The 72,089-nt window shown below is 41.0% G+C and overlaps 1 protein-coding gene across 2 annotated transcripts; it reads right to left on the bottom strand.

Moving 5' to 3' along the window:
* Window positions 1-16,106: 16,106 nt before the first annotated feature.
* cntn6 (contactin 6) lies at window positions 16,107-55,496 on the bottom strand. 2 transcript variants are annotated; one of them, XM_084024042.1, is made up of 22 exons: window positions 55,355-55,496; window positions 52,737-52,860; window positions 52,310-52,485; window positions 50,744-50,839; window positions 48,369-48,572; window positions 47,724-47,826; window positions 47,385-47,569; window positions 44,118-44,260; window positions 43,751-43,880; window positions 43,273-43,423; window positions 38,520-38,647; window positions 37,756-37,928; window positions 35,990-36,107; window positions 33,732-33,890; window positions 32,828-32,977; window positions 32,165-32,235; window positions 31,507-31,741; window positions 31,289-31,404; window positions 23,077-23,257; window positions 20,591-20,703; window positions 19,641-19,809; window positions 16,107-18,200 (listed from the first exon to the last, which is right to left on the bottom strand). In XM_084024042.1, exons 1-22 carry the CDS (start codon window positions 55,407-55,409, stop codon window positions 18,121-18,123), a joined length of 3,060 nt encoding a protein of 1,019 aa, XP_083880168.1. In that variant the 5' UTR covers window positions 55,410-55,496; the 3' UTR covers window positions 16,107-18,120. The 2 variants fall into 2 exon arrangements, with proteins under 2 accessions (XP_083880168.1, XP_083880167.1); XM_084024041.1 differs by lacking the exon at window positions 16,107-18,200 and having other exon boundaries at window positions 19,522-19,809.
* Between the last annotated feature and the right edge of the window lie 16,593 nt (window positions 55,497-72,089).

Raw genomic sequence — 72,089 nt, 5'->3', positions numbered from 1 at the left:
GCCTCAGAGTTTCCTTACGGGTACGCACACTTTCCCGTCAAGTTTGTTTTTTATAGATCACAACATTTGCGTGGAAAGTGGCGTACGCACGTTTCCAGCCCCGTTTTGTGCGTACGCAAGCTTTATAAATGAGGCCCCTGGTCAGTGTGAATCACCTCAGGTGCCCCAAACCTGCTAAACATTCGCTCCACCAGTGCGTCCACTAGTGACTGCCTCCTGGTCTGGCAGCCTGTATGCCTAAGGCCACTTCGTGAAGCAGTCCATGGCTGTTAGGATGTAGCGGTTACCCCTCTCTGTGCGGGGAAACGGCCCAAGGACATCTATCCCCACTCTCTCCATGGGGCACCCTGCTAGAAATTGTTGGAGCTGGGCATGAGATCTGTCTGTGGGGCCCTTCCGGGCAGTGCAGCTGTCGCAGTGGCAACAGTAGTCCTCCACATCTCGCCTATGTTGGCCCCAGTAGAACCCCTTTCGATGGCGGCGGAGTGTCTTAGTGGAATGGACCAGGAATGTCATCTCACGCCTCATGAAGCAGCATTTCTGGGGGTGCAGCTTCAGGCCCGCTGCCGCCACCCTTTCCAGCACCTGTCTGAGAGCCGTGAGAGCTGACTCGAAGGACTCTCCATGAACAAGGATGTCTTCCAGGTACACCACGCACTCCTTGCAGGGAATTTCTCTCAAACATGCCAGGGGAATTGCAGAGACCGAAAGGGAGGACCTTGAACTGCCACAAGCCCCCACTGGTGATGAAGGCAGTTTTAGGTCTGGCCTCAGGAGTGAGTGGGAGCTGCCAGTACCCACTGCGTAGGTCCAGAGAGGAGAACCAGGAGGACCCTGACACTGTATCGAGGGCCTCATCAATGCGTGGAAGGGGGTATGGGTCCTTTTTGGTGACCTTTTTGATGGGTCTGAAATCCACACAGAACCGCCACTCATCCTTCAGCTTCTTGGGAACCTTAACAACTGACGAGGCCCAGTAGCTGGTGGAGGGTTCAATGAGCCCAGCTCGTATATATATATGTATATATATATATATATATATATATATATATATATATATATATATATATATATATATATCGGCAGGAGGTGAACTGCCTTCCCAGGAGATAATATCTCAGTTTCTCCACGGCCCACTTGATCGCCAGACATTCCCGTTCCACGGTTGAATAATTCTTCTCACTGGGCGTCAGCTTACAGCTGATGTACGTGATGGGGTGTTCCTCACCATCTTGCACTTGGGCCAGGACGGCACCCACCCCGGTTTCCGATGCGCCGGTTTAGACAAGTAGGGGAAGGGAGAAATCAGGTCTCACCAGCACGGGGTCGGAGCAGAGGGCGTCCTTCAGTCCCTGGAATGATTTTTCTGCCTCCGGGGTCCACTGGATGGCTGTTGCTTCTTTGTATACTCCGTGAGGGGGCCTGCGAGAGAGGAGAAGTGAGGGACGAAACGGCGGTAATAGCTGGCTAAGCCCAGGAATGTTCTCACCTGAAGCTTGCTCTGGGGGCGGGGCCACTCTCGGATCACCTCAACCTTCCCCACCTGGGGGTCACGGGGTTGGGTCCGTCTGATTGGCCCCAGCAGGCGGAGAGGAGTCCACAGGGTTTCCGGGTGTTCGGGTCGGAGGAAGCCGAGGGCATCTTTTACGTCAACACTGAAAACCAATCACATTCTATTCAAATTGTGAATGTTTTAAACTTTACACATTTCACCTTTAAAGCTACAATATGTAAGAAATCTAAAGCAACTGGCCGTAAAATCATCCTAATATGTCATAGAGACTCAGGAATAATGATCATATAACATACTGAACTCACCAACAACAACAGTACAGCCAAAGTATTCCCATTTAAAAAAATATTTTGCGGACCGCAAATCATGTTTATGTTTTGAAAACATGTTTTGGCACGTGGCGACACCCACCGGCGTCTACAAATTATTGCAGTCAGTAGAGTCTCAGCTGCCGAGCAACCACGGGTTGCCAGTTTCGACTGAGCTACAATGGTGGAGGCAACGAAACCCAAAAGAGCTCGTTATGATTCACAAAAACGCCAAGATAAAAACCGAGGCAAAGCGAGGATCTATATAGGGGATGCATTTGAACGGTGGAGACAGTTGAAAGCTGAGAGGAATTTGAAATTGGATGCAGGATTGGCTACTCTTCTCCTAGACAGGTAAGTTGAGCTTGGCTTACTAAGTTAGCATCATAGCTTGACGGAGATGGATATTTTGAATACTTTGAACTGTCGAGTAACAATGTTATTCATTTCGATCATAGAAACAAACGTTAGCAGCACAGCTAACGCTAGCAGCATTAGCACTGTCATGTTACGGGCATCCGGCTGTCCGCCGGCCGGACATCGGCTGGACGCTAGCAGCATTAGCACTGTCCTGTTGCGAGCTGTGCTGCTAACGTTTGTTTCTATGATCGAAATGAGTAATGTTGTTACTCCGCTGTCCGGCCGTTTGGATACGTCAAATGGATACGATATGACTCGCCGCAGTGTTTTGAATCTGAGTGTAGTATCGTTTTTGGCCACATTCTTACATATAGCGCCTTTAAGACAAAAGTGAATACATGATGGAAGGAGCTGCCTATGTATAAACATGTGCTGTTTTACGTTTGCATTCATCAATGCAAGTTATGTTAAATATTTGCACAGTGCATTTATGGCACATATTATATAAGGTGTTTGATTTTTCTTTATTTCAACCTCAAGTTACAACAACTGTTCCAAACTCGAAGATGTTTCAAACTCTTTCAGCTCAAACATTTATGAGAAAAACAAAGCTCAGAAAAACTATGTTTGGATTTTTTTGTTGTTGTAAAGGAACCACATCCCTTCACTTTGCAAGGTTGGATCAATCTCATCACGCCACAGACGCTCCCGCTTGCCGTATGCCTGCAGAGACCTAATCAAATTATAATTTGTAATCAGATTTAGTACAAAGGAAATACATTTTCCTTTTTTCCTTTCAACCCAGAATCACCATATTGTCATAAGCGTTTTGATCTTGAAGGGACATTGCTGTTAATTGGTATGAATCAGAAGAAAACATCATGCTGAGTTTTTTTTCCTCTCCTTAATTTGTGAGTGAATTAATGACTTTAGTCTTGGAAGTTAATTGTGAGATTTTCTCAGAATGCTACACCCCATCCCCCAGCTTTGAATGACCCCAATATGTTGTCGTTGGAGTAGGAAATAGAGGCGATAATCAGGGGTATACACTCACTCTCAGTGGCTTAACCATACACAGGAAGCAAACCAACATGCAGCCTGTAGGCTGCCCTGCGTTGCCAGGTAGCATCGGATAGTGCTGACACGCTCCAGGTCTACCCAGTACTCTGGCTGATTGCCTGAGACAAAGTGAGCGATGAAAATAAATGCCTTCACCAGAGGAAAATCCAGATCAGATCAGGGCTGAAGGACAGAAGAAAGGAAAAGCTAGTGAAGTAAGACAGGCCATTTACGGTGAACGGCAAAAAAGTGAATCATCGAGTGCAGTGTTCACTTGATTTGTTAATTTCAGTTTCTGGTTAGTTTTTTTAGTTCTATTAAGTTTTGTTGTTTTGCCTTACATCATAAACAAAGTGTCTGGTAATATAGCTAACAAGCTTAGTTGTTTCAGTAACATCTATCCATCGTAATGATGTTGAAGCAATTGGTTGTCTCAGTAATTGCATCTTTGAAGACAACTGCTTGTCAGAGAGCACAAATGGCAATCATCCGATTGGTAATTAAAAGTCTGCAGTCAAAGCTGGGATGGAATGATTAAAGCAGTACAGGCTCTCTCCTGACAGACGACAGAATGAAAATTGTAGTGATAATTGATCAGTGTAGCCCTGTCATTCATCAACATGCGACGCACGCACACGTTTGAGATGTTATGGTCTTACAATGTTACAACGGCTAATTTGTAAGCATACAGTTATTTACACATCCAGAAGACACAGTGCAACATTAGCATTCACTTGGAGTTGTGTTTCTGTTCAACACCTCACAAACTTAACTCCAGTATATATGTTTTGGTCTTCACCAGCACCACCATGGCCAATCAAAAGTGGTGGGGAACTTTCAGAATGTTATAATCAGTAGGCTAAGGGGGGATTCTTATTAGTTCACATTTCTTTTTTTGACAACTAGTACAGTGCCATGTGCTCTGCTGCAGCACAGCGTGCTGGTCAACTCCCCCTGCTGCTGCAAAGCGGGAGCAATGTTTGCTTTTCCATTTTCTGTTAAAAGTTAACTCATATTAAACGTGTCGTATGTCCACATTGCACCACTTGGGTCCCCATAAATATGATAAGCTTGTATGTTCTTTTGTGCAAATACACCTTTATCAAAGTGTTCCTATTTATTACATTTCTTTGTGTAGACTATTTTTCATAACATTTTTAACAAATTCAACTTTTAAAAGGAGACAAAATGGAGAAAATGGAGACAAAATGGTCCATTTAAAAAAGTTGTGGGGACATTGTTGCCATTCAAATCTTCAAATCCATGATACATTTTTTAATTTAAACTTTCTTTTATCAATTAAGGTGTTTTTATTCAATTTTATTATTAAGGTGTTATTATTCCATGCAGGAAGCACATTTTTTACACCGTGATATTGCATACACGGTCAATGCCAACATGTAAATCTACACAAATTTGCACTGGGCGGTGTCAGTTAATAGCAATTCATCACTCATCTCATCTTCAACGGCTTATCCGGTGTCGGGTCGCGGGGGCAGCAGCTTTAGCATCAGTCAACTCTGACTGGCTCAGTGACTTCCACCAGGGAAATTGACGAAGTTCCTCCATCAGCTTCCAACTCTGCCTCTAGAATAGAGGGCGTATCAGTCGGATTCAGGCATTCCTCAAAGTGCTCGTTCCACCACTCGATTACCTCCTCAGTTGAGGTCAACAGTGTCCCATCCTTACTGTATACAGCTTGGATGGTTCCCCGTTTCCCCCTTCTGAGGCGCTGGACGGTTTTCCAGAAGCAATTGGTGCCGACCAAAAGCCCTTCTCCATGGCTACACCGAACTCCTCCCACACCCGCTGCTTTGCCTCCCTCACGGCAGAGGCTGCAGCCCTTCGGGTACCTTGCAACCGCCTCCGGATTCCGACCACTTGAATTTAGATGAGGGAGGCCGTTCCTCCTGGCTGCTCCAGACATCTCTATTGTGGCCCACGCGCGTGTTGAAGTCGCCCAGCAGAACTATGGAGTCCCCTACTGGAGCCCCATGCAGGGCTCTATTCAGCAGGCCGAATACTCCGAATAGTAATGTTTGGTGCATTTGCACAAACAACAGTCAGATTGCTTATATTTACGCACATTTCTAAGTACAAGTAAGTACGATATAGTTGATAAATTCCACACTTTGCGTCAAACGTATGAACATACACATTACACACACAAGTGTGTACACTTTCTTGATTTATGAGGGCCCTAGTGTGAACAAACCTTTAGGCAGTGGAGAACAGATCATAGGCTTCATGCCCTGACAACATTTTTTTACTACATGGAATCAGGCATGATTTGTTTGTTAATGTAAAAAACTATGGTCAGATGTTTATGCCATTATTTGCCATTTATTGCCATTATTACGAATTGTAATAACATCTCATTTCACCAGTCAATTAGGAACAAACTGTTAAACAACAAAAATAATCACTTCGGTGGCTTCAGGGAAGCAGGAGAATTCTTCCTCGGGTACAGGCCATGGCTCCTCAAAATATGCAGCTGCAGACTACCTGTGTTGTCTTTGAAGTGTTGATGTTTTTTCCCTTCTGATATATGCAAGTTGTATGGGGATGAGAGAAAAAGAAGGAAGGGAATCGTGACACCTCTAATGTTTTATAATCAGTCTATAATTTTGCCTCCTCCTGAGTTTCATCAATGCGCTTACTGCTGCATCAATGGCAGGCTGCATTCATGTACTGCTGTTTCAACCTTGTGAAACCTTATGGCATTTCTAAGATGGTCTTTTCCTGCCAGTGTCTTTGACTGCTGTCTTACATGCAATGCTGCAGTCTTTGTGAAACTCCTTGCTCCGTTGATACTATGCACATCTTTGGGGTTGCCAGTTTAATAAATCGCTCACTGTCATCAATCTGAATAATCATACTATGATAGATGAGCAGCTTCCACACACACACACAGACACACTCACACACACACATTAATTTATTAACGCCACCGCCAATATTTAGTAAACCTGTCCAGTCTGGCTGTGTAGAGGCAGTCTTGCTGTATATCAGTGCAGAGGTTTATCATCCACACTAGTGTATCATCCTATTTACAGAGCAGATTAAATGTGCCATATGTTAATGTTTATCAGCCAAAAAACTCCAGAGACGATAGAATCACAGGATTCAGACATTAATAAGATAAGCATGCATCAATTCACTCAAAACTAAAAGGCGCATCTATGGGGTTTTGTGTCTTTCAGACTGTGGAATCTAGAATAGAGAGGAATTTAAATGTGGCATAATGAACCAATGTAAAATAAAGGAAGCTGCATAAGGCACTTCTGCTGGTTCTTATATGTGTGCATTAGAAGCTGCTGTGCAAGTAAGATGACATATGCGCTGCAAATGATGCCGTATAAACTCATGTTTCACTGATCAATAATTTATAAAGTAGTGTTCGACGAGACAACATCCAGATCCACAGGGATTTTCCAAGGTTAATGGCATACATGCATTAATGGGTCTGGGATGCTAAAGGTCACCTGGCAGGGTATAATGGGTAAGAAGACATTATTGTTCCGTAGTCTACTGAATGACAGGCGTGTCAACATCAAATGAAAAGACAAATTGCTCACAAATGCAAAACACGTAAACTTTGCTTTAAGTAAAGAAATTACGTGATGGTGGATTCATGACACAAGTGTGTGTGCTGTCAGTGTTCCAACCCTACAGCAGGTAATCAATAATGGAAGACAGACACACTAGGCGGTGAATATACTCACCAGGAATTCATAGACAATGCCGAGAAGACATGCTGCACTATATGACAGCAGATTGGACGTAGAATACATTCAAAATAACAGAATCCTCCAGTAGTGTTGCAGCAGTGTCATTAGTACCAGAAGTCGCACATTGCCGCTCATACCCGGCCTTTTTTTGGGGATCTTTTCTTCAAATCTATTCTTGGATGTTACCAATATCTGACACCAATGTGAACTGACAGCCACGTTGAAAAGACTGTGTGAAGAATGAGAGTTACAAAAGATGTCACATATCTGCAGCTTGTTTTGAACAAATTCTGGTTTTGATGTCTGCCCTCTATTTTTTACTTGAATTGAGGCTTCTCCCCAAATATCAGTCAAGCCATCAATTCTACTTCCTTTACAGTTTTTTTAAAACATTTTTATTTGTTATTGTCCTTCAGGATGGGCAACTTCTTAGCTGAACCAAGCTGTCACACGACCATTTTAGGTCCACACACTAGTCAATGAATTATGGCCACAACGAAAGAAAGAAGACATGAATTGTTAAGGTTTGGACGTAGACTGGAACCAAATGCACTACTCAGAAAACAGGGAAACAATTAAATAACGTGTTTATTGTCAAAAAAGTGCAACACAAGTGCAACGGGGAGGGGTGGTGCGATGTCCCGGGATCCAGTGATGTCACGAATGCGAGTGTGTCTGGTGTGGCGTGGTATTGGCTGCTCTGCAGCATGGCGCATTGATGTCTGTCTCGGGTGTACTCACACAGCGTGGAGACACAGGAGAGCAAGAAACAGGTTGGTTGCTCCATAGGCAGGCAGGCAAGAATGAAGCAGCACGAGATCACAGGGCAAACACGATGATCTGAGACGAGGTTGAAGGAACACAGGAGAAGCATAAGCTAGTGATGTTATGGTTTGTGTCGAGGCTTCGAGGCATTTCAAGTATTTCAGCTCCTCCCCCAACGAAGCTCCGTGTCGAGATCTGATTTACCTAGGCAAAATGACATTGCGTATGATGAGTGTGGCTTCGTTTCAGTCTACTGTTTCGTGATAACACTTTACAATTGGCGGGACATTTCAACTATAAATATGCATCATACACGAATACTAAATTGTGGGTTTTTGTCAGTGGTTGGTAACAGTTCAATGGTACTTTATACGTTGCAACATCAAAGTCTATTAAAATGGAGTTTTCTAAAAAGGGGAAGTTTTCACCTGTCTGGGAGCATTTTGAGCTCTTTTCTCCCAATAAGGTTTGGATATTCATACTGCTATTCATTTGATTGGTTTGGCAGTTAGTAGCCTAAGGTACTTTAATGTGGTCTTGCATTGGCTGTTTTATCTGTATAGTTGAAATGCCTAATTTGTGATACAATATTAACACCTCGTCTATGCTTAAGCTCTTCATGAGGGACAGGAGACACCCTCAGCATCTGCTGGGACTTGCAGTGGTGCATTCTGGTCTTTGTCTTTTTTAATGGATGATGTATTACCCTATAAGAGGGCTACTCCATTAAATTACTGCTTCACTTTCCATTGCCCAGCTTCCAGGAAAAAATAACTGGACAAGGCCCTAGTTGACATGGTGGTCAAGGACTGCCAGCCTTTCACTGTGGTCAATGACCAAGGATTCAGGAGGCTGGTCAAATTACTTGACCCTTCATATGTTCTGCCCACCAGACAGGTATATATTATTATGTTATCATTCATAAACCTACATTAAATATCTATTCAAAAGTCTCTAATGTGTTATTGTTTGCTCAGGCTTTAAAAGCCATGGTGGAAGAATGCTATCAGTAAGGCATGAGGGAGGGCAAGGCTCTTGTTCTGCAGGCTACTGCAGTCAGCCTTACCTCCGATATGTGGACATCCTTGAATATGGAAGTCTATCTTGCGGTGACCTGCCATTTCATCTCAGATGGTGTGCTGAATACCACCTTGCTTGGTATTGAGCATTTCCCTAGGAGCCATACAACCCTTAACTTGGCTGAAGCTAAGGGTGCCACACACAAGTTATGCAGTTTATGTCTTAAAAACTTTTGAATTATGCCTTGGGCATCAGTAACAAATCTATCTATCTATCCTTCCCAATTCTCCTGGACCCAAGGTTAAAGACCCTTGGCTTCCTCACTCCTTCCAAGGTGGAGAATGCTATCAAGAGGCTCACTACAGAGTGTGGTCTTGTTATAGGCCAAGGCCAACAATCACCACACATATCCACACCAGCAGCAGTCCATGAACATGCAGAACCTTCCACCTCCTCTGGTAAATTCATAATTACTTTGATTTTGTTGCCATTTAGTCATGATATCTAATCTATTTTTTCCCCTAGATGGACTCTGGCGACATCTGGACGAAACAGTACAGGGGACCAGACTAACCCACAATGCCACAGCCGATGCCATTGTAGAGGTCCAGAGATATAAACAATAACCACACATACAAAGAACTGATGACCCACTTCATTACTGGCACACACACAAAGCACTTTATCCCCACCTATACATACATTCATTGACATTTTTGTGTACCCCTGCATCCTCTGTTCCTCGTGAGCACATTTTTTCAAAAGCAGAGGTGCCCTCAAAAAAAGAAACAGGTTAAGCCCAAAGGTGTTGGAGCAAATCCTGTTTCTGAATAAAAATGATTACCCCCCCAGTGACACAAAACACTGTCCAGACTCAGTTTCCCCATGTTTCCAAACATTTCCAAATGTTGCCAAAAAAAGTTCAAGCACATGGAGTCCTGCATGGGGCTCCAGTAGGGGACTCCTTAGTTCTGCTGGGAGACTTCAACACGCACGTGGGCAATGATAGAGAAACCTGGAGCAGCGTGATTCGGAGGAACGGCCTCCCTGATCTAAATCCGAGTGGTCGTTTGTTATTGGACTTCTGTGCTAGTCATGCACTGTCCATAATGAACACCATGTTCGAACATAAGGATGCTCATAAGTATACGTGATACCAGAGCACCCTAGGCCGAAGGTCGATGATCAATTTTGTAGATCGTTTCATTTGATCTGAGGTTGCATGTTTTGGACACTCGGTTGAATAGAGGGGCGGTCAACTGATCAACATCTGGTGGTGAGTTGGGTCAGAGGTTGGAAGAAACCTTTGGACGGACCTGGTAAGCCCAAACAAGTAGTGCGGGTGAACTGGGAACAGCTGGTGGAGCCCCCAGATTTTCAACTCACACCTCCTGTAGAGTTTTTCTGGCACCTCCCTGGAGGTTGGGGGCATCGAACATGAGCGGGTGATGTTCAAAGCTTCCAAAGCTGCGGCGGTGAGCTGTGGGCTAAAGGTCTCAGGTGCCTCAAGGGGCGGTAACCCTTGAACAGTGGTGGACACTGGTGGTCAGGGAAGCCATCCAAATGAAGAAGGAGTTATTCCAAAATATGTTATCTCGAAAGGCCCTGGAGGCGGTTGTAAGGTACTGACAGGCCCAAAGGGCTGCAGCCTCTGCCATGAGGGAGGCAAAGCAGCGGGTGTGGGAGGAGTTCGGAGTAACCATGGAGAAGGACTTTCGATCGGCACCAAGGTGCTTCTGGAAAACTGTCAGGCACCTCAGAAGGGAGAAACGTTGAACCATCCAAGCTGTATAGAGTTACTATGGGACACTGTTGACCTCAACTGAGGAGGTAATCAGCTGGGTGGGTGGAACACTTTGAGGAACTCCTGAATCCGACCGACACGCCCTCTACGGCAGAGGCAGAGTTGGAAGCTGATGGAGGATCTCCGTCAATTTCCCTGGTGGAAGTCACTGAGGTAATCAAACAACTCCTGGAAGGGGCCTGGGAATATGCCCATCCAGTCTACATGTGTTTTGTGGACTTGGAGAGGGCGTATGACCGGGTCCCCAGGGATATTTTGTGGGAGGTGCTGCGGGAGTATGGGGTGAGGGGGTCACTTCTTAGGGCCATCCAATCTCTGTATTCCCAAAGCGAGGTTCAGGTACTCGGCAGAAAGTTGAACTTGTTTTCAGTGGGGGTTGGCCTCCGCCAGGGAGGAAGCCCGGGTGGCATTCACCATTAACCACTGCCGAGTGTGAACGGCGCAAGCCAGCCTGCTCCTCCTTCCAGACTTTCTCCGCTGAACTTCGCAAGGTGTTTGGAGTGGCATTGTTGGTCCTGACGCTTCTGGAGGTCTACTGGGGATCAGCCAGGGGTCCCGCTCCGTGGTCAACTACGCAATCGAATACCGCATCCAGGCTCAGCTGAGTGAGTGGAATCAGCCAGCTCAAGTCGAGGTCTTCCTTGTGGGTCTCGCGGACTACATCAAAGACGAGCTGGTTTCCCACAACCTGCCTTCTTTGCTCGGCGGCGTTATCAAGCTCAGCTCCCGCATCGACAGACGCATCCAGGCCAGACGAAGCAAGAGGTGCATGGATCAACGTACGATCCGCCACTCGTCAGCTCCTCCCCCGCCGTCCGCAGAGCAACCCGCGAGGGAGGCTGAGCCCATGCAGGTCAGGCGGACCGGTCTCACCCCTGCGGAGAGAGAGAGACTCCTGCCCTGCCCGCTTCCAGTCAAGGACTTGGACGGCCATCTGATGAACACCATTACCCATGAGACAGTACCCATCTGCATCTGAGACGGTCCAGTTTCTCATCCTGCAGTCTCCTCGCCATCCGCTCCTGCTTAGGTTCCCGTGGCTCCGGCGGAATAACCCCCACCTCAACTGGGCCACGGGGGCCATCCTAGGTTGGAGTCCATCCTGCCATCAGGTCTGTTTGAAACAAGTCACCGCACACGAGCCGACCACCTTCTCCAGCACCGCTTCAGACGTCTTGGGGGTCCCTGTGGAATACTTGGATTTTCGGGAAGTCTTCAGCAAGACCAAGGCTACATCCCTTCCCCCGCATAGACCCTACGACTGCGGCATTGACCAGAAACCCGGCTCAACCCCTGTATTCCCTGGCCACCCCAGAGAGAGAGGCCATGGACAAATATATTAAAGACTCTCTGGTGGCGGGACTCATCCGCCCCTCATCATCCCCAGCAGGACCTGGGTTCTGCTTCGTCTTGAAAAAGGATAAATGCTTCGACCATGCATCGACTATCAGGGCCTGAACAATATCACGATCAAGAACTGCTATCCCCTGCCCCTCATTGCATCCGCCTTCGAGCTTCTTGAAGGCGCCACCATCTTCACCAAACTGGATCTACGTAACGCCTATTACCTGGTTCCTATCCGGGAGGGGGACGAATAGAAGAAGGAGTGTTTAACACCACGTCCGGCCACTACGAATACCTGGTGATGCCCTTCGGCCTCACCAACGCCCCCAGCGATCTTCCAGGTGAAGTACTGAGGGACATGTTAAATATATATATATATATATATATATATATATATATATATATATAAGTATTACTACTGCTGTTAATATTACAAAGAGGCAGTGTTGTAGTGGTTAAGAAGCTGGACTAGTCAAAGTTCGATCTGACTGACAGGTTTTGACATTTCATGAGGCTTCATCTCGCGATCACTAGCATTAGCTTCACAAGCTAAACACGACGAGAAAAAAGCAAACACTAAGGATATAATGTACGCTACCACGTTGAACTGACAATCGATCTGGCAACAAAGTAGGAGGGAATCCAGAGGCTTTATGGAGGGTTGATTGAGATGACCTGCTGCCCGCCTGTGGAGAATAGGCCATGCCCACATGCACCAAACATGGAACAGACGGGGGAGAGAGACAGGAGGAAAAAAGAGACAGGGGATGACAACACACACAAAAGGGAGAAGGAGGGGCTGCCATGATGTGAATCATGACATGAATAGTAACAAATCAAATTAATGATTTAAGCTTTTATGTTATGTTCTAGGCTAAAGCATACACTATAAGTAGTTGATATAACACCATAATGTCATCCATTGGTTTGTGTGTGGACTATTCTTCTGAAGCCATCTTGATTTTTGGAACCAGAAGTGTCCATATTTGTATAATGGGGTGGAGCTAGGGGAGAGCAATTTCCCAGTGATACCAGGTACTATTAGCGTTATGAAACAATGCTGAGTTACAATCTAGTGCTAGCTAGTTTAGTTAGCAATGTGCATCTGTAATTCATGTTAACTGTGATATTAAAACCATGCATGAGACAAAATGTTACAGGAACTAGTTAACAGCCGACTTATTAGAGCACTCACGTCCCACTCTCGCCCTGGAGCTCCTGGAGAGCAACTTTTACAGAGCTTTTTCATCTGCCCATGGTGCCTCTATCCTGGACATGGGTGCGCAGGGCCAGTGGCGCAGTGGTTAGGTCAGCTGCCCCATGTACAGAGGCTTATAGTCCTCGACGCAGTGGTCCCGGGTTAGACTCCCGCCTGCATGTGATCTCCCTCTCTCTCCCCGTTTCCACGCTGTCTGAAAAAGTGATAAAAGGCTTGAACTGCGCTCTAGCCAAAAAAATAATCTTAATGTTAATGTGTGGTAATGTGTGTTAATGTAATCTTAATTTTAAAAATACCATCATGCTATAAATCAAGTGAGTGGTGATTATCTCATAAACTTCCATAAAATCAGACTTATTTTTGCAACCAGAGGATTGGCACTTCAGTCTTGCCCAGTGTGCCCCTTGGCTTCAGCCAGTCAAACTAAACAGCGTTATCGCTCACTATCACAATTCAGTTTTTCTTCATTGATATCATCAATCTAAGTAATCTAAGTAAGGATTTCTGTTTATTGCATATCAGCAGCCACACCACAATATTCAGTGTAACAGTAAGATTCTGTAAAGGAAAGTTGCCATCCACAGACCACTGTGAAGAAGGAAAGTGAAGAGTGCAGTGTTTGTCAGGTCCAGCGTTCACCAGTGGTCTTCTACACGGCACCTCTTGCCTGTGAACCTGGGAGGAGAGCTCTACAGGCTGCCTGTCAGCTGTCCCATGGTGCTTGGAGAGGGCTCATGGTCTTTTTAATTCCCAGCCAATCTTCTGTCCATCACACCACTTTATCCCTACTTTAGAGCTCAGCTCAGGTCCACACACTGTCACTTTCTGACATATCTCACAGCCTACACCTCCACAATACCAGAAAATATTGTCAGTACCTCCCCGGCCCCCTACTACTTTCAATATGAACATCAAATCATATTTTCAAACTGGATGTAGGCCTCCTGCCTGTAGCTCCCTACACCAATCCATGACAAATTTGACTTAAAAAAAAAAAAAAAAATGTGTGTGTATGTGTGCGTGTGTGTGTGTGTGTGTGATGGGGATAAGACCATATGTAGAATAAGACAAGGGCATGGGGTTTAGCTTTTGACAGATCACCCCATGCTTATCAGGTGACCTAAGCAGTTTCTTCGGATTGTCCCACATGTTGATAATAAGAAGCGGAGGTGGTTTCTAAGCAGCACAACATGCACAGCCCAGCAAAGGTAAAGCAGCCGCCCCTCGTATGCTGCCATTCTCAGGAGATTTCCATGAATAACGGATTAGCTTCAAGCTGTGAGTCAAGCTCTGGTTCTCCCAGTTGCTTTACATATTTAAGGCCAAATTTTGCACCAGCAGAACAGGCGGCTTAAAGTCAAAGAGGATTGTGCAGCAGATTTGTAAAGAGGCAATGAGTCTTGGACAAGTATATTGATGTACAGTAAGACATTCTCTACATACATGCTTTATCACGTTTATGAGAGCTTATCTCAGACTTTCCCATTTTGTAACTCAGAATGTTTAGTGGCAATTTTAAATAAATAAATAAAATACATCCTGCCCTGTTTCCGACGGCATATTAGGGCCACTGTAGGGAAAAAAATGGAGCTGAGAGAGGTGGGTAATATTCTAAGCAAAAAAGTTGCAAATTTGCTAGTTTAAAGTAAACCGGCATTTATGCTAGCTAACTTCCCATGAATGTCGCTTTTATCTTTGTAATGAATCCATCCCAACGTGTGACAACGCTTTGCCTTAGGGTGATGGCTGTTGATGGTTATTGTTGGTAAATTTTATATGGGCCAAATTGTCATCTTATGTGTGTTTGTTGATCGTGTGGTTTGGCTAAGCGAGTGGTCATAGAGGAAGTAAACACGTAGCTTGACCCGGAATTTACTAGATTTAAAGTCGCAAATTTGCCACTTTAAAACTAGCAAATTTGCCACTTTATATTAGAAAATTTGCAACTTTTTTTTCAGAATATTGCCCACCTCTCAGCTCCTTATTTTTTCTACAGTGGCCCTAATACGCCGTCGTAGCCCTGTTGGACAAATTTACAGCAAATCAATATCTTTATGATGCAGACATGATGAGCTGAGATCAGAAAGCTTTTGGTGAGCTCTGAGGAAAGTCACAACACAGCTGATTTTATCTTCCAAGACTAATGCTAGGGATAAACTGCCTAATCCATCAGACATTTAATTGCCTCAACCGGGATCTTTGCTACTGATATCAACTTTACGGGTGTATATAACATTTGCCTCTGTAAATACCAGATATTATGAGGCCAAAAGTCTGTTTGGTAAGATGATAGTAGTAATACTATTGGTGTATGTTAGAATGATCCAGCTCCTGCATCTTAGTGACCTGGTGACAGGAAATTGGATTTAATTTGAGAACATTTCATGTCTTCACTTCTCATTCCCAATTCGTCACATAAGGAGTTGTGCACATGTGGTTAATGTTGTGAATTTGACTACTTGGTCATGTTTGTGCAACATAATGACTGATGAAACTGAAAATAAGTCAACGGTTGACTTTTTATTCTCGCACAGAACATGTGGTAACATCTGTTCACAATGTTTGAACACCTGATTGATAGCCTAAATGAATGATCTCCCTATTAGAGAATGACACATTTAAGTGAGTTGCATAGGTCAATATTGGTCTGTGGAGAATAAGGACTAAACACATACTCAAGATTTTTAATGTGCAACACTTTAATAACCCATATACAAATACTGAAATATGTTCTCTCTTTTAAAACTATTAAAGATTAATGGGGAATATCTGTGGTAAGTAACCATTACTTAAACAGACGTGTTCCAGTCCCACGGGATAAGGATCCCTCAGTACTCTTACTCACCGAATGTGCTGTGTTACTCTACTGCACGCTCGGTAGCACAGCCGCAATGTCCTGAGAGAAATCCCAAAAGAGGAGGTCTGCTACCTCTCAAGGTGTATAAATCAGAAAAGCCAAAACACATCCACTGATAAGGGGTTTCAATGTGAAGAATTTATTGAGTCTTCTTGCCATCTCACAGAGATATCTTATTATATTAATACAATGGTATTACATCAATGAAGTAAAAGATTACACGTTCAGTTAAAGAAGCAGATTAATCAGAACTCAAAATTGCAAAGACATGACAAAATACAAATTTCAGATATTTTTAGGGAACATATGGCTGAGGGAATATAGGGCTGAGGGAACATAGGGATGAGGGACCACACACGTTAAATAGTAACATAAAAAACTATTATTCAAAAATATCCTGTTCATGTTGTAAATTGCTGAGTTGCATTTTCACTGTTGTCTATTCATTCACTTGACTATGGTGGATGCTAATATACTTCCTTCTCTCAGTTTTGGGGTATATGTATATACTAGGTGTTTTTAGTTTTTCCCGTTTCTCCTCACAGAATGACATAAAATACAATTTTACAAATATATTTGTAAAGTAAATAGCATATAGTCTATGTTCGATAAGCCTGCCCTTTTGCAAAAAATATCACATTCTGTATGTTTTAAAGCATGGTTGTTAGCAGATTTGAAGAATATAAACTTTTTAAGGCAAACTTTGATAAACACAAGAAGAAATCATCGTATCTGTTCCCAATATAAAACCAATCGAAGCGGCAACAGTGTTTCTGTATGTTAGATTTACCAGTGTTTCCTGATAAAATCAACACAAAACATTCATGGCCCTCACGATCTATCAAGGTAATTAGTGTTGATGAAGATGTTTTAAGGGACTTGGTGATACCTCTGTTGACTGGTGGTCACATCAGGTTACCAGTTAAACCTACTGCCATATAAAAAAATAAACATGGAATGAACAGTATGACAGATCTGGAGAGAATTCATAAATCCAGAGAGTAAAAACCTATTGTATGAACCAATGTCTGTTTTCTCAGGAAGGAAACTAATTACCACTGCTTGTGCTACATTAGCCATACTAGTTTTATTATTTCATTTTAATTGGAAGGTTTGTTAAAGGGGGACTCCACATTTTTAACATCAAAATGTGTTTATGGGCCTTGGGAAATACTACTGTTAATGTGAAAAAGTTGATGTTGGAGCAGAAGTTTGAAAATGAAAAAAAAAAAAACTGTGAGGTTAACCAAACTTCTGTAGCCTGCTCTTCATTTCTGTTTGAGGCTACATTAGCCGTTACAAACATAACACAACTGAGTCTCCAACTGAACTGTCCTGAAACAATTTTCCCCTTTCTTCTTAAACTGCCCATTGTGATGTTATAGATGCGCAATGCTTATTCGTCTGAGGACTATTTCAGTTCAATTCAAGTAAATTAGATTAGCTTAGCATGAAGAGTGATTGTGAGGGAAAACTGCTAGAAATTAGGAGTGTAACACCTAAAATGTAAAATCATTCCTTTCGCTTTTGTAGCGTAATTCTGACTTTACTACTAAGATTGAAAAATGGCATCGGGCTGCAATTGGATTTGTTTTCAGTCAAAGATTAGCACTTTAAGTCCAAATAATGAGACACATTACCTGAACTCTTGGTTTTCAGATTGCATATGTGTAGTATATGAAGTAAGTGAAACGTGCACCTTTTGATCTGTAACATTCATTGAGGTCACAGCAATCCAAGAAATAACTTAATAAAATAAGGCAAAGTAGGTGGAAACAGATGAGGGAAATTGGGAAACTTGGACATGACCTTATTCTTAGGTTCATTCAAAATAGCAGATTAGAAATTAATCTTTCCATGTTTATCAAACTTGTGCATCCTGGACAATTGCAGTGGACCTGAAAATAGGCAGATGACAATGTTTTGTAACTGTGCTGTTGCCTGTGAGTAACAGCCCAGCCACAAATGTGTGGGCAATTGACACCCTGTCAGAATGCTCCCATGATTAAGTCTTTGTTTACTAACCAGTGGTTGAGAAACTCGCGAGTAAGCTTCTTATTCTATAAATCTGACATGTAGAAGAGAATCATAAACTATGTTCATTCTAATGTCTAGAGTTAAATATAAAAGGCATTGCAAGCTAAAAAATGAACACAAAATATACCAAAAAACAGCAAATCTTCATTGGAACTGGAAACACACACCCTTTAGAGTTAAGACCTAGAGAGAAAAGAAAAGAAAAACTGTGAACCACAGAAAGAATTGTGATGTTTTTAAAAGAACTTACTAATAAAGTAACAGCGAACATGCAAAGGTTGTAAGAATAACGCTATAATCCTGGGAGAATTCAGCTCTCCTACAACAACGCATTGTCGGACTGAGGGCTGCCCTTGACCAAATAAATTGACTAATGACAAAGGCTTTTTTTTTTTTGTCAAATAAAGTTGATTTAATTGACAGATCTGTAAAACTTGGTTCCTCACACAAAAGCACCACTTTAAATCTTGTGTTAACCAGATATATGCTCATAAATTCCTTGGAAATATATAATTCAGAATCATTCAGAATGAAGCTCTGACTGACGCTGTCCTGTCTTGGATAAAGAAACTCTGCTCTCAGAGGCACACATTTTTCATGCCCTACCTATGTAACAAAATGCCTAAAATGAATTGATCCTCCAAATGAATTGAAACAATTAACCTTTTTTTGTCTCACTTTGTATATTTTTTTTTTATTGCACTTAAACTGGCCTGCTGATTGAAAATATTAAATGTGATTTGTGGTTTCATCAAAAATGTATCTGTAGCCTCAGGGTATATACATCAACAAAATATGCAAAAAGCTCTGAACACAGAAGTATCAGCCGGCAGCTAGCAGCTAACGGTGCTGAATGCTAGAACATTGCTTATAATGGCAAGAGTACTGAGAAAGCTAACAATTTTAATGTGTGTGTGTTTCGGGGGGGCAGTCATGGTGGGTTTGGACAGCGTTATCAGCGCTCTGCAGTGCGATTAGCTAGCCAAATGCACACACACAGCTTCCATTCACATGATGGCTACTGAATGAAGAACTTTATTGGTATCGCTATCACTTTAAGGGTGCTGGTTTTAGTACTTGCATCATATTTTTTTAATTAATATCCAATCCTAATACTCTGTTACATTGTAAATAATATCATACTAATTTTAAAAACTGATTTAATACCTAAACACTAGTCTAAAAGCATTAAATTCTGGAAACATGATATTGTAACACTTTATTTAGTTATTTTTGCAATTAACATTATTTTTTTTAGATCAAATGTGATTTTAATTCATTCCTATTGTAAAATGTCTATTTTAGATTAAATAAAACCTATATTATATATTAAAAGTATATTTTATATTTATGAGGATGCATTCATCAATATTTTGAGTATAGAAATAGTGTTCCTTGGTACTTCATCAGGGTTTGCCTTTGGAAAAAAAAAACACTGTCCTGGCTACGGTGCAGTCTTATTACAATTCACATGTGTTCTGAAGGCCTTGTTGAAGCTACGGTGAGGTGATAAACATTATCAGTCACACTGGGGATTAGTTACACAGACTGCACCCATCCCAAGGCTTCTCTGCTTAATTCCAACTCCAATCATTTGCATGCTGCAGAGTATTTCAGACTTACTGGACATCTTTGGTATGCGGATGGGGCCGCTGCTGGTGCCATCGCCGCCTCCAGTCAGAGCTTTGATCTCAATGAGGTAGTCCTCTCCAGAGGGGATTTGCAGCTCCACACTGGTCTTATTGGTTTCCAGTACTGTAGTCCGGCTGTGCCAGTTCTGACGATACACAACCTGGAGGAGAGTGCAGATTTCATCCCTTAGTCTTAACATGCAGACTAAGTTAGCAACAGGATGTATGACTTCATTCAACATATTAAATCAGTTACAAAACAAATCAAATTATCAAAAGCCAGTGACCAACGTCCCTTTGCAAAGGAGGAAATTCATTCAAAATGTCCCGTGAGGTACTGATTTAGCCCCCTGACTCAAAGTGGAGGAGCATATTTTTACCACACGACGTCAGAAGTTCTTTATACACATTCACTCATGTATTTTCATCTCCATCAAAATGCAGCATCATTTTTTATTTTATTCTTCAAAAGAAACACTGACAGCAGAGGGTCAAATTGTGGATTTAGTTCTAAAAGCATGACATTTTTTTTAAACTTTTGATCACTGTAAAACAAAATTATGAAACTGTTGACAGGCATTGCACTCTCCCTTACAACAGAGCTTCACAAATGACTTCATCAAATGAGCAGGGCTGCTCGAATGTATGTGGAAAACATTATCAGAAACAGTGTTTTTTATGCAATGAGGATCAAATATGAGTCATTGTTGTACTGGATGGAAGAAGCTGGATCCTTCTGTGGCATGACATCTTTCATTTTATCACCTGGAACCGATCTTTTAATTTTGAAAGGCCAGACAGGGCCAATCCATAATATAACACTGGAGTGCTAAGGTCTATCTTTTCACTGCAATGAGAAAGCAATTTATTGGGATGACAGCTGCTGAGGTTCTATTTGTTTCCACAGTTCTGGAGTTTATGCTATTACTCCAACAAACTCACCTTGTAACCTGTAACCTCAGACTCATTTTCCATCGCCTTGACGTGTTCCCAATTCAGAAAGATCTTAGAGTTGGTCAGGTTCCACTCAATATTCGCCGGAGGCTGACTCGGAGCTGCAAGATATGTAATGATAAAGACCCGAGGATCAAAAATGAAAGCATGAACCATTGTAATCACTGATCTTATTCTCTCGGGTAACATTTATGATCATCATCAACGGACAAAATTAGGCACAAAAGAGATATACCCGACATCTCACTCAAAAGTCGTGATCTGTAAAAACAATCTTGACGGAAGAATGTGCGCACCTGAATGGAAACTCTGAGCCATGTGTATGCACATTATGGAGACAGGGAAATTAGTGACGCAGATGGTGAGAGGTTGAATTGAAGCCAGATTGTATAATGATGACTCTCGCATTTTTAATTTCACTACACATCAAAGTTAATTATAGATCCACGTTATCGTACAAATTCAAACCGACTGTGATTTGTGCTTGCTCTTGTAGTGAGCCCTAACTATTCCATAAGCACCTCTCAATTTGAAGCGATATGAGCCAAATCAAATCTAGAATTAAAGTCTGTTCAATATTTCATCAGCTCTTCCTCGCCATCACATTCCCCCAGAGCACAGAGGAGAGGGACTGGATGGTAACTTACTGATGAAATTATCAGTTATAGAATTCCAAGATTAAATACATTAAATAGCATTAAAGACGAGTGTCAATAGTTTTCAATAATGTCTTCCTTTATCATGCATACATCAGTATGACTTTAGTTTTCGTATAGTTTTGTGTGAAATCTTTATCTTGAATACAACAAAGCTTGAAAATAAAATCAGCAACATCCATATTCTCATTATGATTCCTAATCATATTGTAGGGCCAGCTCACCAAAATAAAATGTATATTAATACACTGTGTCCACCTATCAAACCTCCATTTTCCAGTGGTATCGCACGGTGGGAGATACAACTGATTGACAGAATAATTTTAGCAAGGTGTGAATGAATCCGTCTGGCTGCTTTAAATATACACTGCGTTGTTGCTCGTGCGCAATGCTGCCTTCTGGTTGTTGCTATGATTCACAGTGAGAATGAATTGATCAGCAGGCATGTTTAAATGCAACATTATTCATTGGTTGCATTGCATTTAGCATTTTTGGGTTGAACGTGGGCGTGTAGAAGGCGGGACATGATCTACATGCACACATTTCCAGGTGGACTGTGATTGATAATTGCCTACAGGTGTTTTATGAGTCTTCAGCGAACAGCTACAGTGGGTGGGAGTGGTTCTAACTTTGGTAGTCAGCCCTGGGGTCTCACATCTTGGAGTTCAAATGAGACACTCAAATTCAGAAATGAGGGACGGGGCTTGAATTTAACAAAATGTGTGCTTTAATTATCAAAACTGATAGTTTAACAGTTAAGGCTAAACCAAAACACTGAGAGAGCAGACATAAATACAAAAGACAAAACACCAAAAGGACTTTACACAAGGACCAAATGTAGACCAGCAAACACTGCAGGACCAAAGAAAATGGACCAGAGGCCTTGCATTAGGCTACTTGCGTGAGTTTGACCTCAGGATTAGTTGTACTTATATGCGGGATCATTTGTGTTTATTTGTTTCAACCGGCCTAGATGCGCTGGAGAGAAGGGGGGGGGGGGGGGATTAGGGGGCTTGCCTCCATGTAGACACCCACAACGTTTCAATCGTGCCTGAAATAACAAACATTGCTGCTTTGTGCATGTGGTGGATGTCCCAGTTGGGTAATCGAATGGCATCCTGTCCTGTCGCTGGATTTGAATAATTTGCTTCGTGTTTGGTCTGCACCTACTATAAAGGCAGACAACCTGACACTAACACAGGAAACCACAGAGAATAAATATGCAGGAAACTAATTAGACAACAAGACACAGGTGGGTTGATACGAGGGCAGCCTGAAAACTGTTTGGTGGAAAAAAGGCTCAAGGGACAAATAAAACACAGGTGATACAAACAGGAAGGAAAACCTTAAATACAGGAAGTCAAACAAACAGGATGCAGGGAAGTTCAAAATGAAACATGAAACTAACAAACAAAACCCAAGACCACAACAAGGGGGAGGATAATACATGAATGCATCGATGAATGGAAACATGAGTAAAAAAAAAAGAAACTATTACCACTATTACTAATGACCTATTAGTCACTCACTACTCACGTGAATCGTAAGCCAAGTACATGTTAACAATCTCATTAAACTCCATAAAGTCCCAGAAATACTACAGAGGAGATGACTTCTATGGTAGGCCTATCTATGGCCCTGGTTTCATGACCGGTATTGACAGGAGAAATAACTCCAGTGACCAACTCTTCCAACATACATTCAGTATGGCATGTGAGTGCTAAAATTAAATGGATTTTAACCCACTGTGAATTAAGTAGAAACTGTGCAACAAAAAATTAAATAAAGCACATTTTATCGTCTTGTGGATGGACTCACGTGGTTTCTTGGTGGTGACGTTAAGAGCAGGGCTGCAGGGTCCAAGTCCACCGCTGTTTTGGGCTCTGACTGAGATCAGATAGGTGGTGCTGCCCTTCAAGCCAGAGAGCACAGTTGTTGTGTCGATCACCCTCACTCTCTCCGCTTCACTCTGCTGAGATCCTTCTTCCCAAAACAGAACCTAGACCAAATATGCAAGGGTTACCACAGACTTCTGGCCATATTGCCTATCTTGGCCTTTTTTCAACTTTTTCCTTTAACGTTTCATAAACTGATACAAATCTGTGAAGTGGTGGAAACCAAGTCAAATCAAACCTTTTTTATGTGCCCAATGCCCGACTGAGATTACCACAATGTTCTTATAGAGAAGACAGTATAGCACACTGTTAATCTAGAGTGCAGGTAGGTTGTCACAAACAAGCTCAAGTTATGTGACCAGAGGGGAGTCTGTGCAGGGGTTATGTATATAAAAGAGTAATGTATTAAAACTAAAGAATCATCTAAGTATTTCTAGAATGTGAAACAGTGATTTTACAGGACCCAACTTAAAAGGGAACTGGAGAAAAAACAGTTCCACACTATCAGCTCAGCTACTGTAGGTCCTGAGGCATTCCAACCCACATTTTTGAACTACCAAGTGATACCGTATCTGACAATCAGCAATACCAAAAGCAGCACTGGGAGTGAGAAGTACAAGGATAAGGAGCTTGTCAGAATCTGTATTCATAGGGAGATCATTTATGAACCGAACACGAGACAGGAAAACCAGACAGGAAAATGTCAAACAGATGGTTTGAGAGGAGCAGCTCATTCAATTGGCTGCACACAGGTTTTCAGGGATCTTGCTTTGGAAAGGCAGATTAGCGAAAGGCCTGGAGTTGCTGATAACAGATGCAACTACAGGAGGGTGCTTTTTTATACCAGCAGTTTAATTACAGCAGTTTTAGCAGAACTTGGGAAAATATAACTAAGGATACCTGAGCAGTAGAAGTTTTCAATCTGCTACACACACATACACACAAACAAACAAACAAACAAACAAACACACACACACACACACACACACACACACACACACACACACACACACACACACACACACACACACACACACACACACACACAGCGAAGCAAAGAGACTCAAGTTGGCTTATGGAGACAGTGGCAGAAAACTGCATCATATCCCCACAACTGAAATAGAAATAAAAGAAACATAAATGATTAGGTATAAATTATTTGCATGCTGAGTTCACCGAATTAACCACAGCTAAAGGTACAAGATACATAATGATAATGAAGTCAAATTGGGCCTGATCATTTTTTGGAAATTCTTCCTGAACATTGTTGGGTTTGGAAAACAGCAGCTGTCCTGTCAGTTTGTTTTGTCTGCTAAGCCCCCTTCCCCAAACAGTCAGTGCAATCGTATCTTAGCAACTTCTTTAAGTGGGGATGGCTTGGCTTGTCAAGTATTGGATTTCTCCACATGCAGTAGGAGTGTGCACAGTGCTGTTATAAAAGTGATAGAGTGAAGAGCTTTTTAATGGTCTGAAATAGTCTGAAAATGTCAAAACATGAAAAATACATGAGCCAAAGTGTAAAAATGTATAAAGTAATAATTTGAATTTAATTGAAAAATAACTCCAACCAAAGCCTTTGACATGTCCCAGCACTGAGAACTTCGTCTGTTAATTACAATTATTAGCTTGATTAACAAAGTAATAGGTTAAGTCTTTGAGTGACGTTAGCTCCCGTCCTGCTCTTTGACGTTGCCAAGGTCGTGCGTTCGCCCTACTCTTCCATTCCTTTTCTTTGAAACATTTAGTCTGAAAAGCAAAACCTTTTTTTACTGTGCCAGCAGCCTACTTCATGTTGTATTTCTAAAGCAATTCTGAACGGTTGCTGAAAGTATACTGCTATAACTTTTTGCTATTATTCTCATAACAGAAAATACTTTTGCTAACTAGTTACAGTACAAAAACTTCAATTCAATACTAAAACAAAGCTTCTCCTTTATTTCCATGTCTTCTAGATGAATCATCAACTGATGGGCATGCTTACTTGCTTTCTTAGGTTTCTCATTTGCATACTAGTCAGTCACATTAAAATGTAATAACATTATAATTATAATTTTTTCTTTTTCTAACTGAAACCAAGGTTCCTTTGTTTCAATTACGATCACATATTTTTAGTGGAAAATACTGTAAACTGTGCATTGCTAGAATGTAAAGCTTGACAGCTGTAGCAACAGCAGCTGAGGGACATGGGGCTTTGTGAAATTAAAGTAATGGAGGGCTTTATCTGTAACATTTAAACCAGTAATGTCCAAGTTGAAAAAGTCTGGATTACCACCTAGGCAAAGTCGACAACTGCTCAGGGAACACTCAGTTCAGATTTGATTTCCAAGGGATGTTATCAATGGGCATATTCCGCAGCCTTTGGATAGACCTTGGATAGACTTGCAACCAATTAGAGCAACACTTACTCACACTACCACAAAATTAGATTTTTGTTAATACTGAGCTGCTTCAACAGAAAGTTGCAGCCATTTTGGTTGTTCTCAGCCTCAACAGTGCCCCTTTTATTTATGTCATAAACTCAAATACATTCATTTAATATGAATGGTTGTGATTGGCCCATCATATTGTTGCTGGTAATCTGTCCAAAGTGAAGGGGTCCAGGCACATCTACTAGAGTAAATAAATGAGCTTGATTCACCTAGTTCCCCATGGGGCCCCACACGTCCAAGGCTATGTCAACTAGTCTTTGGTAATTTCAAGATCGTTCAAGAATTTTCACTCTAAACTTAACTACAACGTCTATGTTTGACTGTCTTAGGGGCTCTGCATACAAATCTAGTTTTACAAGGTTTATTATTTTAGTCAATATTGTGCTCACATGTTGGATAATCTACAATCATGTTGTAGTTCATTTTACCACATAAACTGACACACAGAACACCTGAGGCCATGAAGTGTTCTTCCAGGATTTAAAGGGCTGGTTAGTGTCTGGGCGAATAATTAATCTGTGGTGTGATGGACTTGGAAAGGGCAGAAGGGCAGACTTTTATAGTTTGGTATAGTGTTGATGGCGAAGATGCCTCAAAAGTATCTGCTTCAAAGTACTGAGGATGGAGATTGCTGAAGATTATACTTTCTCAGTCTTTTAACACTAGGATAATTATTTCAGTGCAAGGACTCCTGCAATTTGGTTCATATATGGCCTTTAAATCACAGCATCTTGATGACTCATGACTGCCAAACACGGTATGCAATACTCAACCTCAAGTGCACTGCTAAATACCGTGGCTTCTTTCAAACCAGTTGTCTTCTGCAACACTTCTGGCTGAGATGGGGATGTCTTTTATTTTGTTGTCTCAGCCATTAAACAAGACATGTGAGCTACAGAGGAAAGCCTCCTTAATACATTTGCCGTGCATGAATGGCTTTCCATGATAGCTTGCTTCGAGTGTTTGCTCGCATCCCATTCCTGGCATAGCACATTTGAGGAATTCAGCCTTTAAAGTTGTCTTGTGTTTGGTCTCAAAATGGAATTTATTGCTAAATGTTTGGCATACAACATTTTCAAGGCAAAAAGTAGCATGGTCTTTCTGTAACACAAAACTTCACTTCTCCCCACGAGTGCTGGAATGCCAGAATCTTTGCTTTCCTAGCTAGTGGATCTGCCATCATCAACTGAGATGAACCAGCTCCGACAGCGGCACTACAGCCAATCAGAGGCAAAGAAGGGAGGGTCTTTTCGGAAAATGGTTCAATCAGACGACAGCAAAATACAGTCCACCCAACTGTCACATCTATTGTAGCATTGGATAAGCCAGTAATTCTCAATTAGCTATATTATAAAACAATGCGCTGCTTTGCGCCACACAAAAGAAGCATATTGTACCCATTACTCCAACCTGGGGCCAATATAAACTCTGATATGATTTTGACATGCAGCAATAGTTCATGATTGTTAAATTGAAGCATGTACTGAAAGTCAGCTTTAAGGCCTTTACACATGCGTGACATTGCTAAAATCAGGCCCATTCTGTTTCAAAAAGATGCAGAAAATATAGTCCGTGCATTTGTTACCTCGAGGCTGGATTATTGCAATTTGTTATTATCAGGCTGTTCCAATACATCCCTTAAATCTCTCCAGCTGGTCCAGGATGGTGTTCTGACTAAAACTAGAAAAGGGGATCCCATTTCTCCTGTTTAAGCTTCTCTGCACTGGCTCCCAGTAAAATCCAGAGTAGAATTTAAAATTCTTCTCTTCACCTAAGAAGCTCTGAATGGTCAGGCACCATCATATCTTAAAGAGCTCATTAAACCCTACTATGCTACCAGAGCATTGTGCTCCCAGATTGCAGGGTTACTTGTTGTTTATAATAATATTCCAAAGCAATAATATTCCAGTTCTGTGTGAAACTTAAAAAGCAACAGTTAAAAAAAAAATGCTGTTCAAATAAATTGCATTACTTAAAAAAAAACCCTGGTGTGTAAAGGAGTTGGACTTGTAAGTTAGTAAGTAAATATCTAGATTTATTATTCTTTTCCTTATACTTTTCATTTTCAGAATGCCGCACCAAGCGGCACCAAAAACAGTTGACCGCCTCAGAAGGAGACTCCACTCCGTGGCCTGCTCCTGGCTGATGTCTGGTCGCAGGAAAATAAGGATGAAATAAGACTTCAGCAGCAGGTGTTTACATCACTGATGCTTGGTGCTCAATCATAGTCAAAGTTGATAAACAATGTTTCTCGGATGTTGAATTTGTGTTTTTCAGTGTTTTTGTAGATGCTGTTTACATTCCTCCTGATAGAAATTTGAAATATGAGAAGAACGGACTACTTGTTTTGCCATGTTTTTCTTGTGCAGCACAAATGGACTACACCTTCAACTTCATTTTGTTGTGCAACACTGTGTTGCAGAAAGACAATCAATGATTCTTCAATCCTTGACATGTTAGAGCAGCTATTCTCAACAGTAGCCACTGTTATCTAGCGAATTATCCCTCAGATGCAATGACACAAACTGGATCGGTTTTGGAAATGAAAAAGTGATATGGGGGACAAGCGAGCTTTAGAGGAAATATGACCCTGAATACATTAAATTGGGATTCATAATAGCAGGCAGTGATGCCCAGTGTGTAGAATGTGGTGAAATCCTGTCAAATGAGGCGCTAAAACCATGGAAGCTCCAGAGACTCTTAAACACAAAGCATCTCGGAGGTGCTTCGAACCCAAATGACTATTTCCTAAGGAAAAGCCACACCAAGAACATCATCGCATCATGAGCAACCCAACCAAAAGCCACCTTTAAAACGTGCTCCTGGTTGTTGCTCTTGTAGCTATTTGAAAGAAACCATGTATGATTGCAGAGGAGCTGATTTTGCCTTGTGCTGTGGATATGTGCTGAGAGTTACTGGGGGAGGCAGCTGCAACCGAAATCAGTCGATACCACTCTCCCATGTGTCTCACTGAGGCTAAGCAGAATATTTATTTGGTCATTACAGCTGACAGTGGCATAAGACCAGTTTTTCTTTTCTTTTTTTTTTCATGTTATAGTTTTTTTTTTTTTTTTCATTTATTTGTGAAAGCATTCCCCAGACATTTTTGTAACAATCAGAAGGGGGCCATAAGTTACAAAAGGTTGAGAATCCCTGTGCTAGAGGACACATCTCAGAAATGAAAGGCACTATACTGATGCCTATTGTAAATAGTATTTGTTGTCCACCGCGCATGGAGAGCCCTTTGGGGATGGATCTACCCTGCTGAGAAGGAGAGGCAGAGGTGTACGAGTCCTCTCCAGACTCTGGATTTTATCAGTTCAGAATGCAGTATTGTCTCTACTGATCAATCAGATTTTTAATCTGTTCCTTTATCGATCCTTTTCATCTCGTTCCTTAATCACCCCTTTAAATAAATCATCTAATCAGTCGTGTTATAATGATATATAGTCTAATTTATTGAAAAACTCTCCCACGGCTCCTGCATCCAGCATGCTTCACACTGTCTTTGTCCAACTCCAGAGGAATCAGTAGTGTTGATGCTCAATGAGTCCCCAGGAACAACACACATTGGTGATTGGTGGCCATCAGTTATTGTGGGTATAAGTGTGAGTGCACCTGGTGTCAATTCCCCTGATATGTAGGAGGAAACAAGTGTCATGGAGGGATGTAGAGGTCTTTTTTGTGTGGCTCTAATGCATACAAAGATGCAAAGACACAAATTGACTCAAATTCATGCCGGCGTGATGTTGGGCGACACAAATGACAGAAATGACGAGACACAGATGAATCAACTGACGCAAATGCAAACGTGATGCAAACATTCTCTTCGCTTTAGTGTCAAGAACAACTTAAGGATATGTGAGGACCCTTTCCTTATGAGAATCTATGGTATGGATGTGTTGGTGAAAAATGAATCAGTCCTTGCATTGGACTGCATTATTTGCATTATACTATAACATTAATTTACAAAGAGCCAGGTGAATTTACTAAGGCATATTATTTGCTTACACTCCAGATGCTCTACTTCATACTGCTAATGATGCCTTAATGAGACGTATCCTATGGAAAAACACTCTCTTGGGAGCCTGGCAAAGATCACACTCCAGAACAGTGTCATCTCAGGCTTTTCAGGGTCCCAACCAAAAGCATTGAGTGAAGATAAATAGTATGGGATTACCATGAAAGCCACTTTGTTGTCTAATTCAAGAAGTTGAGGTTAGGTCTTAGCCCACAGATGGAAATGAAAGTGGGAAAAGCCCTGAAACTGTTCTCATATAATGACATGAATGTGTTTTCCACAAACATGCCACCCATCGTTAATATTACAATTAGAATTCTCTCCACCGACGAGTACTGACCTGATCCAGTACTTTAAGTGAATCATTAGTTGAAACTCAGCGATCTCCTCCATAAAAGTAGTGCAACATCTTTCATGTGTGACGTATTGTTCAACTCTTTTCATAACAGCGGTGAAGTCTTGAGACTAAATCAGTCACTTTGTAAAAAGCTGACTCAGCATCTTGACATCCAGAATAAAATATTTGATAATTACTGTATATTTTGCAGCTACTATATTTTTCTCAAATCAAACCCAAGCTAAACCTAACTGACTATAGCAACCTTGTCAACTACACTCCAGGGCATCTTGCCCAGTCTCTGCAATTTAAATGATCCGCTGTATCATGATTTGAGACGTAATTTAAGCTTAAATTGGATACGTTATAAAATGTCACAAAAGACCCAGTGGACTTGTTGAGGATAAGTCTGTCATTCTGAGAATTTGAATTAATATCTACTCATGTTCATTCTTGTCAGATGAAGCACCACCCAGCTGCAAAACGAGCCTTTAAAGGGGACATGTTAATTTTCAGATTCATACTTGTGGAGTCTCTACTAGAACATGTTAAATAAATTATTTTTTACACTCAAATGATACATGGAAATCTCACTTCTACAATATGGAACATTTAATACAATTAATCTTACAGTGAGATAACTTGTGGATGTTTTTCTAGATAGCAATATACACCTAATGATGAATTAAATAACTGTCAAAATTAAAAGATTGTATTACAGTTATATTGTGAACAACTCTATTGCATGGATATGGCGTGTGATTCATGATTCTTTCATCCATATCCATGCAAACATTAGTCTCAGCTCAGCTGCTCTGTTTAGCTCCAAAACAAGCCATTATGGTGCTTCGAACCCATGTCGTCTAACAATGTGTGTACCAAAAACTGGCAATGACCTCAAAGCTTCCCAGAAGAGGTCAAGCCACCTGGGCATAGCCTGCCATATAAAATACCTGGGGTTTAGGAGAGAATGTTATTTTTATCTAGGTTTTCCACAGCTCAATCCCAGGAGAGTGTTTGTTGTACAGGATAGTGATGTATGATGTTCACACATTCTTTTATTTATTTATTATTATGAATAGAATCTCTGACAGCCTTGGTATTGAGGTCTTTCGGAGACTGGAACAGCTGCCAACAGACCTCTTCATTCCCTAGATTAGTCCGTGAAAAATCTCTGCTCCAACACATGCAGTATTTCAATGTCAGAATATTTCCAAATTGTCACCACCGGCGGTTCTATTCAAATGAACGCCAGCTTATTGTACTGTCAGTCATTCTGGGATTAATGTCTGCTCCTTGTTTGAATATTCCTTGTGGCACTATTATTTTAACTACTCTTTTTCCATACCTCATATGCAATGATTTTCTCGCTGCTGGCCCCGCTGGGAATTGGTTCCCAGTACACTTCGATCTCGGAGGCTGAGGCGACGCGGGCCCATACTCTTGATGGCGCCTCAGAGGGCTCTAAATAAGATAGATCATGAATTATGCACGTTCGCAATTAAGAGAACATTTCTCAAACATGATCAACTTTATTTCTGTTTGCGGCATGCGGAGCACACTCACCTTCCTCTGCAGAAAACACTCTGACGACGAGGCTGAACGGCCCCTCTCCCATGCTGTTGTACACTCCCACTTTCGCTTCAAACTGGGACAGGGGTGCAATGCTGTCATTCCTGTAAACATATCGAGGTGCATCAGGTGATGCCAGCACTGTCTGGATCCAGGTGCTGCTGCCAAGTTGGCGGAAAGCCACGACATAGCCAAAGTCCTCTCCGCTCTGTTGTTCTTCTGGAACGGGCTGAGGGAGGGACAGAAAAGTTACGCCTTTGACCCAAACAACAGTGAGCAGAAATTGAATTAGGGAGTTGTAAAAAAGTTAAGCAGAAATAGTGTTTCATGTCTAACAAACTATTGAGAAAATGTACTGATACAGCATCTTTCTGCACTTTGAACCACATCCAAAGAATGTAAACGTGTCACCCGATTCTAGATTTACACATATGAAAGTTGCTCTCGCCCCGTATCTTCATTTTGATTTACAACAACAGGAGGGAGAGCAGGCAGCAAATCAGAAAGGCTCTGCCTTTAATTAAAAAGCCATTCCAGTGAAGCCAGACCACTGCAGACACATAACTCCGCCAGAAGTCCATTCTCGTTAAAAGAGCCAAAGAATGCTCGGTCATAATGAATGCCTCATCAAAAATGTACACGATCCTCTTACCTCCCACATGATGACAAGTTCTCCTCGAGCTCCTCCGCCACCGCTCACGTTAACTGGTGCAACCTTGGGAACTAAACGAGCACAAAGGACATTAAATCGTCCTCTCCGTTTGGACTGCTGTGTCTCAGGCAGGTGCAGAAGATTCTCTTAAACACATAGCATTGAATGAAGTGGTAACAGTTTGTTATAAAGCGGGTTAATCACATAGCAGAGGAATTAGTTTGTTTTCGTCACAACCCGTGCACGGTGACGTTATTAGCAGAGCCCTACATCAACCCCATGTGTGAGTCACAATGGGAAACGTGTTCCCTTGTGATTCAGCCAGCGGGATGGAATTACTCGAACAAGCTCAATATAGACACTTTCATGTCGATGCCTCACGTGTGCATAGGTCATATTTGTGTTCCCTCCTCATGCAGCTATTAATTAATCATGTTCCTGAGTGCTGACATACATCACTGATGCTTAAGTGTTTAAAAGTGTAATTCAATTTCAACACTTCTTTTGCAAGCGACTGAGTAATCAAAGTATCGGCATGAAAATGGAACAACAGATTTGAAATGAGTAACATCACAGGGAGCACAGAGGGAAACAGTCGAATTACATTTTGCAAGAGGGACTGATTGATTTGTTGCAAAGACAGACAACAAATTGAGAGGATACCTGCTGCTTTGGTTTGAATCTGTTTTGATGGCGTGCTGGGTTCTCCAATGCCAACACTGTTGATTGCCACCACCCTGAATTCGTAATCCACCCAGGGGTTCAAATCTTTCACTGTTGCGTGCATCATCTGCCCAGGCACAGAATCAGGAACTAGGATTAAAGAATTTAGAGTTGAGATGTGTGTTTTTTTTTTACTACATTCTTTCCTCCACCAAATACAAAAACATTTCACAAACCAGTGAACTACATCCAAACTAAATGGCGACATTTGTGAACCTTTAATACCGGCAATTGCTTTGCATATTGCTCTGCAATGTGTCGATGTCATAATGCAATTTACACATGCATGCGATTAATGAATAGAATTAATAAGCTATCAGGCGAGGTCGCTCTGCTTAACTTGACATTACTGACATAAACATCTTCCTGCGATCAGCGTGTTGTGTTTTAAATCAGGCACTTTCAGATAAAACGGTAATCTTAAATAAACCAGGGTTGAGGTCACAGGATGAAATTAATTTAGAGCTGACGGGGAAAAAAATCAGTTCATTTTATCAGCCTTTAAAGTGGCAATAGTCAAGTTGTTTGGCTTTAATTATAAGGTAGCTGGCAGTAGGTACAATTGTCTTGCATAATGAAGGCTCAATTTTCAGCATAAAGGAAGTGCATTAACCATTGTGCAATGAGTATTTTGCATTTTGATATTACTGTGTTGAATAAAGTTTAAATAAAAACAATGGAAACTCTACCCGGTAAATAAACAAATACCACATTGGCGGCATTCTTTCTATAGATCAGTAAGTCACAAAACCTGCCTAAAAAGTGTCTATTGAGCATATACTCATATAGTTTAGTGTAATGCCTCAGTATTGACCAACAGGGATCGGAAATAAGCAGATTTTACCTGTCCTCACAGTCTGCCAGCCTATAGAGAAGGGGGTCCTGGCCTGTACCATGTACATGGTAACGGGACTGTGGTTGTCAGGTCCAGAGCCCCAGGACAGTCGCACATCGGTGTCAGTAATGTCACTCACCAGGAGGCCCTCCGGGGCACCAGGAGGCCCTGCAAAACCCAGAAACAAGAACAGCATGCATCAGCCTCACTGCACAACAGCAGCCAAATCCAATGGAATCGCTACGGATTAGCACGGCAGACACAGAAGTGATTCATAACTCAGCTAACAACTTTGTTTTAGGGCTAGTGGAGATATAATGGGTTCCTTCGGGAGTGCCAGTCTAATCAATACACTGAATAGTGCAGTTCACTGAGGTTACACCAGCTAAGGTTTGAGTGTACTTGCAGTATATATGAGGCCAGAGAGTTTCAGATCTACAAAAAATAAAAGAGCAACATTTTTATGTTCAGGTGAATCATGTGTTATTATTTAATGTTTTATTCCACAATAACTCAAGAGTCTATTAATGACCGGGGATTTAGGAAAAAACAAGGCAGGATTTTCAAATGAAATCTAATTGAAATTAGGAAAAGCAGGGAACATAAGATCAAACAAACAGGCTGGCAGATTTCCTGCTAAGCCCACAAATCTGCAAAAGTAGCCCTGAGCCCTCAGCGGGACGACCTGCTGCTGAAGGAAGATCACTGGGTATCAACAAAGCTTGTTTTCAGATTATGTATATAGAAACACACAATCCGCATGTAACACCTGCAGCGTCTGACTTTGGCTGCCGACTCTTGATCTCATGCTTTGCCAATTTCAAGCTCCCAGACAACAGTATTATTTTCCTCTCCATTTGGTTATCCATTATAATTCATGGGTGACTGGTGGTGATTGGCACAGCGGATTACAGTAAAAAAGAATCAGGCCGATAGTGTTACTGGTGGAAAAAAATATGAATTCACCACACCTCTCCAATATACATATTCCACAACCTTTTTGTAGCATACAGTAGGGCACTGCACATTCATAAATTAATTCAGGTGTCCTTATTTGGAAGTTGTCCTTGCGCAAACCACCTCCTGCTTTCAAGACTTTGTATTCACAAAATAATCAGCCCTTCAAATTTAACTTGTAGTTTCCTCACTAGAAGCTATCACTGTTTAATATTTCTATTGGTAAGAAATGGCTGTGACTTTTTATCATCAGCAGGGGCATCAAGATAAACAGCTGGGGTTGCCAATTCTCCAATCAGGCTCCTATTTGATAGTATCACCCGATTGGGTGGCATTCGGGGAGGTTGAAGGGTCCAATAAACACAGGACTTTCATTCAGGAGATGCCTTACAGTGACTTACCTTACTTACCTTAGTTGTGTTATGCCATTTATGTACCTTAATGCAAGTTACATAGCAAACGTACTTATTTCAAACTAACCCACATTACCTAATATCTTTCTAAGCTTATCCAAGTGATTTTGTTGCCCAATGCGGCGTCACACTACAAGCAACTAAAGCAATACACGTTTACTTCCCCAAAAATTATATGAGAGTGGTACCTAAGATTGTCATAGTTTGAAGCTCAGGAGAGTGTTGAAAATGCTCGTAATACTGTAACATTAGCTCACCAAATACATTGAAGGACGGTCCCACAAATACAAAAGTGATCATAATTATAACTAATGTTAAAAGGTAAATTAGGTAAATTATAAACGTTTTGTGTATCGCATTATACTCACTGCCAAAGCCAAAACGATGCATCAAAATTCACGTGGCACCGTTAAATGAAATTAATCGCTGATGATTAGTGCATTAACCTCAAATAAGTTTGCAAAGTTATTAAAGTTACCCACGTTTCAACATCAAAGATGTCCTCCACGGGATTGATGGTGCTGAAAACTTACATTAGAACGTGTTTTTATTCGTGCATGAAGCTGGTTTCTGATCTTACTATAGCCCTCAAGCTTTCCGAGTAACTTACCTGTATCTCTTTTTAGTCATGGATCATAGGGCCCATGGGTTGAAAACACATTAATTGCAAAATGTTCATGGTTGTCAATCAAAAAGTCTATTAAAGCTGTTTTTCTCTCAATCTCTCCAAACTGACATCTCGGTGATACAGCTCTTATCTGACAGCAGTAAGATGTGTGTGTGTGTGTGTGTGTGTGTGTCACGCACGCAAACACACACACACACACACACACACACAAACAAGAAATTGAAAACCTCCATAGAGTCCTTCAAAATGACAAACAGGAAGAGGCATACCTCTGACAATTAAGTCTGCTGCTGCTGAGACAGTGTCAACTTCAGTGTGTACCATACACACATACTTCCCAGAATGCTTCAGTTGAATATTCCTCACCATCAGGTCACCAGCAAATCCCTAATGACAAAGACACATTCGTATAAAAGTCTAGAGAGAAAGAAAAACACCAACAGTAGCAAAGTAAGAGTTAAAAAAAGGAATGGAAAACCCTCAGAATACACAGCATTTCTTTCTCAGTCATACAGACTAAATCCTCCACAAGAGCATCTTGGAGGAATTCACCACAGGGCTACTACTACAAAAATAATGTGACATGACATTCTAGCACAACAAATTAATTCAGCTTTACATTGTAAGGAAGGCTACACAAAAATGACTTATTTCTAACATTTCTTTTCTTTGGATCACTGTTTGTTGTGTTTATACTTTACCATTACAGCTCAGATGAATGGCTCGACTGAGAATTGCTCGTGTTGGTTTTTGCATTTTACTGCTGCGCACACCCACACACACACACACACACGTTTTTCAAACCTCCTTTTTTTCCAGTGAAAAAACAGATTCAGAAATCAGTCCCTTTGTGTAAAAAAAAGTGAAGCCAAGTTAAACAGCTGTTGTGATTATGTTCACTGTGGAAATGTCAGCACTGTACGTCGACTTCAGTGCTCGATCAGAGGGAGCATACATCTTCAAATTACAAACATTAAGGCTCCTTTGTATGGGGAGAAATTGATTGATTTGCCCATACAGTGAGATCACCTCTGGGATGGAGAAATGTCATCTCTTATTTACAGGTTTTCCCTTCAGACACACAACATACAGCACCACTGTTGGCCTCCGTGATTTAAGCACTTAGAGGTAACCCCAAAGCAGCCAATTCCCTTAGTGCTTCTATGTTGTCATTCATGTTGTCATGTGGCTACCAGTGCCTCAAAAGCTCACTAATTAAAGAAATAGTCTGACATTTATATCTGTCCATTAAATATTAAGCTACAGCCTCCTAGCTTAGCATAATGGCTAGAAAGAGCTACCCTGACTCTGTCCAACCTCTGAGGCTCACTGATAACTCATTTTATCTCCTTTGAAACCAAAGAGCTAAGACACAAGCTAAGACACAATCCTGTACCCCTTTCTCTCAAATTGTTGTCTTTATTAGGGCTGCAGTGGTATAGAAATGTCCTCACCACGGTGGAAAAACAGTGCCACCTTGCAGTTTGCGGTAACGCTGCAACCGACATTCCCTTCTGTTTAATTATTACCTGCACGATGAGATCGTTTTCTGTACAGTTTATTTGTCTGTCTGCTCCCAGGATTAGGAAAACACTTCTGGCCTAATATTCATCAAACTTTGTGGAAGGGTGCAGCTTCGGCCAAGGAAGAGTCCATCCGAACCACCAATGTTTATGTAACTTTTGTATTATTATTGGTAACCCTGCTTTTAGTCTTTATGCTAAGCTAGGCATAGCCAACATGGTGCACTTGATAACATGCTTGTGGAATTCATCTTGAAACTCTCAACAAGAAAGCAAATCGATGTATTTCCATCAGTGATGTTTCACTACCATTGCATAGCTACAACGGTTCCCCTCGTATTACAAGGCCTCTAACAATTATACATATATTTTAATCCAGGTTTTGATAAAGAATTAGATGATGGAGAAGCATCTTCAATATCAGGCTTTTAAAAAAATATTTTTCGGTCAAATCATTGCGGCTGATTTTCTTTGCCTAAAATCCCAAAGAACAAGGGCCATATTATACATACCCCTCCAATCATCTCAAAGTGCTCCTGCCTGCTGAAATCAATGGCTTTCCCGTTGAAAAACCACTTGAAGATGGGACTCAGGGACGAATCACTGGACACCTCGCATGGTAGGACAAGGCTCTGTCCCACGGTGGCATCCAAACTCAAGGGTGGTATTATAATCCTTGTAGGCTCTAAAGCATTATGGGAGGGATAAGGAAGAAGTACTGGTTACTGTATGTAGCATGGTATATCTATAAAATCCAGCCAAATGAATAATGTAATAATTGGCCCAGAATAGTGAGAAAGATTCTGCTCTATCAGTTTAATTAAGTGACCTTAAATAACTTCGCTTAGGAAGCAAATGCCCCTCATATCTCCGTAATGAATGATTAAACACACTGCAATCACAATGTCAACTAAAAAGGGTGAGAAAAAAAAGAACTTCCTCTCTATGATCATCATTATTTAAAAGCCCAAATCTGAAAATGCTACAGCAGCTCTTTTTAAATTAAATGTTGGTGTCAAAATATTCCTCACTCACAGCTACAGACGGCGGTGCTTTGCCCCACTCCGCTACATGCACAATAACTCACAGCTGACAAAACCATGGATGACTTATACGTCTGTCAAACCGGCGGGAACATAAAACGGCTATATATTTCATTATCAATTTCATGCTTGAGCTAGTATTTTTTCCCTTAACAAAAGTTTAAACCCTCGGCTTAAAAAGGTACAGTAGTGAAAACCTGTGAAAAAAACAAAACCAAAAAAAAGAGGAATACCTTTCACCAACAGTGTCCCTGAGCTGGTGGATGTTCCGAACTGGTTTCTGGCCAAACACGTATACCTGCCACCATCCGATTTGGAGATGTTGGTGATACGGAGGGTCCCATCCTCCTTGATAGTCTGTCTGAGGAGAGGAACTAAAATCATGAATTCTCAACAGAATATTTGTTAATTGAATGAAAAGTGATGATAAGAATCAAATTATAAACTACTTCCTGGCTCGCCGTCAATTCTCAAGCCATTTGAAGGTTTTCATTTCATTTTTGAATGAAGGCTTCAGAATCTATTCCAAAAGTCTATTTGCACGCCTCAGAAGATAACAATTATCTTAGCTGAAGCAGAACAGATTTGCTGTAGGGTCAGCATAGTATTGACAGCACAGTGGCTTAAATGCACATATTAATTGGATACACAGCAGGCCACCGGGGCTGGGTGGAACAGTGATAGGGAGAGGAGAGCAGTACTGGAGAGAGGCTATTTTGAATGGGATCTTTACCTAAAGCCTTATCGCTCTACAACACGTGGAGATAGTATCAACACGCTGTAAGCCATTTCTGAATAGTAATAACATGGCAACATATAGAAGCATCTCACTTGAAAAATTGTCAGGCAGGTCTCATGGGAGGAATAAAGTTGGAGACTGAGAATGCTTGAAAGAAATGTGACCAAAACAATAATTACACAAAGGAATCTTGACCCAATTGTTGCCTGGTTGTGATTTACTTTCATGAACTACATTTCCCTTTGTTGTAAGAATTTCTAGTGGCATACCGATATAACACATGTATTTATACAAAAACAAAGAAGAATTATATTCACCTTTAGACTTCTGTATTGTTAAATAGGACAAGCTTTTTTATTTTCAGTGCTTGTGCATATACATTTGGATATCTGGAGTTGTAGAACAAGTATACAAATACATACTGTTTATGCATACTAGTAGACGATGCTAGACAAATCTTACCACACATCACATTAAACAATACCATGTACAATACAAAATTAAACAGATCAAATATAATCAAATTCAAACATATAGACTATTTCTCAAATCCAGGTTCCATCATCTCCGTGGTCTTTTTCAAAGAGGCCTGGGGCTAGGGGGTGCCGAATGTAAAAATTCAGTCACACTTTTGTTGCTGATATATTTTGAATATTTAGCTCACTTTCTCACATTTAGCTAATTTTCCTCACATTTGAGGTACAAATTAACTAGTGAATATAAATCTAAATGCTTAATCTAAATGTGAAATCTAAATCATAACATTTAGATTTAGATTTAACATTTACATTTAGCATTTAGATATAACATTTAGATTTAAATTTTGTAAACTTCAAATGTGAGGAAAATTAGCTAAATGTGAGGAAAGTGAGCTAAATATTCAAAATATATCAGCTATAAAAATGTGACTGAATTTTTACTTTCGGCACCCCATATGGGGCTGCCTGTTGTATTAACAAAAAATCCATAAAGTCTTCTCAGCAAATGCCTTTGGGAGAACTACCTTTACAAAGGTATATTCAGAAAGACATATAACAACAATAATGTTATTTTTATACATTAAAGCATACAAATGGTTGTAGTAGAAACTCAAAATGCATTTATGAACCTGAAAATGATTGTCATAATATGTCCCCTTTAATTCACTAAACCATCTTAAAATCACAGTCTCTTGGAGAAAGAGCCTTTACTGTCTCAACTAATGTTCAATTGGATGTTGCATTGAGGAGAATGTGAATTGCAAAGTAAAGTTTTATTTAAAACTGTGTAAACAGGGCCTTCTTTTTTAGTCATGTGCAGTGTTAGTAGTGTAGTTATTGCTTTCCTCCAGGAACAAAAAACCTTCACCAATAAGTAGGGCAGCCTGCATCTTGCCTGAGAGGCGAAACCGAGATCAAAAAACAATGCAGTCGCTGCACCGCTTGCTGCTACCCATTAAGCTCATTGCTTTCAGTGCAACGGTAATAAATGAAGGAGACGTTCGTAAGGAAATCAATCTGAAACAAGTATATTGAAGGGGACAAAAAAGGTTTCGAAAGTAATTGTAAATGCTTTACATTCTAGCCTGGAACAGTTGTCTTGGCACCTTGGTTCTACACAGACATGCCGGAATGCATGTAAACACATGCATAAATGAGGCCGATAACGTGGCCCTGTTGTGACCTTTGCATTGAGTAAATCAAACAGAAAAGCTGCGAGCAGGCAGCCCAGAAATCAAACAGTTTCACGTTGGCTCCATATTGGAATAAATATGTATTCACTGGGGCTGAGCTGAAACCCAGAGAGCATGTCTGACACAGGGTGCTTTGCGCTGATTTATTGACAAAAATATCAAACGCTGAGTGATGGAGGCGCGCTGAGAACATGACCTGAGGGGCAACGAGCTCCAAAACAAATAGAAACGTAAAGAACTATCTGCTTTGCAGACAAACTCTGTTAGGCTGTGGATTTCTATTCTTGTCCAAACGCACTGCCTGGGTAAATTTTCCCACTTTCCTCACGACCAACCCACGGTAAAATGTGAGAACTAATCAATCCTACTGGTCACATGTTGAGTCAGGTCCAGTGAGTTACATAGTCTTGTCTATGGGGAATATTGCTTAACATATTGATGTGGACGCAGCCCAAAAGACAATGAGAAAGGGGAAAAAAACAGCACGGGAGCAGCTGTACAATTTACACTTCGTCTGACACATACACAGCATGCATAACCAGCATGCAAATTAAAACCACAAAATTAGAGTCAGCATGTGCCACAGTCTTAATGAGCATCTTTAACAGCACTCTGATCAGATTGTCATGACACTCTCTTTTCTGTGTTTTAGCATCTAACAGACTCTCAAAACACTGTAATGATGTTTTTTGTTATGATCTGAAAAAGGGCATCTAATTGAAAATCAATTGCTGGTTACATTCAATGTTGGTTTCATCAAAGATAGCTCTGGATCTTACAAAATACAGGAGCGTTTTAGTCATCTGAGGGCATCATAGTTAACTTACTTAAATCCCTTCAAATCCAATCAAAGTCAGACGTGATTACTTTTTATTCTTTATTCTTATTTTCTAATCGTTCACTTTTATGCAATCGAAATGAGCATGAACTGCATTAACCAAAAAATGATTATTGTGCACTTTGCTCAGGAATCCTGCCAGCAAATTTAAATAACCTACTAAGGTTTATCTTCCTGTATTCACATCGGGGACTTGTGTTAATGAATTCCTACCAAAGATTCATCAAAAGTATTTGCACTAAAAGAACTTCGGTGAAAGAAAATGTACACTGGATTTGAGGCAAGAATATTTCTATTAGAAACTTTTTCTAGTGAAACACATTTTAGAAACTTCTCTGTATAGATTCCTACGCCCAACTAAATTTTTTCGAGATAAATCACATGTCAGCAGTTTGATTGCCAAAAGATGAGAACCATCAGGTGACTGTGTTGAGCAAAAGTTGTGTGACGTTTGTACAAAACTTACTTACTAAAAAGTACTTTTAGGTTAATGGATGGGTGGATCGATGAAGGGGCCAACCAACGAGAGATAAGTCTTGTTCGATCCCCAGAGTTATCAAATGCTGCATCTCCACGCTTCCTCTTGAAAACAGTTCAACATAATCCGGTGTCACACGATGATGTATGGATCAAAGCAATGAGTGAGGCAGGGAGTTTTACTGTGAAGTCGCTGTATAATGTCAGGGAAGTACAGTGTAAGGTAACATGTACATCTTCACCTTTCAAAGTAAAAGTATTCAATGCAGTAACTACTGTATTGAGGAGCAAAATAATTGCAAAATTATCAATAAAAAATATGTATGAACTGGTTAAAGAAAAAAGCTTTATGCTGAAGAAGATAACATATGCTCCAATGAACATAATTGGAAATGTTTGTATGGGAAGCCAGTAAGGGATCATGGGGCTCATGCTGGTCGACCCAGGTGGGGTCTTTGGAGGAAGACATCAGGTGTATCACACCTAACAAGTTGAGCATCGTTGTTTTTTATCCATCATCAACAATCAATTAACCAGTGGACAATCTCGCCTCCCTCCATCCCTCCTGTACATTTACATTTAGGGCATTTAGCAAACGCTTTTGTCCAAAGCGACTTACAATAAGTACATTTGTCGAAAGTACCTGTACCTGTTGCTGCTATTGCAAGAAGGGTCTGATGACAAAAGGGTGTCCCCACTACCATATTTTTGGTAGTAATCAAATGCTTCGTTCTTCATGCTTCGGAGCGGCTGCACCTGAACATTTAACTAAAGCAGCTCTCATACTGTGCCGGTGCCTCAGACCTTGAATCGTGACATGGTGTGGCCTGTCATGTAGCCTGGGGTCGTTTCGATCAAGGATGTAGTAAGAGTGCTTTTGGCTGTGTTTTTCACACAGAGATTGTCCCTACAGGAGCTTGGTTCTCCAGCCATGAAGAGCTGTGAAGCTGTGGGACTCTTTGAAGTTTCGAAGAGCTAAATCAAATTGCACTCTTTATCTTGTGCCATAGAAAACTGATTACGGGGTAATGTCCTCATTCTGACATCCAGTAAAAATACTTTTTTCTATGTGAAGAACAAGGTGTCTATCTTAAAAGAAAACCTATTTATTGCACCAAACAAGAATGTGTTATGCAACACCGAGTCCCCTTGAGCAGAGGCATAAATAACAATGAGTCCTAGAAATGGAAATGACCACATGAGCAAGCTCTTTAACAGATGCCATCAGTAGCTTGAGCAGCAATGCATACAAAACCCTACCTCTTGGCGTCCTTTAGGAGTTCCCCCCCTTTCCACCATGAGATTGCGGCCCTGGGGGATGCATGGGGGCGGCACTCCAACACCACCTCGCCGCCCCTCTGGATCACTGTGGACTTCTTCACGGGCCGCCGGGTGAAGTCCGGTTGCGAGGCTGAGGAACAGACCCGTGTTAAGGCCATTTGTCTCGCTTTGTGGTGGGGCAACAGCCGTGCATCAGCAAAAATGTCAAGTGCATCTCCAGCAATTACAGAAATTATATTTCACCACCAGACTGGCATATTGTGTGAGAGAATTATGGAAATGAAAGAGCGAGGCCATGGCTCAGCGAGGAGCTCCATCAGCCTCTTATTATTTATTAACTTTCAGATAGCAAGCATTTTCACTCCACTGACAACACAATGCACATCTAGTATACTGGCTCTCGATCTCCCTCTTGTTCAATTCATTGTAAATTATACAGGGCATACAAAGTGCTTACCTACAACCTTGAGCTCAGCGCTGGCATAGACTGCTCCGTGTTCACTCTCTGCCACACACTGATACATCCCAGAGTCCAGCAGAATAATCCTGGATATGGTCAGTCTCCCAGCTTCCACGTGGATCCTCCCCTGCAAATCAGGCTCAACATCTTTCACTGATTTATTTTACCTTTTTTTTTTTGCGAGATGATTGCTTTTGCATCTCGGTTCATTAGCTAATCCTGATTAATATTCATCATGAATTACTTCCAAAGGAGACTTTTGCAGTATTGTTAGAGTAAACAGAATATGTATTTGTGTGTAAAACCACAGTGAGGTTCTAGTGTGTATAGAAGTCAAACCTCAGCTTTATTTCTGGTGTCTTACCTCTGCTGTTAGCGGCTGACCATTCTTCAACCATATGTATGTAGGCTTTGGCTTACCGACGGCTTTACATTCCCACTGTAGATTAGCATCAATTGCCATATGAGCATCTTTCAGTGTCTGGACCCAGTGCAGATGTTCAACATCTGTGAAAAATACCAATATGAATATGTATTGAGAAAAGCATCAAAATGATATTGCAGGCCTATATCCGACTACTTTGTAATGGGAAGGAACAGAGTTTAATCACATTGATAATGGTATATTCCTATACTGTTTTTTATGTAAAAAGTAATTTGCAATAGTTTTTTTCCAAACTGGGTGTGTGCTCCAAATGGGAAGTACGTTTCTGTCTCATTTTGACGACTGGAGTGGTTTAACATACATAAAAGGTCATGGCAAATTTCCACTACGTGTCTCATTCAATTTGCGCTCGAACTCCGCATGTAATTAGCTCCTGATTTACTGGGGCAGCAGCTCATTATGCAGTCAGTGCCTGGGACTGACCTGCTGGCACGTTGTGCTGTAGGTGCGGCTCATAGATTGCAGAGCACCAAGTTCAGAGCAGAAATGAAATGTATTATGTTGCACATACTATGGTGAAATAAAGTAGTACAAAATTAAAGCAACAGGAAAATAGAGTTTAGACAACACCTGCATCAACACATCAGTGGTGAGAAAGAGATGAGAATACAGGTGGAACGTTAGAAAGGAAGAAGATAGACATGATGTCTGATGTCTCACTGCAACACTGAGGTAAATCTCGCCAAACTCCAAATGCCTAATGAAATGCAGCCTGTTGGGATTTCATTATTTAAAGTTTAATGAGTATATGACACAACTATGAATCATGTTTCTTTTTAATTGGATGATCTTAAGGTGTTGTTCATTTACTCACTGCTCATTTTTTGCTTCTGCCCTTCGACTGCTTTTTTATTACTATTTTATTATGTAGCGTTTATTAATACATTTTTTATTTGGCAACCAAATAATTGTAGCCCTACATGCTTTTTTGATGTTCTCAGTTTTTGTCTGCTTCTTCAAGTTTCTTTTAACCTTGACCTCATGTTTACACAACTGTATTTATTACCTTTTTAGAAATAGGGAATTGTTGATTCAAAACCTAAATGCACAATCGAGTACAAGTAACTCTCTCTGCTCTTTGCATGATCTGACCATGAATGCAAGGACTAGCTTTGAACAGTAGCAACACTGTGGGCTCTATATTTGTAAATATAGGCGCAGGGCACAAACAACAATGAAATGGAGCACCCGGGGACATTTCAGAACCCATCGAGCTAAGAGTCACGTTCTAGCCAATATACAGGGGGTTTGGTGTAAGATATAATGGGTATTTGGGACAAGACCGGGCACTGCTTCTGATACCAAAATCTTGCCCACAGAGTCTGCATTAATATGCAGATATTTGGTTATATAGATTTTTGACGTCATAAATCTGTATTAATCAAACTTGAATACTCAGTTTTTGCACAAAATATACCCAAGGAGAAACATCTAGTGTACAATATGTATTGGTAACATTTCCAGTAAAGCCAGAAGGACTTGTGTGTGGCTGACACATTAATTCAATAATCGAACGTCTACATATTATAATAGTAAGATTTGGAGGATCAAACTTCTATCCCCACTAGGTTGGACTATTGCAACGGTCTCTTCTCAACTCTATGACACAATTTCAGCTCATTCAGAAAGCAACTGATGAGTCTGAATAAAGAAAGACAAAGAAAAACAAAGACAAGCTGAAACACATCACACCAATTTCCAATGAGTCCTAAAATGGAGTTTGAATCGCTGTTGATTGTCGCTGAATCGCTGAATCTTTTAGCACCTCAATACATCTCTGACTGTCCGTCTCTGCCTCTCGGGTCTGTGAGTCCAAATTCAACATGGAGAGGCAGCATTAAGCGTTACTTTGATGCAAAGCGTTACTTTGCATCACAGCTGCAAATAACTTTAAATATTACCTTTAAATCTAGGTCCTTTTATGTTCGCCGCTGCCTTTGGTTGGACCTTCGGCCTTAATTTTTTTCCAACCTTGCACTTCAATTTATTTCAGTTCTTCCAATTTATTTATTTCTTTAAAAGGATTTCTATCTTTTGAATTTGTCAGTTAATGTTTTGTATGGCTTATCTACTTTTGAATATATTTTATAAAACACCTTGAATTGCATTTATGCATGAAATGTGCAACACAAAAACAGCTTTGTGTCAACCACTCACAGCCTCATGTTTGGCGCTGACATTAAACTAGATTTTTAAATCAAAACAGCAGTTTCAAGTTCTATGCAAAGCCCAAATTTTACAGATTTATATATCTACCTATCTTTCACACAGCCTTATCAACACATTCAGCAGACAGGGACCAAGGAGACTCTCACTCATCTCTCTGCCTACAGAGGACAGATTCAAAGCTGACAGTCGGTTCCTTTTGATTCTGTGGAGGTGTTAGACCTATCCGGACTCATGAGTAATCTCATTTTATGCCTCAAGTCCTGGAACAGGTCTCTCTTGTAAATGAGACCCTGGGTCTCAATGAGATTTTACCTGTATAAATAAAGGTAAATAAAAGTCACAGCCGATCACAAAAACAAGCAGAAATTAACTCTGGATCATCCTGCCATTGTAAAGTCAGTCTAATGTCATACTCAATATGACTCGATTACTTTACAGTAAATAATAAAGGGTGCAAGATTGGCAACAACACACTCAGAGGGCGAGTGACTTAATTGTCTGTTCGGTAGACATACTCCACTACAATGCAATTGCAATAGTTGTTTGATTTTATATTAATGCTCTGAATGTTGTATGCTATTACTTTAAAGCACACATAAATTGGGGACATAATTTCACTTTTAAAACCGGCCCAAAAATCTAAATTTACAGTCATCAGCAAAATAAAAAGCAAACTACAAACTAAGAGCAGAGTGAGAATACTGCGCCACTAACCAGACCGCACTCATTTCTATTAATTTAATTCAATAAAAACATCATCAAATTTGCAAATAAAGTATTATTATCAAGCAGCCCTACTTTTTCGTCCTCTCATGCTACAGTGGTGTTACAAGCAATTAGCATGCTCACCAAAGTAGACATCTCTGCAACACAATATAGACATCTTTGACACAGTCTCAACACTGTAACTGCTTCGCATTCTGTTGATAGTGTTGGTTCATCACATATTGCACCTGTCAAGAATAAAAAAGATTATCTCTCCATGACACAGGATGCAGAACTAAACAAGGCTCTTACTGTGGAATATAAGTTGCCCTCTGGCAACATTTCGTCCTCTGCTGTTTTCGGCTACACACTCGTACATGCCAGCATCCTCCGGGCGAAAATATGGAATTTCCAGAACCCCACTGGAGTGGTTGATTTTAATCTTGCCAGGTAGTGGATTTCCATCAGCTCTTCTCCATGAGATGGAAGGCACGGGGCTGCAGAGGTCACACACAAAAAGTCACGCTGGCCACATGCTCCTGCTCACCATGACCACACTGTGGCCATTTCCGTCTGTTTTTTGGAATCGTGGATGTCTGGCCACTTCAGAAATTTGACAGTGAAATATGAGCTAATGTTCCTGACACTTACTTTCCTAATGCGAAGCATTCCAGCTTCACTGATGATCCTTTAGAGATGCGGAGGGTGTCGGGAAACTGAACCTCAATCTTCGGCTCGTATTCACCCATCACCACTGCATGACGGATAAAAGCAAATCACATCAGTCAAAACACAAAACATGGACACGCAGTTTCCTGTAATTCATATTGGATGAAAGAGCTGTGGCGCGGGTGACACTTGCTGAGAGCGAGTGCGCGTGTTGGCGTCATATACAACAGCGTTTGGCTTAGCGGATGGATGACTTTGGATTACATATCTGCCTCAGCTCCAATCTGAGGCGGTACACATAAACGGTCCTGATGGGGTTTAGTATGTGTGGCAAGCTCCTTGCTGTGTGTGTGCCGGAGCACATTTTTGCCAGCGCAGACTACATTTTCCGGTTATGTAAATATGTGCCTCCATGCAGATAGAAGGGGCTTCTCGAATACATAACCCTGTATAGTTCAGAAGCTCTGGGATGGTGCAAAAAAAAAGTGGCTTGTGAACAAAAGCAAAAACAGTGTCACGCTCAAGACAAGCGATTTATCTCCCAGGCTCGCCCTCCCTCCGACACCGCGTGTCAGTTCAGCGCGCAAGATAACCAGTACGCAGCAGAGGCGAACTGAGGATGCTTACCGTCTCTCCGCACCACCACAGGGGTTGGAGAGCTGAACACCGTGGCATTGGTCATCATGTTTCTCACAGCACACGTGTAGTTCCCCACGTCTGAGGCTTCGACTTTGGCTATGTACAAGTTGCCCGTCCTCTGAGAGATAAAACGACGGGCGTCCTGATGCAGGAAGCTCCGCTTTCCGTTGAAAACCCACGAATATTTGATTTCTGAAAAAAACAACAACATTCCAGTGACATTTCCAAAAAGACAGTAAGACCTGCATGGAAAGAGATCTCATTACAATAAATACTTTTGGGTTTTTTTTGGCAAAAATATAGATGCCTTCAAAGAATAAGGCTGGTGATATTTTTTATTTTAGTCAACAATCCCACCGAAACATCAATGAATTGATTGTACAAAGTACAGCCAATGTCTGCAGATTTAAAGCACCATGGCAGTTAGAGGCTTTACGTGTCTTTAGTTCAACAGAATATGCGGGCAGGGTTTTAATTTCAAGACGGAGTTGAACAAATTGTTTCCAAACACCTATCATATCACTCTGCTAGCGACTGCGACCCGCAAGCTAATGCACAGGCACATCTTTACAGTATAGCATGTGCAAGGTGACCGTCTGAAAAAGTACAAATAAAAGAGAATATATTTGTCTTCAGTAAGAATGAATTGACTTGGGACTGAGCCGGGGAGTCGGGAAGTACTGAGAGATGGACGGAGGTTAAGTTCAGGCAGACTGTGTGAAATAATGCAGCCCCTTCGTTCTTCTGAGGCGGACCGCTGTGTTGCTCAGCAGGAGTGTTGACACAGAGGGCTCCGGCTGAAGAGTCTTCCTGTATAGAAGTACAACCCAGCTCAACACCCATCCAACAGAACGATTTATCTTTTTGACCATGCACTAAGGCCAAGACGGAATTCACAACATGTTGGGTGGTGCGTTTTGCTTAGTCCTCATCGGTAGTATATATTTTAAAGGAAATATATAGTTTAGTCCAACTCCTGTCACAGATTCAGGAGGAGAATTTGCTTTCCAGAATGGAAAGGAAATAATGAGAATGTCAATGTAGCAGCGTAAAACACACAGGAAGAGAGAGGGAAAGTGAGAAAGAAAGAGAGAGGCAGAGATGTCTACAGAGACCGCAGAATGAACTTGACTATAAGTGCAGCTCTCCTGCATCAGACGCTTGACATTCTGCAGTCAACCCTTTTGACTGGGCAGACGGTAAAAAGTCCCACCCGCTTCCTTGAGGGAAAACAGTGGATTAAAATCATTATGGGGGAAAGTCAGGGCAGAAACTGACAGACCTTTCATGATTAGGAACTATCAAAGAGTGGGTCTGTTTAAGAGCTGTAGTCTCACAGCAACAGAGGACTTGCAGGCACATAATCTCATGTCCTCTGACAGAGTTTAACTCGCAGCACCGCTCCGTTTAGACCACTTACCTATTGATTGCTCAAAGAAGCTTGTGATGATCCCTCTTTTACCAAGGTGCATCACTGTCCTCCTCAAGTGGTGCAATCAGCAATCATTAAAGAAGCTTTGACATAATGTGGCAGCCAAAAAAAACTACCACACCATCTTTCAATTTTAAAATACCTCAAGCTAGCATTATCGTATGTAGTGCAAATCCCATCAAATGTGTGACAATGCTGCGTTTAATGGGGAAAATAAAGAGAAGGAGGCTTTTAAAGGGGGAGGGAGGGAAGGCTGGAGGGCAAATTGCTAAAGTGAGGATTCCCACGGGGCCGGAGGATTCAGCTGGCAACAGAGAGCGGAGAAGGCTGGTACGCTGGCGTGAAATTGTACTGGTGGGCACCGAATGGCCGCAGGAGTGCAGACCACTTTGAGGGTCTGCTAATCAGCAGCACACAGACACATGAGCAGACCCGCAGCTGTGCCACGGGATAAACGCTCCCCTGGCCGCAGCAGCCACCAGCAGACTTTATTACCAGCAGATAACCTGCCCACATCCAAGAGAAGGAAAAAGGAAAAATGACAGCCGGGGAAGTGGAGCACTGGAGACTTTATAGATGACAGCATGGTCACAGATCATATGGGCGCAAAAAAAGTGAGCTCAAGGTTAAGAAGTGTGAGTCTATGATGCGAAGGCATGGGTCTGGGCAGGTAGAGCAGTGGCTGATCATAAAAGAAAAGTCCCCCCCCCCCCGTCTGACAGATAAGGAGAGGTGAGTGCAAAACAGAGTGTCAGAGTTGGAAAGAAAAGCAGCAAAAATAGAAGGTGGGAAGGTATGAAAACAAAGGAGACGCAGCAGTGTTCCAGGGAGATAATAAGCGGCGGAGTGAGGAACAATAAAGACTGCTGAGGCAAGCAGGAGTGTGAGTCTACAGCAGACAATGCAGAAGAGTTAGCACAGAGCGCCGTACCTCCATAATGGGGTGGAGGGCCGCAGAGCAGAACCACGGCTTGACCCTCTCTCACCGACACCGTGTTCCTTGACTTCCTGCTGAAGTTCTGGAGAACTGTTGAATAGAAGAAAAATGTAATTAATAAAATATTACTTTTCAGTGTTCGACAGCTGAAATGACTTAATGATAGGGTCCAGGGAAGTTGATTTCATTCTGCAAAATATTTCCCTGTCTGGTCACGTTGCTTCCAGGTCAAACCCGAGAGGCCCCGTTAATATCGCAGCACACGCAGGAGATATTACTTTCACCTTTAATTAAATGCTGCCGTGTGATGTGAGAGAATTAACAGCGGGAGGTCATATCAATCCCAATGTCTTACAAATATCAAGTCTCAGGAGCGATTAAACACATATCAGTCGTGGTCAATCAAATCCCCCAGATCCCCCAGATGAAGACCCCAAATGGGTCTATTCCAGACCCACTCCTTCAGATTAGTACAACGGACACTTGGTTATGAGGGTGGGATCGGAAAGAATACAAAGTAACGACATGTGAAATTCATGGTCAATGGCAGTACTTTACTTCCATGCCCTCAAACAGAGCTCTCCCCTTCATGGTGACACAGTGACAGTCCAGTGGAGACGTTTCCACAGAGGAATGTTTTTGTTGTTGTGTGAATGTGCATATAAATATAAATGCAGCAGGCAAATATAGCCAAGAGCAGATGATGGTGAGTCACCGAGAAACCAAACCAGAATGATCAATGAAAAAGAACCTCAGTGGGCCAATTTATGATGTTCTGAATATGGTTGTGTTGCCAACTACTGCCATCTGTTATTAAAAAAAACAACAAAAAAACATCGTGCCAACAGGACTATAAATCTATAACCCAGCGAGAAGCAACATGAGGTAATGAGGTCTTTTGTCCATCCGGAGCACACCGTTAGCATATAAATATCTTATGTAAGACCAAAATACTGCATAAGCTGAAGCAGTTAGGTAGTCCTGTCAAATACTTGATAGATAATAATAATAATACATAATAGATAACTCTGGACCAGTGGCCAACACTGCCATTACCATAACATGGTTAAAAAGTACTGTTTATTATCTCAATTACATATTTAACGATCCCTCAATTATTTTGATTATCTGTTATTCATGTACGCAATTGTTTAAGCATAGAGAGTAAAATAACCTGCGTCAAATGGTGCTATATATGAGACTGGGAGCATTTCTTTTGCCTCTCAGCGGCCCTCAACATGGTGGTTCAGTGACATAAGTGCTGGCAAAGCTTTACCTGAGGGGGGATGGGGGTTGGTGCTACGCTTCCACGATGGCGATGGAATGGACATATCAGCTGGAACCGCCGTATGAGAGCAGTGCAAAGCGACAGCCGTGAGCTAGCCAGTAGGGCAGGCTTACATGTACCAACACGGGCTAACAATGTGCAGTCCTTTCATTGCAAATGGCTTTTGCTGCTATTATTATTTTTATGATTATTATTATATTTAGTTCTGCATAATATCACGCTAAATCAAAAGTGACAATATCATGTGCACTACAACATCAGACTCTACTCACATGCAAACTGGACTTTTGCCTCCCTGCTGACAACGGTCCCAAAAGTGTTGGTGGTGATGCACTGATACACTCCTCCATGATCGATGACATGAGGATTATTGATTAGCAGGTTCCCCTCCACGAGGCTGTAGTTTGGATCCGACTCTGTGTTTATTTCGCTCCCATCCATTTTCCACCTGTAGAGAAATTGCAACGCGGGTTGCCAATACTATGATCTGTTTTCATCTTTGGAAAACAAACACACAAAACATCTCACAAGGACACAAACAGTTAAAAATGTAATTAGCCTCCTAATTCTACTGCCAAAACAGAAACACAGCCTGGTATCATAAACAGCCCAGAGGAGCCTTTTGTGCCACACATTCACATGATGCTCCACTCTGTAGTCTCACAGTATAGACAGTCAAAGGGCAGTCAACACACTTACCTATAATGCGGAGGTGGGTTTCCCTTTGCTTTGCAATTAATAAACACCTGCTTATCATCAGTGCTCAGGGGGAAAATGCTGTCACTGGGCTCCTGGGTGAAGACAGGACCATGGCGGGTATTCTCTGTGTGGAAAAACACACTCAAGCTGTACAACGGTGCTGAGGGGTTGACACTGAAAATAAATCACTCAGCGCTCAGAAAACTGTATATAAACTCTACACCCATATAATTAACTGCCACCGTAGCTCTTTGAGTAGATTCTGCATTTAATAAACCCTCTTCTGCATGTCATGAGGCAGATAAAGCACGAGAGAGCAATTAACTAAAGATAAGCCTATGCTAAACTGGCATCTTCTATGTAGTCTTTACCACATGAGGCAAAAAGTTTCTTTTATTTTCCTGTTTTCAGCAAGCTTATTCACAGAAGTAATTTTCGCAGTTTAACTCCATCAATGAATGGGTTTTGTTTAATATTAAAGTGAAAATGGAAGTGCAGTTACAGGGAAATGGAAATGGAAGCGATTTTACTCATCAGTTAATTTTGAACCCAATTACTTAGTTCATTCCATTCTCACAAAACACATTATCAGTTTACAATGTAAGGTTGCTAAGATATGATTGCACAATCACTGTTTACGGGAAAGGAGTTTAGCATATGGCCAATTACAGCATACTTAAACAAAAGCTCTATTACTTGTGGTGTTAAGTGTTATGAAATGGAGTTACACTGAGAGCTTCATTCAAACTCACACTTTGCATCTGGGTCTCTTTGTGAACATTAATGTTCGCCAAGAACTCCAAACACAGACAAAGAGCTATAACTATACTACATGCCAAGAGTAATTAGAAACATAGTCCAATAACCAAGCTCGCTAATTGAGTAATGTCATTGTCATCTTAATGCAAGAAGTATAACTTGGTTAAAGTGTTTATTTGAGAGATGCAATATTAAAGTACTGCCTTTATTGTGGGTATAATTTAATTATTAGGGTGACTGCAAGCCGTTGATTATATGTGTGTTGTTTGTGCATGTGTGTCTGCTCGGGAGAACTTGTTGTCTTGGTTAGTTTCAGCCAAACGATCAATACACAGGAGTAATTAACCGATGTTGCACTAATGACTGCCGTGAAATCTAACATTTCTTCAATGGACGCACACTAACACACATGGGTGTCCACCCCCTCCCGTCTCCCCCGACGCAGTGTGTCACATGACGAGCCGAGCTCTGGTGTTGCTCGTGAGAAATGGTCCATTTTTCTTTTTGTCTCTAACCTTGACGAGGACAAAGAGTGCTCCCTCCCGTATCATCATTGCCATCATCGTCCTAATGAGAGTGGGAGTCTTTGCTTCAGGTAAGGGCCCCGTTTCCCCAGCCTCTGAGGGAGGTACTTCATTTTTACCCTGGATGTGATGTCCTTTAAATTAAACAAATTAATGAGCCTTAAATAGCCGGGCTATTTCACCTGGGAAATGATCGGGTGGTGGCTGCTTGTATGCTTAAAAAAAAAACAGGCCTGCTCTTTAAACACACCAACAGGACTGACCACAAGCACACGAAAAGACACACAAACACACATACAAATGACTCTTAATTAGTTGCCGTGGCAATGCATGCAAATGTGAGCTCAATTTACTTGTATGCATGTGGTTATTTGCATAACCCTTCATTTCTCTCGTGTTTGCAGGCTGCACAGTTATGCCCCAGTGGAACTGCTGACTTGAGATGAGATACTAAATCAATGGAAACGGAAGCATAAACAACAATACGATAGACCCCGCTCCTTATGCTGTATACATTTAAATGTATTTCTTTGATGACTTCTAAACGGTTGGCTTAAGATCAGCATACAGTGTATCCGGCACATGTCTGGGCTGCGTGGGTTGCAGAATCCAGACATGAAGTGAGAGCACTTAGTGAGATGTTAACTCGTCAGCTGTAGCTCATACAGATATTAGAAAAGTGAAAGCAAATGTTCCTCTAGTTTTCTCGCCGTGGAAAGGAAAGCCCCGGCACACTGGATCTAAGTTGCTGAGGACGCAGTGCAGAATAAATAAGCATTAAGAAAATAGTTGGTGTTGGATTTTTAGGGCGCTTACCACATTTCATGTAAGTGGCAGCAGTTGGACATAAAGCAAGGAAATTGCATAATAAAAAGGAAAATAAAGAAAAGCAGAGAGACAGAGAGTGAACTCTCTCTCTTCAAATGGAAATCCAACAGTGAGCTCATCAGAGTTGGACATTCTCTGGCTACAGGTAAATATTGAGTGACAAATGCAACCCTGAAAGGCAATCTTTAGAATGACACATGGCACTTGTTAAACGTCATCTTGTTAAATTATAAAAACTACACCAACAAAACACAAACCTTATTTTCCCTGAAAGGGTCGGCCGAGCTAAACCAATGTGGACTACAGATATCGCCATATTTTACATTGTTTTCTAAAAACTGGTACTACATTACAAACGCTACGAAAGTGATGATCCCTTCGAGACTATCATTGCCTTTCAAATAAAATGATAGTCTAAACATGAAGGAGAATGATGCAAACCCTCCCTGTAGGGAAACGTATGCATATCAGGTGTGTCATGAAAGACGGCCTGACTTGGCATCTCACCAGCCAGGCACTCTTTGAGTGACAGAAGGATTAACAGTTCCCATGGCAACAGCATCTTCACTTTCCAAGGTCAAAGATTCTCCTTCTTCCCATCCAGTCGAGAGTGTGGAGAATATTTCCTGGGCAGACGCTGCTCCGTTTGGCTCTGGAAGAAAAGAAGGACACATGAGCACGAGGAGATGCTGTCTACAACAAGCCTTCTTGGGGAAAAAAAAGAAAAAAAGGGGGGAACATGCTGGAACTTGTGGAAAATCTGTCATTAATAATTCAGTCAACCAAATAAGCCGAGCAAAGATCACATGCCGAAGGGCCCGCTAGCAGCTGATACCGAGGTGCTGATATTTCGTGTATACATACAGCTGGTACAGTCTCTCCCAGTAGGAAGGCAAGCATCGGAAAAAAATAATAATAAATGTTGCTGACAGCAACAGATGAGCAGACCAACCTGCCAACGGTAAAGCAAAGCTTTCTAATAACTGTTAGTTCAACACGTCTACTCGAGCAAAATGTGTGATGTATTTATGTACAGTATATATCATCGGGAACGCTAATGAATGCAGACTGACTGAAGTGAAAAATAAAAGGGATCATTTAATGGGCAAATCATTCTACCCACTTCCAAACATGCAGACAGCACATCTTCCATGGAGCGTGATCCAAGGTACTACTGCCATTGATAAGTTGGCCAACCTTGTCAAATAGCGTTACGAGTGACATAAGGCATTTACGCTGTTTGGTTGCAATCTGTATTCAGACACATCAGGGTGTTTGGATATTATTTCTCATTGTTGAAAGCTTCCGTAATGAATATTTGAACCCACAGAGGGAGAAAGAATATTGGACTTCACTCAGGTGGCCTTAATGTGAATTCATAAAGCCATATCAACCTAAAAGTTAATACTATGTAAGTTTTGTGTTTACAGCTTGTTTTCTCAGGCCCTGCGTGGCCAAATAGTCTCTCTGTGGTGATTGTATGTGTAGTTGGGGCGCAATATTCTGTTTCATGAAAATTGTAAATTATGTTTAACCGCTTTGAAATTTGCTTGATTAGAGAAACATTGGCCAAAGTGTTTTTTTCTGCATGTTCAGTGTGGTGTTGGTGTGAAAAGTGACTGCATGGTCAGTGTTTCTACCTATTTTCTCTGTTTTTCCATATAAATGCATCATGAATAAGCACGCTCTGTACTCTGATTATGGGAATGAATAGAATTTAATGAATGGAAATAAAATGTGATTAAATTGAAAATGATTACGATGGAACTTATACGACCATGTCCGTCAAATGTCCAACTGAAATTCTAACCCTAATGCCATATGATAATACCGTATGTAATAATGGGAAGAGTTTTCTTTTGTGTGAACTTTTAAGAGCTCTCATTAAAAAAGAATACTCAATTTAACAAATTTTCCCCCACAGCTTTTCTTTGTCCTTGTCTGTCTCGTAATATAGCAAAATGTTGCCGACAGATGGATGCAACAAAACAGGAAGAATCACTAATCGTGAATGGTAGGAGAGGGAGCGTTAGCCGTATAGATTAAGTAGTATAATTATTCTGCACAATACTGATCATTCAAGCTTCATCTTGTCAGTCATCATTGATTTAATTTTTAGATTTCTCTGCAACCATCTGCCTTTTTGTTTGCCATCCTGCCCACAGTTGTGTCATACGTCTCAATCGAATATGGAGGGACTGATCAATAACGGACGATTTGGTTGATCTTTCTTTATGAGACTCGCTGGGTAAATATATTCCCTTGTTCTGGAGAAAAATAATAAAGAAACTGTATCCATGTCACAAGAAGAAGGACAAAGCTCTTTCAATAAATTGCCCTCCCCCGTGCTGTTTTCGATCTACTTGAGAGTCAAAGGTTAAAAACTGTGTTGATTAAGATGCTGGATGAAGAAGGTGTGGAAGTGAATGACACAAAGCTGCACATGGCAATTATAGAGTTAGATGCATGGCTTTTATTTTGAGTGGTGAGAAACTTTAAAACGATGCAAAGTGTTTTCCAGACATTTTGTCAAAAGGCCTATCTGCAATCAATACCGTTATAAACCAGCACCTGTAAGTAATTCCAAATCAATATGTTTTAAAATGCAGACGTGCATGCCAAACAGCATGTGAGCGGAGGAACTCAGAACGAGTCAAATTAGACTCGAGATGAAAACACTACAAAACCTGCATTGTGAAAGCGGGCATCATGGTTTGGACTGACTGCTGCAATTATCTACTATGTCAACTGATACATACAGAGGGATGTGGGGCTCTTGGTATCGATCAAACTGATTTGCCGTTTTTGAGCCTGAATTTGAATTTAAATTATCCAGACGCTTTTAATGAGAAGCATGTATTCCTCTCTGCAGCAAGGGGCGGATCTAATTACACTATTTGATATATAAATTCTAGGTAATATCTATATTATTACCCACATAATTCATTCATGCATGTGAACCCAAGACAGATCATTTGCCAATACGAGGACGCTCGATGAAGGATTGCAGCCATTGATATTTCGTGGATTGAGAGGATATGGGAACCATTAGAGTCCACTGCAGAGGTTGCCTAACAAGCCCCTGCAGCCTTGAGCCATTAACATACATGCTCTGCCCAGTGATCGATGTTAATTTATGTTCGCTGTAGTCAGCTGTCCACTTTCACTTCCAAGCTGATCAACTTAATTTCGTCCTCTCTCACAAACACGTGTCCCTTGTTCATTTAGCATTCAAAGTCGCACTCGAGGACCCTGATTGCATTTAGCCATAGACTGTAGCTATTATGCATATAGTGTGGAAATGCAGAGGCCGCAATGCCGTAAGGCATATGAGTGAGGGAGCTGGCACCGTTCCTCTGTCAGATAGCACAACTCTGTTTTAATGATGCATAGGCCTGTGGCATCCTTGGGGAGGATGTGTTTCTTGGTCACAGCCCAGAAATTTAAAGTAGTTGCTTGTGATCCCTGTGATTAATTTATATACCCTAGAAAAAATACAATGGTAATAATTCTTGTGCCCAGCGGATGGTGGTCGCAGGTGTTGGAAATACCAAATGGGATGAGGCCAAGCTAATGGTGCCTGCAAGGGAAACTATCTGTCAGGGATAATCCCTAATACTGTAACACCCCGGCAGAGATAATGTGCTTCCCCCGCCTCTCTCACTAGCCCGTGATATTGAGATAGCTGTGGAGAAATGATTAAAGGGGGAATGGATATTGACACGAATAAATGTATGTATCCGGAGTGAAGTATTGCCGGGTTTAATGTTTAGTGATGATTAGCTTCCCACTCTGGAATAGTCAAACTAGGCTAAGAGTAAAGGGAGGTGGAGGGTGTCCTGTGAACTCTGTTGAGCCATGTTCCACTTCATTACACTCTGAGTAATTGGTTGAACACGTGATTACAAAAATTAACTTCAGCAGTGAGAGGTAATTAAGGCTTTTGTTTTTTTTCGGGGGAGAGGGGCATACCACGGTTCAGCAACACACAAAACCCCATAAACACATTGACCTGACACCACGGGCCACGGATCGCAGACTCCAGCAGCCTTGAAACCTATGGCCTCCCTTGCTGTAGTAATTGTTCTATTCTAAGTAATTCTCCTATTGAAACATGTCTTATCCATAGGCTTTGGTTTCATCACAGCAGCTTCTCGGCTGTGTAAATATTCAGGAAAAGCCTCCTGTTCTCAGATACAGTCCATCTTAAATCCAGTCAGCCCCAAGGGAGCAAGAGCAAAGCTGCAGCTGGGGAAGCAAACTGTCACTCACTGTGCAAGTGCATATTATTGACTAAGAGAAGGAGGAGAACATTGAAAGCTAACATCCTGGCAATTCAATACAGACTCAGCAAACAGAGCTGTAAATGACGTTTGGACGTGGAAAGTGCTGGGACGAACTCATAGGTGATATGAATACTTATGAATGCTCAAAGTAAGAAGATGCACAGGACTGACCAGTTTCTGAGTTGTATCCTTAACATACTTATGCATAAGTATAAATGCTACTACATAGCATGACCCACTAACACCCTCCCTCGACACCCCCCCCCCCCCCCCCCCCCGCAAAAAAAAAAAAAAAAAAAAAACTCGGATCGTAGCACTGTTACTCTTGAAGTACTACTTTACTCAGATGAGGACCTAACACTTGTTCTATTTTTAGCTCTTACTGCATCGGCAATGATACGTCGTGGTTTCTTTGTTTCCTTCTTTTGACAAATGTACTTATTGTAAGTCGCTTTGGACAAAAGCGTCTGCTAAATGACCTAAATGTAAATGTAAATGTAAATGATCCATTTCCTTATTTTCAGTTCTCAGATCAGCTTTTTTTTCACAGCTAACACCAAAATAAGCAAATGTTCAGAAGATGAACACACTACGTTACGGTAGTTACATACACTTTTAGGGGTTGTTCCCAAATGTCAATGTGTTAGTGTGAAGAGATAACAACACGGGAAAGGCAGGTAACAATAACTGCTTGTGTTGAACCACAGATTATGATGAATAGAGGGTTTCAGGCATAAATCCTGAAACCACGAAATGAGTCAGCATTTTTGCACTTCCGGTTCCATGTGTTTATTTATGGGTTTTTGGTTAGATGTCTGAAGTAAGGTCTGTGGTCTGAGGGTCCCAGTATGATTCCTTAGACCCCTCAAAGTCTCAGTTGGCAAGTCTGGCAGATCGAGGGCACTCTGTCAGATTTTGAATGTTTACAACCCTCACGCTCCTCCCCCACGACCACCGCGCTCCTTCCCCTCGACTTCGTGCCCTTTGAAATCCCTTAGATCACGCCACCTTTGAAACACGGGTCCGATGTTGACTCTGGTTTTATCACGGGCACCGTCGCAATCTTTCTTTTTTTCCTTATTTTCCACCAGTGTTTTCTTTTCCTTGGTTGTTTTGGACCTCCTCGTTTCGGTTTTTAACCGAGGAATTGGAAGCTTGTTGCTACTTCCCTCTCTCTCCCTCCTGTGATAGTGGAACGACCCGAGGGGGGAGGGGCTCTGTGTGTGTACGAACACAGCCCTGCGTGCTGATTGGACAGGATGATCTGGGCGCTGTCGATTTTTGCAAAACAAACAACAGGTTCTACGTGCACGTAGAGGCGTGCTTTTTTTTTCTAAAACCGTATGATTTATGTTGTTCTATCGGAGCATAGTGTCGGCTTCAGTGAATATGATCAAAACAATTTTGCCGACTGGGACTTTAAAGTTAGACCCTGCTTATTTTACAATCTGCGGCAAACGTTACCGTGATGATGACAGTGCTGTAATAAGGTTGATCCAACCTTGCAAAGTGAAGTGATTTCTTGATAATAATAAAAAAACACCCACTCATTTTCACAGCTTAAAAAAAAAAACAATGTGAGTTTAATGTCAGAGAGTTTCAGTTTCTTTTTTCCGCGCAAATTTATGACTCTAATCTTAAGAGAATATTAGTATTCCTTCTTGTAAATTTACAACTTTAATCTTGGAGTTTTTTCTCTCTCTCTCTCTCTATTTCCCACCCCCTCTTCCCTGGCTCCAAGGGATCACCGTTGTATGTTTTTATTTCATAATGTCTTGTCTTATGAACTTAATATGGAACACTTTGGGGTTCCATACACCTGTAGTGTTGGTCAAGTTTACAATATCTGTCTGATGACATATTTTACATTACTAATAACTTAAACCTTAATATTCAGTATACATCACATATTAATGGTAAATGGACCTGCTTATGATCAGACGTCATCAATCAACAGTTAATTGTGGTTTTCAACAGAACACACACACATACACACACACACACACACACACACACACACACACACACACACACACACACACACACACACATATTTAACGGTAGAGAAGATTACTGTGTGCTACACAGCTCCTCAACCTGGAAAAACACCTATGATCATAGTCATTTATAGGATGGAATAAATCATGGAGCCCAGCAGACAAGCATGCTTCCCACTGATTGAGTACTCACAGTGTAAACACACACCACTGTGTGTGAAAGTGTATGTATTGTAAAATCATATTTATACTCTTCTATCTTGATATTTTTTTCCTGAATAATCCCTTCATTACAATCCTGCTGCAAACAGGCGGCAACCATCGTGTCTGAAATATGCATTTATTTCCTAATGGCCAGGAGGCGGCGACTCTTCTGGTTGCAAAAAAAAATCTGATTGTATAAAAGTAAAATACCCGACTTCTCACTTGATTTATTACACCAGTCAACATTGTAAACATGAGTTTATACTCTCAATCTCTAGTTTCCAGTCTTATTTATTACAGCATGATGTTCATTGAGTAAATTATGGTCCCATTTAGAATAAAATAGAAAATATAGCAGGGTACGCTTAAGGGCGTGGCTACCTTGTGATTACCAGGTCCCTGCCACAGCATCGTTTTGTCTATCATTTTTTTTTTTTTTCGTTTTACACCTTTAACCTTTTCACAGTAGCTTTTCAATTCATTAACACATTCTGTTTTAATTAGCGCCACTCTCTTGTGTCAATTCAGGTCCACTTCTTATATACTGTGCAGTCTATGGAAGCAACTCACATAACTATTAAGCAAACTGATGCTAAAATAGCATAGCATAGCATCTTCAACCGCTTATCCAGTGTCTGGTCGCGGGGTCTTAAATAGCTCACAACTGAAAACATTATATGATTCAGAGAGAAGCCTGCTACTCAACCACTAATGGGAAATGTAGTTCAAATAATTCAGTGGTGCTACCTCTCAACTAGTGTTGCTTTCGTTAATGGAAATTATGACTAAATATTGTCGTTAACGAACCTTTATCACGTGAGGAAAACGAGACGAGATGCAACGAAAATGCTGGTCATAAATAAATGATGATGATAAATAAATATATAATGCAATATTGTAGATGAATAAAAATGAGACCAAATGTGGTTTACAAAATAAAAACTATGCTAAAATGTGTCTTCATTTTCGTTGACCAAAACGAGGGGAGACGAAATGTTATAACGTTGTTTCGTCTCATTTGGTTGCGTAATTATTAGTAGGCTCTTCGAGATGAACTGTACCTCGCCTGGAAAGCAGACGAGAGCAGGCGGAGCAGCAGGAGACAGAGCCTAAAAGCTGCGTTCCAGTCGGACAGTTTCCATCGGCCTTCAAAGATTTGACAGGAAGTCATAGAAAAAGTTACATCCTGTTAGACGCGAACTGTGGGCTACTGTAATTTGCGACCACATTTGCATTTATTTATATTTGTTCATAAATATCTGTGGAAATCAGAATCAGAATACTTTAGTAACCCCTTTGGAAATTGTACAGCTGCAGTTGCTACATAAGTGTCAGGAAAGAAATAGTCAAATAAGTATAAAAATATGAAGTATAAAATAATGCCAATAAATATTACTAATATTATTGGCATTAATTTATACTTTATATATTTTTTGACAGTAATACTGTATTAAATGTGTATCTGGGTTGACTGAAACTTGACTAAACTAAAAATAGTATGAACGTGACTAAAACTAATAAAAACTTAAATGACAGCTTGGGACAAAGACTTGACTAAAACTAAAAGTAAAACAGGCCGCCAAAAACAACACTTCTCTCAACACAGGTAAACAATGGCTTCCTGTCTGGTTTATTCCTCACGTCCCTGATCCTAACCCAGCGGTAACTAGCTTACCTAGACGGTTACAGGCTAGTATACCTTAAAGGTGTAAGATATGGCCAGAATTTTCATTTAAATCATTCAGAAAATGAACTAACATTATCAACAGAATGCTAAGAGGTTACAGTATTGAGGTCATGTCAAACATGTCTGTTTTGTGTTGTATAATCAAGTGAAACACACATGCAGATTATGAAATAGCTTTTTAATGACATTTATGTTTGCCCTGCGATTGGTAAGTAGCCCCTATTTCTTTTAAACATGTGGCAAGACACAGAGCTCCTTTAAACTACAAAACCCATTAAGAGTCAATAAGCGGGGGCACTGTAGGCTTCATAATGAATCCTAGCTCCTCATTTAGCACCCTTACCTTTTTCCAGGGCTTCATTGTGTCAGCAGCTGTGACCCATTTCAGGGCAGCCTCCTTCGAAGAACGCGGACTACAAAAGGTGCAGGCTTCATACGACTGAAGACTACCTTGCTGAGCAGCTGCACCTCCTCCCACACATGAGATAGTCCATACAAAAGATAAACCATAATATAAGAAAGGACGTGTACGGTAGGAACAAACATTAGTCCCACTTTTCTAAATATGAAAGTACGCCTCTGCAAGAGCTTACATTTATTAGGAGAAAAAAGTCAGACATCACAAACACGTACTTCCAGACACACACTAAAACTAATCATAATGACCTGAATGTCTGCACGGGCACCAGAGGCCATTTACTCAGCGTAATGTGGTTTCCGGCAAGACAGACTCCAGCAGAGCTATCACAAAAAGACTGATTGATTCTGCAGGTGGATAGAGACCTGTTTGCACTGGCCATAATAAAAAACCCTCTATATACACTATATTGCACTGTAAACATCAGAGGAAAAATGTGTCTTTTCCTGGAGAAAAAAAGCAAATGGCAAACATTTGTACACCCCAAAATAGGTAACAGGTCTGTGGTATTATGCAAGAGCTGTGCTTGAGGAAAACCATAAACAGCTTCCCTTGGGAACTTGTTCGGGAGAGTGGAAATTTGAAAGACTTGAAATAGTTGATTTGTGCTTTATCAAATTTAACTAAAATGGCAAACTAATGTTGTCACATTTGGAAACTGCGGCAACTTGATTTTTGATTATTTTTCATGAGTGTGCTCTTTGTAGTTTTGTAATAATTCTATAATTTATGTTTTCTTTTTCTGTAGTATGAGGTCATTACTAAAGTACCTGATATACCTGATTACCAAGAGTGGCCAGGAGGTTTAGAGCTCAAACCCTAATAAAACTGAAACTATCACTAATGCCACACCAGGGTTGTGTTGATGAATAAATTGGATGACCATTTAACCTAAAGGGTCTGAAATATTTGGGTTCCTGTCAATAAATTGAACACCCACATCCATCAGTAGACACACAGCCGAACCCATTTATAGTCTGCGTCGTCAAAATGATGCTCCTACATGTTGGCACCTGGCCATCCAGACGAGAAAGCAATCTTTTACCATTGAATGTTATCAAACTGTCTTGTTGTTGCATGTTTGAGTGTCAGAATCTATATTTTGAAAAGCAGACTGAAGTTCTACAGAAATGAATTGGTGACTGTCACTCTGATGCTTCCATGTTTGCTCTTAGAAACTTACGTCAATTGTTGACATAGATATTAAACACTAATGATTATGACCTTTAAAACCGATTTACGCCTTTTAATAGGACATCAACATGTTCTGTCTGTGTTCTCAAAGCACCGGGGCCGTCTATGCGACTGCAAGCCAATAAACGTATTGACTCCCACTGGACTCATCAAAAATGCTTGTGATTGTTGTGCCAATTTTAAAACTAAATTAAAATAAGTTGTGGTATTTAACATTCTGAACATAACATCAGGTAATGTAATTGTAAGCATCTAATGAATTGTATGCTCATAATCTCTCACTGGGGTAATGTTATACGCACCAAATTCATGTTTATATGTCTGGCCACTAAATATTGGGCCACTTCTTAATGTATTCTAACAGCATACGGATCTGAAAAATCAATTTTTATAGGTTGTATTCGTGATGTCCTTGACAAGCTATAAGCTGTACTTCCGTTAAAATGGTGTGCACCCACGAAAGTATTGCATTATTGCTTACAAGCTGCATTCTCTTTCTCTCTCTAATTTCATATGTTCCAGAACACTGTATGCTCTACTTTACTTCCTTCAGTCTGAAAGGATACGTTGAGGTTGTTGGGAAATGTCCTTGGTCATAAAACAGCAGGTATGGCAAAACTGTTGCTTGTGGTATAAATGTCTGAATCCACCTTTTTTCAAAGAAGTTGATTAAATGTATTCTGCCAACTGAATGCAATTGTACCTTCTGATTCTGCATTAATTCAGTGAAATAAGGCTAACAATACCCAGCTTCAGCTCCTAATGAAAGCTCATACATTGTCACAAATGAGCTAAAACTTGCCAGTGTCATGGTCGACTAACCTGTTTGTGATAGGCAGGAGAGACTAGTTAGTGGTTACAGTGTGGGGAAAAATGCATCGATTGTATCACATTTCATCTTTGCAGTTCCAATTTTCTGGTCCTCCTCTCTGTCTGCAAGTGAAAGTCATTAAAAGTCAGTGGTCACTATCGCCAACATCTACAAAAGTTTCGCTCTGTATCTTACGGTCACTCCAAACTTTCCTGCCACATTTTCAGACCCGACATCGTGTCTCCACAGAACATGCATACTGAATACTTCCCTATACAGAAACCGAACACTAAGTATGTTTGCAGACACAAGTATTCTCAAGTATTCTTCCTTTGCTTATTTTCATCGAGTAATGTGGTGAATGGTTATTCAGCTCCCTGACTCCCTGTTTTTCTGTCTAGAAGGTGAGTCCTTGAGAAGACAGTGATCTGAAACCTGATATAGTGCTTCCATGATGCATTATCCTCATTTCATTCACAATAATCCAGCTTGCTTCTACGGGTCTCAAAACCAGGATCAAAGCTTATGAGAGTTTCTTAAAGCAAATGTTTGCTTGTCAAAGTCTTCCATGGTGGACCGCCATGTTTCTCTAGAGAGGGCCTTTCAAATTTTCACATTTCACTGAATGCCACCATATTTCTTTTCAACCTTTATTTTTTGAGCGAGATTTCACTGACAGGAAGCTTTGCAGAAAGGCCCTGATAACATTCACAATTTCCAATGGCTCCTGCCGTTAGTTGTATTGTTTGCGGATCAGTTTAAGGTTTTTGGTGGTACTATTTTTGGTTTCTTAATTTATCAGCTCCACGGTTTCATCACATTTTAACTTGTGTTTATGAAGATCTATTAGGGGGAAATAACAAGCGGCATTTCCATAGCAGTAAATGAGGGCTGCGAAATTTTACTTTTTGCATGTCATTCATTTGTAAAAGGATCAGTAATATTTATCTCCCCAACAGTGTGGGACCTGTCTTGCCTGTTGGGGCTCTCTTAGGGACTTCATGAGAGGACAAGATTAACCATAGCCCTCAGCTTTCTGGATGACACTATTTCAGGATAACCTGTAGAAATCAATAGAAAAAACGATACCAGGAAGATGAACAGTAAACGGTACGATGGTAAACGTGTGAATTGCTTGTTTTGTTTGTTGTACACAGTCTAAAGCTTAGCACTTGATAAGAGTTTTCAGACTTGGTCACAAAAACAAGCACCATCTCACTGTCCTTGAAAACAACATTATGGAGATTTGACCTATAGTTGCGTCAAACAATTGTGTAGTAAACATGGTATGTCTGGTCAGACATGGTGTGAAAAAAGACTAGACAAACTAATGCATTGTGTGACTGGCAGCAACAACAGGAGCTTGTTTTGAATGAGTAGACCGGAGTATTTGTACAACAGGCCATCGTGAAAAAAGTCTGTGAACTCATCAATGGCAAATCTAAGGAACATGCACCAATATGTTTGATACCTTTATAAATAGGAAGTGATGAATTAAGGACATTTACATTTGAAGTCTAAAAGCAGGTGGTTACATCCCACAAGGCAACATTGTGATGTAACACAACTTCAGAATTTTAATAACGATACCTTACTATGTCCTTCCTCGTATGTGAAGCTGTGATTTAAAGAGTGTTTCTTTAAGAGATGCATTACTCATATTATAGACAGTGGGATGAAAATCGTATTAACTAGCTGATTTTATTTTGCTCCTTCACATTTATTTCAACCTCCTCCTCTCCATGCTCAGGTAGGGCCCGTCGGAAATGTGTCCACTGCAAGAGTGAAATTACAGCGGCTATGATAGAGAAACTCTTTTTTGCATTCATTAAAGTGGAACAAATGAATAATTCATGGCTCCAGTACATAAATGTATTTGCTGGTCAGGTTGGTATCTGTATCCGATTCAATGGAAAGTTCTGGAAAAAAAAGCCCAAACTACCTCTGAAAATGATGACAATTGAAATAATAAAAGTAAATGTAATTACAATGTTCATGTAAGTATTTTTTGCTATATTTGCCAAAGTTACGTTTTGAAGATATTGTTAGCTTCGCTAACAGGGGATATAAGTGTAGGTGCGGGCTGAAGAATGACTCTGAAGAAACCATGTCAGATAGTTTTTATCGGGAGCCAGTTGTAAGAGACAGCTACATAATCTAACCCCTGGCCTGCAGATATGAACCTTTCTTACATAAACACCAACCTCCTTGAGGAGCTTGTGCATTCATATTTGGATTTCATTATCTAATTAGACATAAACCACCAGTTTAGGGTGGCAATGCAGAGTTGGTAACTATATGTAATAATCGTATAGTGTTCTGTTATGTAACGTGGAATTGAAGTATTTTCTGCCTTAGACATATTTTCTAGGTATCTCAGAGGAAGACAACCACAGAGATTATGAACTTGATGCATCTTCACTTCATTACATGCTCTCTATCACATCAGCATTTAGCAATGTTAACATGACGGCTATACAGAATAGTCCCTTAACTAGTAACTAAACAAAATTGACCTAATTGTAAATGGTAAAGTACTGTGGAAATACATTTCCTCCTTGGGACAATAAAGTCTTAAGTCAAAGCACATTGCCTGGAGGAGCATACATCCAGATTAACATTCTCCAGGTGGCCAGAAACTCCACTCCAACTTGAATGATAATGATAATTAGTGCCGGATGTGTAATTAATTTGCTCACCATACCAACTTCATAAGATGATGTCACACCGCGGTGTGACAATCATTGTTTTTGTCTTGTGAATTTCATGTTTTATTTTGAAAAGTAACTCTCCCCACATTTCAGGTCACTTGCCCTTCCTCACGTGTCACCGGTCTGACAGCCCTGATCCCTGATTGTTTCCACCTGTTTCCCATTACCCTCATAGTGTCTTATAGTCCGTGTCTCCCTTTGTCCTGTGCCAGAGTATTTCGCTCAGTCGTGTCCTCCAGCCTTTGATCACAGCCCGTTGCCATTGATCCATGCCACATGTCCTCACGTTTGTATTTTTCCTTGTTTTCCTCTGAAGAAGAGTGATTATTTTGTTGTAATTTTTTGGTCAGCTTTGTTAGAAGCTAGTTTTAGTTATAGCCCTTGTACTTATCTCCATTGGAGTGTTTTTGTTTTTGTAATTTGTTCAGCTCCTTAGTACAGCACAGCTTAAGTTTATAGCCTTTTCATCTGTCCTCTGTTTGAGTGATTTTCCTTTTTGTAAATTTCCATAGCATTTTATTCATAGAGTAGTTTAGTTCTCAGCCTTTTGATTTGCCTCCCTTGGGGGTGATTATCTGATTATCCTTTTGCCTTGAGAGTTTTCTCGTGTTTTGTTTGAGTATTGATTTTGTTGTTCTCCGTCATTTTAGACGAGTTAGAGATTTTATAGCCGGGTTATTTTGTCACTCTATCTTAAAAGACGAGAGTTTCAGAATAAAAGTCTGCCTGAACTGTTCTCAATCTGAATCTGAGTCCTCCTTTTAATCCAGGCCTGACAGATGATAATATTTTGATGTTCTGACTTGATTGTTCTGCTATCCCCGGGAAGCCAAAACAAATTAGATATGCAGCTTTAATATGATTTCATATTATGGTAGACGGGACACTTTTCAGCAGGGTTTTTCAGTCGTCTGTCAGGCGCAACACTTTTATTGCGATCAAGGCAGCTGTCTATACATGTAGCGTAACAGCTTGTATTTAACTCCCGTTTTGTGATAATGCCTTGAAAAGTGTATTATGCTCGAATGTGGGGCAATATTGTGAAAGTTTTCTAGCATGTAGGGCAGGAAAAGATGATACCATATAGTATCTCAGTTGTAAGGCAACCCTAGTGGTCACTGCATTACATTTTGTCCACTGCAAAGCTGACCTTGAGCAGTCATTCCCAAAGACTGGGTTTGGATCCACAGGTGCTTTGCACAAGATTGTCTATGATTTACAAAGGGAATCTTAACGTGCATATCATTCTGACAATTGTACTTCATCATTTATCTATTCAAGATAATATACTGTGATGCGGAAATGACAGTAAAAGTGATGAGTAGCATTTATTCATGGCCAAATTCCCTCTTTCTCACAAATTATATATGAGGCCTATTGTGAATTGGGTCAGAAAGGCTTTTAAAAATTGGGTCCCTCTAAAAAAAACTGGGAGGCGATGATCTCTCGAGAGCTTTTGCTGCGGTTTGTTCGAGCATGGGGGCACCGATCGGGAGTTTGCCCCTCCTTAGTGCTCCAGTGTATTCAAAACATATTCAATAAAAAGCTATGTCTTTATATGACTGGAAAGTGTAAATCCAAGAATGTTCCTGTTCCGTTGAGGACATCTTAGTAGTTAAATTGCTGCACTTACTGTTTTAAATGGCAAGCAATCAAAGGAGGATATTGGAATGACAGTGTCACAAAAAAAACCCAATAAACCCATCTTTGTTTCCTCAGTAAAGCGCACTAAAATCGAGATGAAAAGAGCCTTTTGGTGAGAGCCTGGGTATATTATGCCAGTGAAGGGGGAAAAAAACAGTGGAAAGAAAAAATGTCCATCAAAAATTACTGCTTTCAGTGCAATGCAATGACAGCTGTGTGACATAAAAAATACACCAAAACAAATTTTGCAGAAGAAAAAAAAAAGGCTCAATCATAAATTGCTGATGCTGTACACCCGCTTCATCACACCATACAGTATCATCACAGCTACTCAGGCTTCTGTCAGCACCGCCCGGTCGTCTTGCTGGCTGGGCAATTGTGGCTGTCAGTCACCTGAATAATGTGGGAGACAGCGGTGGTATTTCAGAGAAGAGAGAGGGATTTTAATCATCTTTCCCCCTGTAGGTCACACAGCAAATGAGTAGTAAAGGTGGGGTGCAAACAGCGAGTGCTTTCCTTGACAATGCTTTGACTGGGCATCACTGGAGGAGAATTCAGGTTCATGGCTGTCTGATTATCCCCCCTGACATCCTGGCAGGGAGTCTACAAGGAGTTGGGAGGCTCACCGTGAAAACTTCAATAGGAAATGTGGCCGAACATTAAAAGAAAGTCAACAACAAACACGCTGTTGTTGCTTCCACGGTTGAATCTTTTCAAGGGTTCTGTTGGGGGCTTCTTGGAAGGAGCCTGATAAAGAGGGAAGTCTGCTCTCAATTCTCAAGAGATTTTAAATGTCAGTCTCAGTGAGAGCCTGCAGGAAGGATCTGTACACAGCAGCTTTGAGCTAACGTATAGATTACGTCTGATCTTGGGAAGCCTTTAACAATGACACTTTCATGTGCATTTCATGTTTTTTTGCAGCAGTGCATGGCTCAAATGGCTGCTCCGATACGTTTTTAAGAGAGAGAGATTGTCAAAAGGAAAGTTTTCAGCCTGCAACCAGTGCAAAATACTCAAGTCAAAATGTAATTTGTAAGGATAAGGAAGCGTTCAAAGCTTCTTAAAATAACAAAGACCTAAGGATTTGGGGGTCTAGACTGTCAATTGATGTCCTTCTGCGTACCCCCCCTCTCCACCTCCACAGACACTCTCAGCACCACAGTATGTACACATTAGCCTTATCTGAGGCTTGAGGTGTCATACTAAATCATTATGAAAGCATCTTAAAATGAATACAGAATACTTCAAGAATGTATGGAATGACTGTTTAACTTGATGAGCTGCAAAGAGTGCGTAGTTTGCCTTATTTTTCTTTATAAAAAATGATAAATAAACCACAGCATATGTGACTAGTGTAGAAACTAAATTGGTTGCTAATTTAGCAAAATGTTGTTTATAAATTGATATAATCGAAAGGCCAAAAAACACCACATGCAAGCCATGATATGATGATATGACAGACCAGTTATTACAGAGGAACCGAACAAGATGATGTCTTTGTAAGTGAGCTTTAGGCTGTGTTCTCAAAACACTCATTTGGGAATTTGTGAACCCAGGAATGGAACTCATGCAGACGAAAACAACAGGTCCAAGACCACTTAGGAGAACCAAGATAACCCGATTGCGGTTCAATTGCAGTGAGAACATAATCCATCCAAATCGTAGGAACCAAAGGGCATGCTGCCTGCACAGACATTTTGTTGAGATGGATACATAAAAGCTACAGGTTAACATGAGTGACAGAGCACTGAGGAAGAGAACAAACTATCATAAAAAAGACCACAAAAAGAGTAGCGTTTATAAATGAATTGCAGATAAACTGGAGGACATGGTGTGCAGAAAAACTCATAGAAGCATAGTGGAAGCTCTCGAAATATACAAATTTGCTCCTTCATACATGTCCAAGCAAATAATAACCACAAGTATCAATTTCACTCCCACTCAGACCAGCCAAACGGACTATGGCCTGTGAAAGCCCCCTTAAGTGCCTTGATGTGGTTTGCTGGTCGGGTTCAGCACACATCGCAGCGTGCTGCGCTCAAAGTTCATCCAAGTTGAACTTTAGTTGAGACGAAGCCACTCTAGCCACGTTAAGTGTTATGCTAAGCTGAGCTAACTAGCTGCTAGCCACAGCCACAAGTGTATTTCCAAAAGTGTCAAACTACTGCTTTAAACTATTTCAAATACATTTCTTAATTGCATTTCAAAGAACATCCATTCAGGAAGATATATGAAAAGGGAGAAATATATTTTGACAAAAAAGTGATAGCACCTGCATTAAGGTGGGGGA

Source organism: Eutrigla gurnardus (assembly GCF_963514095.1).
Source record: "Eutrigla gurnardus genome assembly, chromosome: 2".
In the NCBI taxonomy this organism is placed as follows: domain Eukaryota; kingdom Metazoa; phylum Chordata; class Actinopteri; order Perciformes; family Triglidae; genus Eutrigla; species Eutrigla gurnardus.
Note: the sequence above shows the minus strand (reverse complement) of the source record. Positions and strands in the feature narration are given on the sequence as shown.

Excerpts from the sequence above, each read along its gene's own strand:
- cntn6 (XM_084024041.1), bottom strand. The coding sequence starts at position 55,409 with ATGCTGTTGCCATGGGAACTGTTAATCCTTCTGTCACTCAAAGAGTGC. Across the intron at positions 43,424-43,750 it reads CGCTGAGCTCAAGGTTGTAG|CCTCGCAACCGGACTTCACC; the intron begins GTAAGCACTTTG and ends TCTGTTCCTCAG. Across the intron at positions 33,891-35,989 it reads AGCAGACTTAATTGTCAGAG|GGCCTCCTGGTGCCCCGGAG; the intron begins GTATGCCTCTTC and ends TGGGTTTTGCAG.